This window comes from Rhyacophila brunnea, unplaced genomic scaffold (genome assembly GCF_057557595.1).
Source record: "Rhyacophila brunnea isolate RB1 unplaced genomic scaffold, BYU_Rbru_1.0 scaffold_72, whole genome shotgun sequence".
Classification (NCBI taxonomy): Eukaryota; Metazoa; Arthropoda; class Insecta; order Trichoptera; family Rhyacophilidae; genus Rhyacophila; species Rhyacophila brunnea.
In genome coordinates this window covers 1611628-1683716 of record NW_028233342.1, presented here as the reverse complement: position 1 = coordinate 1683716, position 72089 = coordinate 1611628, and positions in this window count along the sequence as shown.

The following is a 72089-nucleotide window of genomic DNA, read 5'->3' as shown; positions in this document are numbered from 1 at the left end:
TTTCAATTTTGTATCATGAAACTATAAACTTATTGCAATTCTCATTAAAAAAATTAACGCTGTGATATAAATCACAGCGTCGTTTTAACTCACACACTTACATGAAATCAATTTACGCATTTTAAGTAAGAAATTTATTTTTTAAAAATATATTTATGACTATAACGAAAATTCAAAAGTTAAAAAGATTCTGGCATGAATTAAGGATACGAAGAAATTTTTAAAAATCACTAATCAAAGAAGATATTACGATGAAAAATGTTGTATGAAATAAAATATATTTAAAACATCGCAAATAATTAAGGTAATATATTTTCATGGAACATAGCTCAGAAGAATCTTCTAATATGTAAAAAAATATATAACAGGAAAACATAATATACCAAGCTAATAAAGTCCACTTAGTTTCGAAAAGGTCTATAAATACACCTTTATTATATAATGTTGCAGAATGCATACTTTAAAACACCATAAATAAAGATCAAACTTTAATTATCGTCTTAATTCTATATTAAACAAAAGATGACCGTAAAGCACGGATACACTTTAAAACAAATGATAAAAATCGCATTTAAATTTTTGTAAATGTGAAAAATATAATAATGTATGAATACGGTTAGTTATATAATTTATATAGTCATGAATTTGATATATGAATTCACTATATTCTAGTAACAGCATCTTTGTTTCCTATATAAATTTATTTATTCAAGCTATCTGTGAGTATCGATGAATGATATAAATGGCAATAATAGTTACATAAGGTTCTAATTACCTTTATTCCATAGGATTGCTAATAATATAGTTTTTATGTGTGTTAGATAATACATAACGACAAAACAATGAATTCGTAGATAAAAATACAATTTGAACGTAATTTTTGAAAAAAAACTGATTTTTTATTCAAAATTATTGAGCAAATGTGTAAATTTTACTATATAAAATTTTATGATTTATTCTTATGGGAATTGTGACTTGATAGACTGATATTATGGTCAGAAAATTGAGAAAGAATTTGATATATTTATTAATTTTGTTTAAAATCTATCTGTATTTATTAGAGATAAATTTAGTGTTTTTATAGTAAATGCATTTTTTTACACTGCGTTTTTCGTTTTTTTATATATTTTATAAATTTTATATTTCTAAATACTCACCAAAATTGTAAATCTTTTTTATACTAGAATTCGTATGGTTAACAAACCGTATATGATATTGAAAATCTGTTTTGAGGTTTTCTTATAAACTAGGAAAATACTTTATATGCATAGAATATATTAGACTGCCTTTCCCTATATGCAAATAACTGAAGATCAAAAAATATTTAAAACAATACGGTTTTATGCTAATTTATATTTTTTTATATATATCAGGTTATAAAAAAAGATCAATTACTTTTATATAAGATTTAAACTTCTAATTTTTTATTATAATAATGTTCATACCTTTTGCATTGCTATCTATAAGCGAGATTCTAACAAATTCTCATCACCCACCCCCTAGATGAATAAAGTTTTTCATCAAATGATAATCAGCTCGCAAACCGTCAGGGTGTGCTCATAATCAACTTTAAATCTAATAAAACAATCAGCGCTAGTGATCTAGAGTTTTTAATAATTTTAGAGTGCAACTTTGCAATATAAACAAAAAAATTTCGTAAAGATAAATACGAAACAAGAGCATTTCAGTTATTGAACAATCTGTATAAACTAAAAACTTCATTATGAATATTTTTATACTAAGACATCCTGTTTAAATTTTAAATTCAACTTTTTGTTGCACGCTAACAGTTAGTATATCTATAAACAGTCAAATTTATTTGAAATAGTGTTTAAATAACTAATAGATGTGATTTTAGCAACCTTCAATTACTAATTAGATATTATATGTTTATTCATGTTGGTAGTATATGAAATATATAAAAAATTATTCTACTTCTGAAGTGCACTGACCTTCCATGTTCGATTTCTTTCTTAGTATTTTTTAAAATTATTTACAATAAAAAAATATCATCAACATTGTGAATCATAAACTTGCCATTTTAGCAATGAAAAAAAGCTATAAATAATGTTTCCCATGAAAAGCGCGTATACTTATATTTGTATAAAATTTTCGTATTTAGTCTAAACAAGTATACAATAGTATATGCAATTTGTTTCATATTTTGACTCTGTATATCATAGATTATCTATGTAATTCTAATGTATGAATATTTTATACACTCGATCGAATCACAAATACTATTTTCGACCGAGTTAATTTATGCATAAAATATTAAAAAAACAATTTTAATTAAGATCGATAAATATAAAATCTAGCTTCTAATAACTCAAATTATATATTTTTGTCTGTAATACACTAAAAAAATCTCTTTTTTTTCCTGTTTTTTTTATTTTGATTGATGTTTGCGACATGATTATGAATTCTTATATGCTCAGTATCTAGCTACATAGATAAAAGCCATTTTTCATTATTGATTCTAACAAAGTATATAAGAATTCTAATGTAATGTTTCATCTTTTAGATGCGATTATATGATAATTACAACGCTATGTAAATATTTCATGATATGATGTGCAAAAATAATGATCCAATTGATGTTTATTTTTTGAGTTCAATAGAATAAAATATGAAAATAAAACTAAAGGATAAAAAAATTTTCTCGATAGAATGAATTTACACGAAAAACCTTGTTTGTAAATATTCTTATATTCGACAAGCTTATAAAACTTGATAATTGCTTTATATATTTCATTTTTTAAAAGAGTTTTAATTTGAAAAAAGAAACATTGGTCAGTAGAAAAATTATTCATATTATTTTGGTGTGCATCATTTTAAATTAGGTGTTTATAATGAATTAATTATTATATTTTAATTAGATAATTAGATTAATAATTAAATTTTTTATTACACGATTTGAGATATGGCTTGATTCTGTATCTGCAGCTGATTATCCCAATTTATTTTAAATTTTTTTGTTTATTTAAGGGCTTTCTGTATTGCGCTGCTTCTTTTTGTACCATTATTAAAACATAAATTTTATATATTTAGGCGCTAAATTTAGTTAAAATGTGTAATTTAATATATTGTAAAAAAATAAATTTTGTTAAGCAAAAAAGAAGATATTATAAACAAAATAAAATTGTTTTGTAGTTGTTGATAACAAAAAATCATACATTATTACACATTGAAGAAATTATTTGTTTCTAATCTTTTAACTCAAATGATATAAAATAAACAAATCTAAAAAAATAAAATCCAAGATGTAATTTTGTATGTATGAAAATATAGAATTATTAATTGTTGTGATTATATTTAATAATGATATATAACAGATATACGGATATTGGAATCTCGTTTTGTGGCATAAATCATAAAAATATTGCTGAATAATATTAAAATCAAGATGAAGTCAGAGAAAAAATACTGTAAGAATATTCCTTATAACAGTTTTCTAGAACTAGGATATATGTTGAGATTAATATGAATATTTATCTTACAGGCAAAAAAATCAATAGATACGAAAAATGTAAATTAAATAGTTTTTAAAACATATTTTATAAAATAACTCAATAGTTTAAGTATTATATCTAATTATAACCTTTTAAAACAATACCAAATAGTATACTAGGTATATTGTTTTTAATAAAGTATATAAAAAACGTTCAATGGTTATAAGTTTCTTATAATTGTTTAATTTTGTCGTGAATGAATAGCTTATGAGTACAATCAAAGATCTGATAACTTAAATATATTTTAATATAATATAAATACCGCAAAATCAATGATGATTTATAGTTCTTTCTACAGTATCATGGATAATTTTATGTAATAGCGTAAATAGGCACTTTTTAATTGAATCTAGAATGATAAAAAATAAATTAAGATTTAGCTATTTATGTATTTTAAAATTTTTTTGTAAAGAAAATAATATTAAAAACATAGAAAAACAAACTTTTTTTGTACATCAGAGTCTGGATAATTCTTCGAAATGTATTTCTTGATCTTACCTTTTTCGTTGAAAAGGTTTGATGAAAGTTAACTTTTTATGTAATTATATACAATGAAAACTGAATTGCGCTTATAATAATACCATACCATTATGAAAGTCATTTTAGCTTAAATGTTTTAGTAAATATATTATATTTATATATATGGCGTGTAGGGTATAAAACAACTTCATACAGCGATTCAAAAATTTAGATTCGTATACAAATTATAAAATAAGCTGTATCACAAAAGATATCAATAAGAAAGCGTTTAATTTTAATTTGGGCCTATTATCAAAAAATAGTCTTATAATTTTTGCTATTATGTTTTTTGACTTTTTTTACTACTTTTTGGTTCTTATAATTTTTTATCATAATTTTTGCGTTTTCTTGTTGTTTGAAGCTCTGATAATCAATATAAAAAAAACTTTGTTGATAATGTGCATATGATTATAAACATTTTTGCTTTTAATATACTCTTAGATATTTTTTACAGATAGAAGATTGAATATACATTAAACTCTAACTATCAAATGTATTCTTCGATAAAAAACCATTAGGTTAATCGAAGAAAATCATTTATTATATAGAATGGCTATTTCAAATATAACCCAAATAGAAATCAGCGATAAATTTTATTATGCATCAAACGCTGATTTGGATATATTATTTATGCGATATCCTGTATTAATAAGGTTTCATATTGTAGTTATTATAGTAAAGTAGCCCAAAGATTCATAAAAAATATCTGTGAAAATATAGCTTCACCGAAAATTATTGCAAATACATTAAATATATGACTTGATAAAAAGAAGAAAAAAGCATAAAGGTTTAATCGTGAATAAAATATATTTTTTATGAAAAAAAATATTATCCTTTGTTAATCGTAATTTTTGAAAATTTTTTAAAAAATTTTGGTGATGTAACAAAATTTAGTATGTTTTAATGCGTATCGGAAGGATTTTGTAATATAATCATTGCCTTTCAATCGAATCTTACTAAAAATACATTAAGAAGGTAATAAAATTGATTGGGTGTATTTATTAAAAAAAAATGTCAATTTACATGACAATACTTGGATACTATTAAAAAAAATTGTTTTATGTATAAATTTAGAAATAGAAAGGCAAATTATATGCAAATATATCTATTTTGCACGTTACTTGTTGTATTTCATATGTATCCACATCAAAAACTATACAAAAAACATAAAATGATCTGTAGGTTTTTATTTAATTTAAAAACGACTAAATTATTCGCATCTTTGAGCAACTAATATTGTACCACCCCTGCATTATCAAATTTATACGATAAAATTCTATGCTTTCACTTTATGTTCAAATAAACATCTAAGGCTACAAATTTGTATATAGTTAGTACATGTTATATTAAATTTACATTTAATCTAGAAAAAAAAATATAATATATATGAATGACATTATTTTCTCCGAGTAGATACGTCATTCTTTTATATAAAATCTGATGCTTCAAAGATAGTATTCTATAGCTAGAGCTATAAAATACGAAACTTAACTAATAGAAAGTAAATAAGGTTTAATAAATGCACAGTTCGTTTGAATTTATATAAAAAACCAACTTATTATAATTTTTTTGATGAGTTTAAAAAATACAATTTGCATATTTTAAAATATTATTTATATCAAGACACACCAAATTCTGCCTAAAAAAGCACTGATTTTTTAGTCTTATGGATAAAAAAATTACAAATAATAGTGATAAATATCAAGCAACTAATGATCAAAAAAATTTATCATAAACCATAACCTCTATTATATATAAACGCATCTTTATCGCATATAAGTTGATAAATCAAGATTAAAAAATTTCCAGATATTGTAAGATTCATTCAAATTATAAAATTAAGCTAAATTTATCTGATAATATTTTTCACCTTTTTTTAAATCATTCGTACAGGCATACATCATTATTCATATTTTTCCAATATAATATATATACGGCAAAATTTTTGCGTTTAAAGTTCAAATCTGGAGTTTTGGTATTAAATTTAAGGGTTTGATTTTTATATTACATAAATAAAGATGTTTACCTTGTTTGATTTGCATTTTTATTGCATATGTTAGATTTACAAATACAATTTATAATATCAACCAGTATAAATTGATCCGCAAATATATTTGGCATCAATTTCAAAAGTGGGAGATTCCAACCATGTATAAAACATATAAAATACAAATTATGGCCTCTCATATTTGTATATACATATTTTACATTTATATTCAAAGAACAACATATTACAAGCTAGTAAAAACATCTGCACAAACATTCACAATATATAAAACACTTGAACAACTAAGCATTGAGCAACTAGATATATTTTCAAATAAGGCTAAGATACCTCAGTTTAAAGAAGTTCTGAGAAAACGTAATTTTGTGGTTACAAAATGTATTACCTATAAAATTATTAGTTGTTTCAAAATTTAGTTGACCAAGTACTATTATTTTTTTTTCAAAATATTTTTTTGCTTATATTCAGAATAAATTATATAAAATATCAAATTATTTTATTTTTATACTCATATATACTCAAAAGAGTTATTGATTATCGAATAGTATCGATCAAAGTTTATGGGCCACGCGTGCGAAGAAAATAAATTATATGATCTATGTAAATACGCAACAATTAAATCATCTTTCTGTTTACCGCGAAATGTTGATAGCGATTGTGTACTAAAAAAAACAAACAATTTTAGTTACAAAAGAAGTAAATATTTGTAGTAAAATTAAAAATTTCAAATATCACATAGAATTTGATAAAATAAATAACTTCATTTTGCAAAACAAAGCTACATATTTTTTTATAGTGCTACATTCTTAGCTTTTCAAGCTGAGATATTTGACTTTACACATAAATATCTAAGCATCGTATAACAAATATACAGTTTTTAAATAGAATAAATGGATCTAGCGTCTAATTTTGACAAAAAAAACATTTAGTTAGTTACAAACAAGAAATAAAAATGTAAATGCGTCTAATTGTATAAAAAATGCAATATCTATTTAAACCGATAATTACTTCATTTTATATAGAAAAAAATCATGTTTTTGTGGTAGAAAGACCTTTAAAAAACCAAATATTTACAAATTCTATCTAGTTGTGTATTTATTTCGATAAACATCATATGAATACTTAATATATTTCAGAATGTGCGATCGGCTATTCTCTTTCTTTGTGTTTATAATATGCCGTTAAACATAATATCGCCAGATAAAATTCTATGACGATATTACATATATCGAGATATTTTTCATTATAATCTAGGAATTCACGTATGATTGTTTTAATTAACGTCTTATAAAAAATGATCGTTGTTAAATAAAATGTTAAATTCTAGTATTTTTTTGGGTACAATTTTTACGGATAAAAGTTGCATGTGGAATTTTATAATTTTTTTTTGTACAAAAGATGTATACTGACTATATTACTTGAATTCAAGTATAACAAACGGCGTTTTTTGTGATATTTAATGAATAATTTTGCGTGTAGAAACAAACTAATAGATTTAAGTAATACGCTCGAACTTTATTTGTATTTCGACCGCTTCGAAATTCTATTTCAGTTTTCCATTTCATCCCTAAAAAAAACTTATCAAAGAATTGTTTTTTTTTCTATATTTAGATTAGGGAACAACGGCACAAAACCTCAGAAAACAGCCAAGATACATAATATATTGTAACATAATAATCACATGAAAATCAAAGAAATATTTGTATGAATTATCCGAAGAAAATAAAAAGTTATGATTTCTAGCTTTTCTGACATAAAAACCATATTGAAAACCCAAAACAAAGAGCAAGATTTTTTATATGGACAAAAATGCGAAGTCTGTATATATACATAATAATAGATACACTTTGTTGTTTTTGGGTCACACAAAATATCATATTCATAAAAATACGTATATATAAAATTAGTAGAAATTCTTTTAATTTTGTTTATAAAAAGATGGGTTTTATGATTGAATATTAAATAACCTAAGTGTTCATTTAAAATCAAATATAAATTTTTTTATTTACATCTTGAATGCCATAATGGCATCTATAAATATTTTTAAAGCTCTAAAAGTATTTTTCAGATGCATTTTATAGCGTGTCTTATCTTCTAAATGCTATATTTAAATATTTTTAAAAATGTTTTTCTTAGAATCTAGTTCACAAGTATCTGAAATATAAGATTAAAATAATAATAATAAACATCATCAAATCTCGTGAATGAATTCCAGCTCTAAAAACTGTGAATAGTGTTTAATATTCGGCATCTTTTCCAAATAGAAAGATTGTTTAATATTTTATGTACAACATCGAAGCCGTAATGATCGTAATATTAGGCATTCGCACTGTTTATATTTTATAAGTAGGTTAAAAACATATTTATCAAAAAATTCATAGATATGCAAAATTTTTCAAGTAACTGACAAATTTAGGTATTTATATATGTTTTATATAATATTTAGATTTGTGAAACTTATTTCATTTTACGATGCATTTTGTTGCGTGTTAATCAACGCATGTTTGTAGATCGCATATCCCGTTGTTACCTATATGAAATAATTATTCTAAAAACCATCACATAACATTATTATCATAATAAAATCACGATAAAAATGTGAGTCATATGCTATATTCATTATACAAGCCTCTGATAAAAATCTAAAATTTCATATATAAGAAAATAATACTATAAAAGACACGATCTTCTTAAATATAAATTTCTTTGAATTAATTGATAAAAAAAAGATGTCTTACATAGATATTGCACAGAGTTTTGAATGCTAGAAAAATAGAGTTGATGTAAATAAAACTTCAGAACTAAATTGTGTTATGAAAAGTAACAAATATGTAAAAAAAATGGGCATATAATTAAAAAATACGGATGAAATCAAAATAATTTTTTATATAATGTTGATGATTTTTTTCACATTTAAGAACCAGAATGTTTTGTTCTTTAAGAGTTTTATGCGCATATTTTTTTTATTTGCGACTGCAATTAAAATAGATCTACCATGTAATAATACTAACTACTACTTTTATTATGGAAAAAAATAACTTTTGCTGCTAAATGGCTACGAAGCAAACGAATGGATATTTTTATGTTTTTTTTTGGCGTATTTTGCTTCTTATAGTGAATTACCCGAATTTATGCAAGAAATTGTCAAATTAACGAATCTGAAATGCTAATGCATATCAAGTCGTGTTATATATTCAATAGATAATTTCATATATTATTCTGGCTTTCTTTTATGTTGAAATTTTATCTAACGAGCAAGTAGACTATGAATGTTATATTAGTGTAATAAAATAACTAAAGTTTTGCATGTTTAACTAAAAAAATGGTAACTATGAATTATGAAGAACAAATTATTCTTTTTGCAATTTTGGTTATATATGGGGAAAAGAATTGAATTTTGCATTTTGTGCTTCTAATGGAAACCTAACATACAATCTTTAGCATGACTTGCACAATTGAAAATATATATGATTATATTTAATATTTACGATTTCTAGCTTATTTAAAACTTATTAAGAACCAATCAGAGAGAATTTTCTCGATATTCACACTATTAATATGCAAAGAAGTATGTCTATATAAATAAAATAGGTATTTTCAATGACCTCAAAATAAAAAATGCCAAATTACATGTTTATTGAATTTTTGAGTGATGTAAACATAAGTTGAATTGTATAAGTACGCAAGAATACTTTGAGTTAAAAACCGATATCGCTTTCTAAGGTGCTATTTTTTCTATCCCCTTATGCTTTGTGGAACAATACTCTATTATAATATTTGCTAAATAATTTTTTGTACTGTTAAGATCGCATAAAATTCTGTTCTTAAAACCTTTTGAAAGCTTAAATTGGTATTTAAGAAGTAAAAAAACCTAAAATGATCATTCTAAAGTATCGAACAAGATATGATCTTCATAATCTTTAATAGAAAAAATATGATATTTAATATATTTATTCATAAAATATTTTTACACATATAAAACTTGTAAATTTAATCTTTTATGCAACATTATGTACTAGTCTTATTATTTAGAAATTATTTTGAATTTGCATATAGAAACCATTCTTCTTTAGCATCTTATAAAGAAATTTTTTAAGTGTACATATTTTTTTTCTTTATAATAATTGTAATTCAGTTTGTAACTATCAAACTATCTTAAAAATTCATTCGTTTGCGCATTAATTATAAATAGAATCATATCTTAGCATTTCAGTATATATAAAAAACAAGTACTCTAAACTGTGTGTAGAATTATAAAAATAATAATAGCAAAATTTTTTAATCACAGGAATACCCAAATTCTGCTGCATCTGTCTACTTTTGTTCGTATTTAGATGCAAAATTTATTATTTATTTTTTATTCGTGCACGAAAATGGCTTTTAACAACATGAAAATTCCAAATTAAATAGAATAACTAATTTCGGGTGTTATGCAATTATTTGCGCAATTTCGCATCTTTAGCATTTCTAAAATAAAGAATTAAAAAGAATCAGGTGCAATTTTGATATATAAAAGAACTGAAAATACTAAATATTTAATCAAAATTGAACTCTCTATCGAATTTTAAGAAATGTGCATTTATATTGCCCTCATAGTGTTTGATTATTTGAATTTTATGCAAGAAATTCTATAACTTTGAACTTTGAATCGTAGCATTTTCTTTTTTTTTATATATTTGATAATTGATAAAAGAATCTTTTTTTGAATGTGTTATATTAACAAGAGCAGAATCATCAAGCCGACAATATAGATAGGGAAGGCGTTTTCTTTTCTTTGTCTGGGAAGAGAAACTGATAATGTTAAGTATTGTTAGAATATAATTGACAAAAAAATATATGTTATACGTTCTATGGAAGAATCCATAACTTCCTAAGGCTAAATATAGGAAAAATAAAAATTAAATACACATATAAATTATAAAATTCAGATCGTTCGTAAACCATGCATTTATATATATTAAATCTTGTGTTATAAAATTCATATCAATAATATGTTTATTTCTCTCAAGCTCAACTTGCTTGGTCGGTGTGAACCGCATATTATACTGAAGGCTATTTTTTGTTTCTTCGAAGTGTTCACCAATATATCTCTTACTAGCGCTACCTTTAAATCTTGGTTACACACTCAATTCCTACGTTTGCATGTAAGCTACGACCATATAAACCATCAGTATTTATTTTCGGGGAAAAGCAAATTGTGATATATATTTTTTATTTCTTAATTTAAATGCAATACACCGACGAACGCCTTATATCTTTTGATACGTAATTTTAATAGTAAATATACACAAATTTGATGTATATACATCAAAAATAACCATAAAACAAGCAGCTGTCTAATTAATTAATATTAAATATTTCACACAAAAAATTTTGCTGCAGAGTTTGCAGTGTTTTCTTTCTCTATTTATATTTGAGATCTTAGTTGAAACTAACATTATTGGTATTTCTTTGCTATTGTGTATGATTTTTTAAAAAATTAAATTAATAAAATATAAGTTATTGGCTATAAAATGCATCCGAATCCATATGTTAGAAGTTAATAATAGTATAATACATAAAAATTATTTTCGTGGGCAAAACACTAATAGCTCCAAAATAGTAATTATAGCATAACACTAAAGCAGAATTCTAATTAAAAGCATTTGTCAAGAAATCGTTTATTTTTAAATTTCGGATGAATTAAAAAAGGAATATAATGTAAATAGAAAGTATTTGATATGAAAATTCTTTGTTAATTGTTCTATGTAATGAACTCAAGCCGCCTATGACACAATATAGAGTTATAAAAACTTTATAAACACATTAATGTCAATAAGATTTTTAAATTCGCATAAGATCATTGACTATAGCCTTTTCTAATGCATATTTAAATAATTAAAAAAAATTTTAACATCAATTTAGCATATAAAAAATTAAATGAATAACTTTTTTTGTTAAATTTTTTTTTTCTGCTATAAAAAGGTATCCGGCTATATAAGAAATGATCTAGTAAGATATAAATATTGAAGATAATTTATATCGCATAGTAAATTTATGTTAAAAAAAGTATTTTTTTTTTAAATTTAGAAATAATATTATATGACTAAAATTCCGATTTGTAAAAAGGTGAATGTTAAGAATTTCAAGCAACAAATATAAGATTTAAAAAATCAAATATTAATGCAATTAGCATAACTTACTATACTAATCCAATTGCACAGACCACAGCTATTCACTTTTTATGCAAATTACTGCAAAAATAAGCTAATCAATTGACAAAATACCTTTTGATATATGTATAAAATATTAAGTAAATTTATCAGTTGATTTTTTAATTTTTAAAAACGTAAAAATTCTATCAAACATATACTATATATTTTTTTTAGAAAACACATATAATTTACTTACTCATACAATATTCTCGATTTATTTAAATGTGCAAACATGAAATTTTAAAAAAGTCAAAACAATTTTAATAGGATTTATATCTTTTCTACAGCATTTGTAGGAAAAATATCTTTATTTTATGATTTTAATATGAAAACGACAAAAATATGTGAAAATTCCAATATTTTTATTTTTTTCATAAATTTCTATAAATAGGGTAGATTGTTTGTTTCTGGGGATTACTGTTATTTTTATTTAAACTATTAAATATATATAAAATATCTATTCTCATTACCATAAAGTAGATTTAACATAATATTAATATAAGAAGAAGCTATATTAATGGGAATCTTTATATCTTTTTAAACTAATATTTTCCCGGTTTTATCTAAAATATATATTTATCTATAAATTTATGACAAACAGCTTTTTGCGGCACTATTAAACTTTATTCTGATTTAATAATATTTTAATAATTTTCACCGATTGCATTTTCATAGCTCTATTTGAGATGGACAATTTTCACCATATACACAAAAACATCTTTTGGTGATAACCACTCATGTTTTTATTATATAATTTATATAATGCATATATAATAAACCTCTTCAATAAAAATATTGATAATTTAAACTTCATTAGATATAGACTTATAAAAATGCCTATATACGAATTCTATTAAGAATAATCAACGAATATTCCTCTAATTGGATTTTCCCATACTTTATTTTTATTCTATTCCGTTAATAAAAAAAGCATTGTTACTTAAATTCTTTTTTTTCGTTCTTAAAAAATCTTTTATACCCTAAAAGTCATTTTTAAAATTGTTTCCATCAACTTCATCCGGTATTCGATTGCATTCAGTTCTAAAATTATTAATTTAATTTCCATTGTTTTTCTTTCTATTCATAGATTATAATACCTATACTTGAAACTTGTATTTTTAATCTGAGATATTATGTGCCTAAGCGTAATCGCTAAAAAAATAGATTTAATGTAAATGATTGATTAGATCAGATTAAGCATGCATTAGGTGCTTTTATTATCTTATATCATGGTTATTATTTATAATAGCAGCATTTTCTTGGATTTTAAAGTTTTATTTATGTGCAGTATATTTTTTTCATAATAAAAATTAAAAAAAGGTTTGATTAGAAATCCCTCTTATAAAAAAACTTCCATTTTGGAATGAAGCGCAAAGCTGTTGTTAATTTAAAGTGGGGAGAACAAATGATTTAAGCATCATTTAAAAGTTATTTAGCTCTGTCATATGAGTTACAAATATTCTTCTCTGTGCATCTGTGATTTATCTGTCCATGACATTCCATTAAAGATATAGCAATGACAGCAATACAAAGAATAAAATTAAGCCTGTGCTGCTTAGATTGCTTGAACTTTACATAGAAAGAAATATAAAATTTGATATTTATGACATGACCAAAATAAATTTTTATGATTTTCATATATTATAGGTGTTTAAAATGAGCAACTGTTATTAATTTCGTTTGGCAAAAGGCACTTAAATGTATCTTTAATTGACAGCAAGGAAACGAATGATAAAATAAAAATACCAAAGACAAATAAATACAACTGTATCACCTGTGATCTATATGTTTTTCTCGTGTGTCGATTTCGGGAATTTTTTTATATCGAAAAGGTCAGTTTATGGTTTTAAATGTTATTATATCAATATAAGTGATCTTTAATTTGGGATAAAAAAAAGCAAAGTTGAATTATTTAAATTCCATCCCATGATCAATAGTAAATGATATAAAAGATTTATAAGTAAAATATCAGATCTCTGTCTCTTTCCGAAAAAAAAATGTTATTTTTTATATCCTATCGACGTCAACGAAGTTCGTTATATGTTTAAAGCCTTTATAATTAGCTAGTAACGCATTTTGCTCTCCATGAATTGTTTCAAAGCTTAATAATTATTTACATTGTTTACTTGTATAGAGATAGCAATTCAAGAGATAAATATTTCAATATTTTAAAACCCGTAAAAGTTATTTTAACGTATAATTTATGCATCAGTCTTCGGTAGTTAAATATTTTCAAACAATATTAGGCGACATTTTATAGATCCCTTCACCCATTAGCTGCATATAAAAATTTACTTTTAGAAAAATTAAATGTATTAAATATCTAGTTCTTATTTCGTATGTTTGATTCATCTGGTTTTTGTACTTAGATGATGATAAAAAAAATTGGTTTATTTTGTATTTTATTTATAATAGCTGTTATTTAATAAATATACATTGATTTTAATTCGAGCCCTATATACATCTTAATCAGAATATCGAATTCGAGAAATATTAAAAAAATATATTTCTTGTACTAATATTATTTTACACTTGAAATGCACTGAAAATTATGTTCCATATACAGATGCATATTATATAAAATATTATTTTGTAGTCCAGCCTTCGTTGATCTTCTTAAACTTCGTTCTCTTTATAAAATTATTGAATTCAAATATGAAATAATATACCACCAAAAAACGTAAAAAAATTAGTTCTAGAAATATCGTGTGCTCAGTTCTTATCTAATCCTATTATCAATTACCTCAACCCCATTTTATATCTTTGGTGATGACGACGAACGTGTAAACACACACAAGAAATATGCATAACTAAAACAGTCTCAAATATGCGGTCTACCTAAAGAAAAGTAGAACAAATGAGATTAAAATTTCGAAAACATTTAAAACACATCTAAGTCTATAATTTATATGACGTGAAACAGAGAAACACAACCAAATCAATATAAGAGAAAAATTAAGAACCATTTTATTTTACGTTTAAGATAAATGCTTACATATATAAGTGTAAAGAAAAATATTTGTATGTCACCGTATCGGGATTCGTAATAAGGGCAATTTTATCAAAACTAAGGAATATAAGGAGATATAAAAAAAGATATGCTGAGTCGAATTCGATTTAATAGATTGAGTAACTTGTATCTTCAGAATAAAATGATATATAGTAAATAAATGCAATTTACTAAATTATTCCATCACATGCTAAAGAATGTCGTATTAAACGTTTCTTAATTTATTTTGAATTTATGAAAATTATATGAAAGTGCAATTATAGACTTTTTACTCATAATTACTCATGTCTGCATTTTTATGCACATTTTCACCCGATAAACATGTTTTATTTTAATAAATCACTTCTATGAATTTTCTCTATATTTCTGATACATATTTTTTATATTCATTTTTAAAGTATAAAATATAATAACTCACTTGCATATATTTATTTATCAGTTGATTTTCTTTTTATCAATTTTATCTATTTAGACGTGGTCATACTATTGGGAATATTTCACAACACCTTACGGTATCTTTTGGCACCTTCGCTGATCTATCTTCGCCAACTGCTCTTCTTCTCTCAAATGAGATGAGTTCAGGTGTCATAAATTAATGTATTAAACATAAACAAATATAAAAATCCATCATATTCAAATATTCTTATATAAAAAATGCAATTTGAAGAAATAAAATTTTTCTCGTGTTTAAAACTGCAATATAAATATAGATTGAATATGGTTTAGAGATGTCATGACATTTGGGAAATTTCATAAAATTACAGATCAATCTTGTTGTCCATTTTAAAGAAAATTTCAGCCATCGCATTATAACCAGGTATGCTATCAATTCATAATAAAAGATACAAAGTACTATACCTATAACTGCTCTTTGAAGTATCTATGACAATAAGTATAACATGAAGGATTAAATTGAGTAAACTGCAATAGTGATACTTTTATTTTAATATCGATAAGATGACACCGTAAAATTAAATATATCGTGTCTTAATACAATAAATATCTAAATATTCTATTTATATTAAATGTTGACACAAGATTTCAAAATATATTGCCACTCAAGATTATCAAATTAATATAATAGAAAGAGTGATAAGCACAAAAAGATTAGAAAGCCAAAGGGGGCCTAGATTATATATTTATAGTTTAAAGAAAGAATCTTTCACCAAAATATCAAGACTAGATATATTCATTATCTATACTATTCGACTGAAAAATATCGAAATCATGTGCATAGTTATCAGCACAAATAAATATAGTTACTATACTCCATAGCACAAATATTTACACATAGAAATATCTAAATAAATACTATGGTTATTCGGATTTGATTTGAAGCATCAACAACTCATATGGCTCATATTCCAAACTTGTACTGTAGAACTATAAATGTATCAAAATAATCATTTAAAAATATACTCTGTGATTCAATTCAGAGAGAATATTATATCCTGTAAAATTTATATGGGATTGATTTAAGCATATTAACTGAATAGTGTTGTTTTATATTTATATTAATAACTATAACGAAAACTCAAAAGAAAAAAATATTTTGGTATTAATTAAGGTAAATAAGAAATAATTAAGAATAACTTGTAATACAAGATACTTTGATGCTTAAATGTTATAAAAATTTATAAAATAACGACTATAATAGGTAATACATAATTATGGAGCATAGCATAAAATAAATGATCAAATATATAGAAAAAAAACATATAGGTTGATAATAATATAATAGAACAATATAATCAACTATGTTTTCAAAAGGTCCGTAAATACATCTTCATCGTATAATGTGACTGAAATATTGTTATAAAACACCTAGAAATCAAGATCGAACCATAATAATCGTTTAAACTCATAGATAAATACGATAAAATCTCAATGTATTTATATGCTTTTTAAAAAGGTTCAAGATCTGATTATATAGATGTGCTGGCATAAACATATGGTTATACTAAGAATAGAGCTAATTTTCTAGTTAATATAGTCTTGCATTGTTTCTTTGTGTTCACATGTTCCTAGTTATCGCATCTGTTGAAATCCTTGGAATCTTAATCGTTCAAGCTATATAAAGTATCAATGAATATAATAAATGTAAATTATATCGTTAATATTAGTAAAATACTTAATTATTATACATCAAAGAAACAAGGACGGTTCGTACGAGTGTTTAGAAGCTATATAAACTACAAAACTTTGAATTTGTAAATATTACTACATTAAAGCAGATTATTTTAATACCAAACAATGTTTTTATTCAAAATTTTTGGAGCAAATGTATGATTTCAGAATATTTAATTTTATAATAAATTCTTCTGGAATTATGGATAAAAATAAAATGATGTAAAGAACGAATTCTGCAAGAAAATTTCGGATTTTATAATTTCTGTTTATGAGAATCATCTATATTTTATGGTGATAATTTTGGTGTTTTCTTGGTAAAAGTATTTTTTTACAACGTGGTTTTAGTTTCTTATGTGACTTTTTAAGGGTTTATTAATATATTCCCAAAAATTGTATGAATGTTTTTCTATACTTTAATCTGTATTGTTTACAAATTTCGTATATAGTGAAAAATATTTCTATAAATTTACTTATAACCTAGCCAAATATTTTCATACACATAATATATATGACAACCACCTGAACTTCTATTTATATCTATAACAATTTGGATTTTATTCTGAATTTATATTTTATGATATATATCAAGTTATTAAAAGATCTCTTGGTAGGATATAAGATTCTTAGTTAACAATTCATATCTGTAACTTATCATGTCTTTGTAGATACGTAACTGGATATGAGATTGTATCTGGTTGTTCTATACAACATTTATGTCGAAAAGGTAGACTTCGAAATGATAAACAGTTCTAAAATTACAGTGCATATGATTCTGCATTTAAATATTTTAAAAAAAAATTATATTAGATATATAATTATTTTTATTACAAAAAAATTCTTAAATATAAGAAAGACATATTTATAGTCTAAACAAACTTTAAAATATCGCAACTTAAAAATATATGTAAAACGACTGAATTAAAATTTCATATTTTTATATACTAAGGCATGATGTACAATTTATAATATCTTACAATTGTGGCAAACTAACAGTTTAATTGTCCTTAAACTGTGAAATTCAATAAAACAGTTGTGAAATGACCATAAATTTTTAATTTAAGGCAAATTAAATTTTATATTTCAAATTTTTAGTTTTGATATTAGTTCATAAACGTAAAATACGTTAAATTCATTGTTTTATTTTACTCTGAAGTAAACTGTGATTTCATATTTTGTTATTATTTAGGTGGAATTTTAATAATTTATATTAATACAAATTTTCCAGAGGATGTAAATCATAAACATACTATTGAAGCCTAGTAAAATAAGCTATAAAAAATGTGTTTCAATGAAAATATTTATATACTTATATTTGCGTAAATACTCCAAATAAGTATACTAAAATATAATTTATAGGCTTGTTCTTCTTACTTCGTATAACATATATAAGAATGCATTCTAAATTCTTTAATAGGCTTTACACACAAATCAACAATCAATTTATATTTTCTATTTTAATAATTTTTGCATACAATCAAAAAAAAGTACAATATTTTTTATATGAATATCTATAGATCCTAAATTCGGCTTTTTTAATCCTTAAATTTTACTTTCAGAACATATAAACATATCAAATTACGATTATATTTTTTTATGCATATAGCGACACATATCATTTATTTTATTATTCTCAGTATCTAGCTGTTTCAACAAAAGCCATTTTTCTATATTTATTCTAACAGCGGAATATATATGCGACTGCATATCAATGCCTTTTGGTTGCGATAATATGATGATTGTAGTACTTTGTGATCATAATATGACATGATATTATAAAAATAATAATAATTCGACGTATATCTATTGTGAATTATGAACTCAATAAAAAAAACTAGAACATACAGAGATTTTAGAATAAATTTATAGTCAAAAATTATATATATATAAATGTTAATATTTGACTAGTTTACCAATAAGTTAATTTAGTCATATATTTAGATCTTTTGGGCTTTTAATCAGAAAAACTATTTTTAGAATATTTGTGTGTGCATTTTTTTAATTTAAAGACTTCCAATATTATATCTAATTTATTGCGATCAGACAAATAGATGGATATAAATTTTCTTTTTGATATACTCTTTGAATATTTTCTGGATTCTTTTCCTGCAAGCCGATGAGCTCGATATTTTGCAAATTCTTTATTTTTTGTGCTTAAGACTCTCTTAAATACCTGAATCTCTGTGTGTAGTTCACAAAACTTAAAGTTTATTTATTTATGGGCAAATTTTAATAAATTATTGTGTATTTGTGGATTAATTTTATTTTTATCATTTAAAAATAATAAGACGTAGTCAGTCGCTCATGTTCAATTGCAAAACTCCTTGATACATCTTTTGACACCTTCCCCTGATCTATCTTCATAAACTGCTCTTCTAACTCGAATGAGATGAGTTCAAGTGCCTGCAATGATAATTTCATTTTTATAGTAATGCAATCACAAATTTTTATAAATTATAAGGTAGTGAGGGTTATAATTTTATATAATTTCAATGTAATTTTCTTTTTCTAATTTATAAAATAACAGTTTTTGCAATAAACTGAATATTAATAAGATAACAATATTTTTGTATTCATTATTATGTTTTATGCTAATTAAATTCTGTTCTTGTTTTATTATGTCAAACTAATTATAGGTAAAGACGTTTATCTCTATTATATTCTTTCCATAAATAAAAAAAATACACTAATAGGTTATATTTAGATTTTTTTTCATATTTACAAATTTGAAATTATAAAAAATTTAATCTATTTGATATAAACGGTTTAGTGTAAGTAAAAAAAAATCGTATTTACGCTTCAATCAGGACCGGATTTATGCAAAAATAATTTACAAATTTTGAAAATAAAACAAAAAAATGTATAAACATATTATGAATAAAACGAATGAATAGATATACTAAGGGTATATTAGTTATTTCAACTACCAGAAATTCAAAGATTTTGCTTTTTTGTTCGAAAAAATTGGCAACTCAAGTTATATAAATTATAAATGCGCTATTATTATAAATGCATATTATATTTTTTAACTTGAAAAATAATATTTACGTTAGCGTGATTATGTCTGTAGTATTTTTTTTTCAATAAAATATTACTTTCGCTTGTACAGTCTGTTTTCGTTTGATAGATAATGTTATATAATATTATACAGTGTGTGATTAAGATCTATTTAGAGTTAAATAGCAATAATATAATATAGATAAGATAATTGGCATATATAATCTTGATTATACAATAAATCGTAAATTATTATGTGTTATCGTTAAAATAAATACAAAATCAAATGTTCATGTAGGTAAATTATATATATTAGAAATTTAGTCATCACATAAAAAAATCCACAAAATACACTTTATAAAATCATTTTGACTATAGATGTTTAAGTATGTTATATTTCGATTTTCAATTATTTTTAAATGGTTAAGCATATATTTGATATGCTTTTATGTAATGAATATCATAAGATTATTTCCATAAATATGTCAATTTCTCTTTTTTTAAAATGTGAATTTATTTTAATTTTTTGCGCTTCTATTGGTAATAATATAATGTGAATGAAGCTATCTAGGCACTAAAAAAATAACTAATTGTATATCTATAAAAATTGCAAAATATACATCCAAAATGACAATTATATCATTGAAAGAACATACTCTAATTTTTGATCTGACAATATAAAAATCTTATGATAATTGTGATACATCTAAAGCCATATTTCATTTTGAACAGCAGAGTTTTTTTCCTTCTCTCAGACAGACTAGACTTATAATTCAGTTTTTTTCTGGTATTCATAAAATTGGTCAACAATAGGGCATTAATCATATAATATTTAAATTTAATGTAGAATTTAGGTTGTATTTTTATATTTTTACAACATGAAAAACACATTTGATCTAAAAACTTGCACGGTTTTTCTAAACATATCTTTTGATACCAGAACTTATCTTAATAGTACTCTTAGACTTTAAATGCTATACTTCACATATTAATTCATGTAGTTCATGTTGCCTATTATCTTATTAACATATTATAGATGCTAGTAAAGAATTTTAGTTTTCAAGCGTCAAATTTACAACAAATTTTATTGTATCAAACTCATAACATTGTGCTGTCTATGATTTTAAAGCAAATTTCAAAAAGGGCATATAATTTTTTTACTTTTTTTTACACCAATTGTTCATATAAATCAATTATCCTTTATGCCATAATTTCCTTAAAATGGCAGATGCAAAGGTATTTAAAATAATTCTGATATTTTAGAAAAATTCTTGATGAGTTTTAAAAAAAAATGAATTAAAATAATGTAGATTAATCTTTTTTTATTTGATTTAAGGCCTTAAAATCACGTTGACTATATGATAAATACATTTTAAATGATACTGAGCTCTATAACACATAATATATATTTTTGGTTTTTGATATCTTAATACTTAAGTAATTCCATCAAGTAATTTTTATAAACAAAATTTTACAATATATTTATGGGCCTCGTGAATACTGGAGGAGTATCAATATAAATTTAATAACGTCCTAAATATTCAATTCTTACTGTTAAATATACTTTATCGTATATAAATAGACAACACTACCTTTCATCTAAGTGGATTTATTATTTTCGAAAATATATACATTACTTTACACGATAAGACTGTCAAGAGGCTGTATCTACATCAAGCGGGCATAATTGACATAAAAAGATTGTATTTCTATTTATTTATACTTTTAAAATAAAGTTGTATTTTTTTATTAATGTGAAATTTCCGATCGACACATTATTGTGTAATGTGGTATCTTGAATAGCCTATTACACTTTCTAAGTCATATTTTATAACCCAGATTAGTATATCCATAAATAAAGTGAACAATATGGCACATAAGATTAAATCCTTTATTTATTTGTTTTATATTTTATATGTCAATAAAGGCTTTTTAAAGTCGACTAAACATAATCATTTGCAAAAAAATATACTCATACATGTTCTTTTGCTATATTTATGATTTTATTCAATTCCTTTCTTATTATTATTTTTTATGAACGTATATAGAAAAATCAACACTAAATCTTCGCATCTATTTATTTTTCATAAATTTTGATTAGCTAACTAACTCCTTACTTTAAATTTGCCACGCGTTTATGTCAATTTGTCTATTCTTTTGGGTCATTTGGTTTTTAGTTGTTTTTTTTAAGGGTATATTTCATATGTTATATAATTTAATATGAATTTAAAAGTTCTTCACGACAAAATTTATGATAAAAATGGATTGTATTATGGTTTCAACATTGATAACATATCATTTCTATTCAGTCTTAAAGTCATATGCAAAAAAATAGTCGTCAAGATGATACGTCACATAGACATATTGGATCCAAAGAAAATCAGACCGGTCGATTTAATTAATTTAAATCAAATTAAATTAAATTTATGCAAGCTTAGAATAAAAAAACATATGTTTATGGTATTTAAATTGATATGATATTAAATTTAATATAAATTATATTTAAATAAGTTCAAGTGGACATAAATAGAGCCCAAGTTGTAATATAATCTTTATTATACGATCTTTTGATTTTAATAGTTTTGTTTTTTATATCTTCTTTGTGGATTAAAAAACCTTACTGAAGCTTGCTTTTGTGTGACTAATATTCATTCACGGAGTAAAAATCTAGATATATAGATATAATTTATCCGTGTTTTTATAATGTTGGAGTCTTTATATGATTCTATTTCTTTGTATTCTCATTCGTCTGTATATTAAGAATCCTTTTCTGATACTTTTCAAATTTGATTTTTATATGTAGTTTTAGTCCTTGATAATAAAAACCGATGCTAATCCTCAGACAAACTTTTCACTGACTCTACAAATGTTGCGAATTAAGAATTAACGCTAAACTCTATTTCTTGATATTGGGTAATTTTGCTTTTATCATACTAATCGCTTAAAAAATCAAGCCAGGTTTATATATTGTTCTATTAATGTTGCAGCGATTTCTGCTTATTCGTTCCTTAATATAACCTATTATTGCTGTGGATGTTGAGTGTGAAACGAATCCATGCATTGAAATCTTTTAGGAAGGCTTATAAAATAGAAAGTCTTAAGTTAAAGCGATTTTGGGTACTGATATCTAATTTATAAAACCATTTTTTGCTGATATATTAGTTTAATTTTCACTGTTGATATCTGTACAACTATATTATGGGCATTCCAGCTATTCCACGAAACGTTCGGAACCAATAATCGATTTGCTCCCATTTGAAACCATACAACTTACGTCCATCTAATAAAATACCACTTTTATGTCAATAATTTACAGAATTTTATTTCTGCATTTAAAGATATATAATTAAACAATTTAATTGGCTTTTTATTAATCTAAGATTTTCAGTATATTTGTTTTACTGTCATAGTCACAAAAAAATTCATATTATTTGATACTAAAATATGTTCAATATTTTATATAATATATTAGAATTTCTGGGCATGTGTGCTTAAATATGAAAATAAATAACATTATAAATACGTAGCTTTATTCTTCTGTAACATCTAAATGTGCGGTTTTAATGTGTATTCTTCCACATTTTTTATGCACGATGTATAAAAAAATTCTTATAAACATAATATATTTATGGGCTTTATTATAAACATATGATAAAAACGGGTTCATACGGACAGCACATATTATTAAGAATATATTATGCGTATGTCGTAGAAAATTTTGGCCAAAAAAATACTTGATGCTAGATTACTCTTGTAAACTACATAATTTAACAAATGTTGACTAAATTTCAAAATCGATGTTTTATTTATAACAACTTTTTATAAACATACTCTCTGACAATAATTATCATTTAACACTCTAAATATTGTTTTTATTAAAAAATTGCATACATGTGAATGCACATTTGAAGGCTGTATTCTTATGCGGCATTTTTAGATTAATTATAACTATTTTTTTTGAATACTAATATAGATAGACGGTGAAATTATATACTTTAAATATAGTCTAACACGGATATTATAAATTTGGGAAACGATTATAAGGAATTAAGTATATATTTCTTATATGCATCGAATAAAAGTAAATTGTTTGTGAAATAATCGCTGTATTAAATTTACGCAAAAAAAACATAATTTTTTATTATTATAATATTATACAGAAATATTTTCGGTACGATTTAAAAATATAAAGAATATACTAGCTATAGTTAAAAAAAATTAGTAAAGAGAAATTTATATCATTTAAATGCAAATTCATATGATTTACACAACATCCCGATAAAAAAATATTATATTATAGAATATAATAATAGCAGAATTTTACAATTATCATATATAGCCTTTTTGTAGTAGAACTATGCTCAGTATGTAAGTCATGCCGGAAGTAATGAAATAAGTGTGAAACAGAGATTCCACAAAGAAATGCCTATATTTTCGTAATATCATATATTTTTATGCCAAAATAATAGGTCTTGGAACTTTTCTTTATAAATATTTGAGTTTAATGGCCAGAGATGGTTTTTTTTTGTGGTATATCAAGTGAGATAAGATTAAAAATTTAGGTTTCAAATATAAAATACACCTGTGTCATTTGTATGCAATATAACTTTCTATGCATATAAAATACTTGAAACAGAACGTTTTTAAATCATTTTCATATATTTATAGAAATATTGGAGGTATTTGAAAAAAGATCCCGAATTTATTCAAAAAAAATACTAGGTGAGAATTTTTCCAAAAAAGTTCTCATTGCAAAAAAAATGCTTTTTATTATATAATTCCAATCAAAACATCCAGAATATTTAGGTTAATTATATAAATTCCTATTAAAATTCGAATTTCATGCGTTTGTTACAAATTGAAAATATACATAAAACTATAGTTGTGCTAAAATATATTCTTTAAAAAATTATTTTAAGATCAAATTAATAATTTTTTTTTGCACTAATAAAGTTAAAAATTACATAAAAAATTATACTTGAAATTTTATGATATGTATGTTTAGATCCATTTTTTTGTGGTATTTTGAGATTTGTTGATGAAAAATTAAATGTAAAAGAAATTTCGATTGATTTATATGTTTAATTTGATTTTATGTAATCTTTGACGTCTCTTCATATTATATTTGATACATTAAAAACCTTAGCTTTCCCTGGCATGATTTAATCGACGATTATTAATTTTTCCAAATATCTGCGATTTTACACAATTATTCCTTTTTCAGTAAAATATTTGATCATATTCGAAAAATAATAAATTTCACATGTAAAATTACAATTAAAAATAAATCTGAAAATGCATACGTGTTTTTATAAGTAATACATGCAAATTTTTATATATATTTCTACAAGCAATTTAGTATCTAAAATTTTTTAAATGAAACATAGGATAACATATTGATCTAAATTTATAATGCTATATCACGCTATAAAAATTAAAAATCAAATCCAATAGATAAAAAGTTGGAATAACAATATTTAGCATAAAAAAATCATATATATGTTCGCCTCTATTTATAAGGACATTGCTGGCAATAAAATTATATTATGTATGATGATTTTTCAAGAATACATTTACAACCATGATTACCTCGTTTCATGTCGGAAACAGTTTTTCAAGCTTATTTATATACGAATTATATTTGAAAAAGGTTTTTATGAGTTTCTTATTTTAAAGACAAAGGTTAGAGTAATTAAAATATTAACAAAGTATTTAATTTTTCATGCCTTTTTGCACTTATTATTCACATATTTCATTTTTTATCTTATTAACTAGTTAATTCATTTATAACTAAAATCTTTTATCTATCTAGTCGGTAACTATTTTTAAATTCACGAATTCGAAATTTTTCTCACATATATAATATATAACAATATTTTATTTTTTAAGCAATCAAAATTTTGAAGCAATATAAATATTCTGAATTTTTAGATATTTTAATGTAAAAATATTAGCTTTTAATCTAATTCTTAGTTTTTTTGGTAGAACCTGAGTACTTTATCAAAAATTTAAAAGTTGTAGTACAAAAATTTGCATGTAAGTTTTTTAGAAGGAAAATAATAGAATTTTATAATTATTACATAAATTTATATTTACAATTTTAACAAAGAATCAAACTTTTCGTATGATCCTTTGTAATTTTAACAAATTATGAAGATTGTAAAATGAATTAGGTAAATAAATATTTTTAAAGCTTAGATCTATGCATTATTTTTTTTAATATAGATCGTTTAAAATTTTTGTATTTAAAAACCTATAACCTAAACAATAAATGATATATCTCAATTCAAAGTTCAAAAAATTTATGTTCGTAACTTCTTTATATTATGTGTTAATATAAAAATATACATGAATGAGTAAAATTTTTCAATTATTTTCACTAATCTACTATATCTAATATGCTTTGTTATATTCTTGTAATCTATATTAAAATAAAATAATTTCCTCCATAAATAAAAAAGTTTAGTTACCATTTAATATTTTTTAAAAACTCTTTTTATCATAAATTTCTTATCTGAGACTATAATTTTCGTGCATTTTATAAAAAATTTTTTTGAGCGGCATACATAATTTGTAGGCTTTAAACATCGGAAAATCATTGTAAAAAAAATTACTAGGATATCTTTAAGATGAAAGAATATGTTCTTATCCAACATAAAAAAAATCCGATAATTCGATATATAAAACTAAAATCAAAGTTGATAGTTAATTTTATGTTATATTTTTTTATTACCATTTTCTGTTGATATCTCTTTATTAAAAGTTATATTTATAGAATTCAAAATCCATATAATTCGTTACTAATAATATTTTTGTCTCATATTTAGCAAAAATACCATTAAATAAATCATCTATATAAAAAATAAAGGTTCTGTGCAGCATATCTAACTGAAAATGTTTTTTAATGAAAATTCTTGGTTTTAAACCGATATATGTTTTATATGTATTATTAATAAATTTTGCCTTATACTATAGTTTATTTGCATTATCAAATAGTCGTAGATAATAAGAAATGTTTTTACAAATATTATAAATTTAAAAATGATTAAATTCTATTAATATCTTAGGGTTAATTGTAATGTCTAAAACCTTTTAAATTTTATTAATTCCCATTCTAGAATTGTACCACTTTTTGATCTACATGATATCGAGAAAAAAAACTTAAATTTATAAGAAATTGGCACGCGCAAAACTACTAAGCATATGAGACCAAAAAAAGTTTTAACGTTTTAATACAATGTAAATGTAGATATTGATCGGTATAAAAAATTAAATTTACTTATGTAAATATGATTCCCGCTGATATTTCATTTTTTTAAACATATTTTGTATATATTTGGCAATTTATAAGCGTCATAAAATAGATAAATGTATATATGATGAATTTTGTTTTTTTCTGTATATTATTCGATGTAATAATAGCATAAAAATTCCTTTTTAATGCTCATTGACAAATAGATAGCAAATTAAAATCAACCATATATAAATGTGGGCTAAATGAATTTTATTTTCTTACACATTTAAAGGTAATAGTGATTAAGTGCGAGGGCATTCTATTATCAAAAAACATATGTTAAATGTTGCCAATGTGTAATGAACTGGGAAAAAACAGAGTATAAGACCTATATTATTAGACAAATTTTCAAGTAGGCTTTGCATATTATTGATCTGCATAAAATTTGAGCACTTTCTAAACGTAGAGACAGTGTTATGAGCTGTAAAATAAATTTTTGAAAATTACTTATACATGTGAACTATCTAAAATTGGGATGTAAACCGTCGGTTTTTTAATTTAACATAAAGATCCATTATACCATATATGAGAATTAATAACATTAGAAATGTAGAGTACATGTCAATCAAATATCCATTTATAGAAAGAATGCTTTTTTGACATGTAATATATGCACTGTTCACGTTTTGTATAAACCACGATAAGCTCAACTTATTTCTACGAAAATATTTAATGATATTAGAATATAAAAAAAGAATACATAAAACAGCGCTTGAATATATAAATAGCGAATTTTTCGCTGAAGACAGATCATGAAAATTATAAATAGAGATAAATTCATATAAAATTGCACAAAAGAAAATATTGATCATATTTCATAAATTCCTGCAGACACACATCGGTAAAATTATTAAAAAAAAATATAACTTTATTCTAAAACTCTTGTGTATATATTTAATACAAGCCAAAATACCTTTTTACGAGTACTTTTCATTATAAATGTGTTTCCAAATTTTTAAATAAACTTATTCGATAAATCAGTCACATACTCAGGCGATGACAAATAAATATATTGTAAAACAAATCTGTAAATAATCAAATATGATTGGGAACATCATTTTACACACACTTTGTTGCATTTTTATATTACTCGCATCATAATTAAGCATACTTTCGCTTTCATCATATTCCATAGCTAGAAAACTTTATTTCGATATTAAAACAAAACAATTCTATGTGTAATCAATAGATATAAAGCAAAAAATTAGTGGATAATTCTAGTTATTTGTTTTGATAAAAAATCTAAAATTTATAATTCGATCAGTTGAGTATATTCTAATTTTCAACATAGAAAGTTGATTTTTATTTTTTATTAGTTGATTGATAACTTTAATATTTCTTTTGCTTTTTTAATGTATTTTGAACATATGGACAGCAATAATTATTTCCTTTATATGAAAAGATAATAAATTAAGTTTAATGATTTAAAAACCGATAAAATACAAATAGTTACGCAATATAAAGCAGAAAATTTCATGAAAATATGGCTAGTGTAATTATAAGATTAATTTCCTCATAAAAGGATTTTATGAAGCTTCGTAGATTTACATCTTTAAGCCATATGGTTTCAGGCCAATTTCAGCAAATTGATCTATGATTTTATATCTGTTCACATTCATGGTATTTTACATATGAAATATCCATATAAACGTAAAAATTATTTTAGATCAAGTGCTTTTGGCATGATAAAAGAGTCAAATTTATTCGGCGTCATAAACACTGTATGTCACAGGTAATTGCTATTTACTGCGAGGCAATCTACAGGTGTATGCTCCAATTCTTGCAGATGAGCCGGATTGAATAGCCGTTTAATGATTCAAAAATACACATATGAGAATATTTAAATCTACAATCATAAAATTATGGTCTAATATATACACTATAAATCCACCAAACTAGAAATTATATCATTTTTTAGTAATTTTGGTATATCGAGTAATAACCGGAAGAAAATATCAATCCGAACAGAGTGTTGTTGCTTTACTTAAAATTAGAGCTAAAGCAATGATGATAATAGGGTAAAAAATATTCAAATTGATAAATAATGGTAAATTCATTCATTCACTTTAATTAATAGTTTATGAAATGGCATCGTAATCAAAAATATGTATTTTTAGATCTGTACAAATAAATAAATGTTAAATCTATTGATATTGATAATTTATAAACGACATTTTAGCTAAATAGCAGATAAAGGTATTTAAAATTTCTATAATATTTGAAGCAAAGTGTGTAGGAGAAAATTTGAAGCCTAAAAAGTAAAGAGATTGCTATTTGAGGAACCGAATATATAATTAATCGCAGTTTAAAAATGTTATAAAATATAAGAAGCGTTCCATTAATTAAAATTCATTGCCGTTATAATTTATATATCTGAAGGAAATAGATGTCACAAATCATATAGAGGCTTATACAACCTTGTGATTGAGAATAAATCCTTGAATTAATGTGTCTCGAAAGGATAAAAGGTATTGAAGAAGACTCTAGAGAGGGGAAGGTGTACAAGAGTATTAATGCAATCGCGCGCAGGTAATCAAGCAAGTTTTGCTCGAAAACTTAAACTAAAATCAAAACTATAAATTTAGCCTATGAATAAAATATCCTTTTAGAGGACTATTAATTTGTATATTTTTTCATTATATTAATATTTAAAACAGAAACACATTGTAAATTGAAAAAATCTTTAAAACACTCAAAATAAGAATTTTGGTATGTCGTTTATAAAAAATTTTTAAATGAGTAGGAAATCTGATAACAATTTTCAAATATATTATTAACTTTAAATATAGTTTCACATTTACATATAAAAAAAATATTTTCTATGATAGAATCGACATTACCATTTACCCCTTTATCTACCTGCGTCTTATTTACGCATATAAAAAAATATATGAATTTTTTTATTATTATATAAACTATTGCATCAGAAGGTGTAATCAAAGGCATAAAATGAAAGAATAGAATCATATATCCATAATAGAGAATTATAAAACTGGGTATGTTAATAAAAATATAATTGCTGATATATATTTCTGAATCGCAGTGTGAACACACAAATATGAAAAAAATAGCATTCCGAAAAATAGTATTCAAAAAAATATGGATAAGAATACATATAAGATATCCAGATACACTCTGTTTACCATAAAAAAACTGTTAATTTACGGCTTATGTGTATATTGCAACTAAAATACAAAATAAAAATCAATCAATAAACTTCTTGCAGATAATGATTTATAAAGATAATTATATACATGATTTTAATGCGATTTTGATGTAAGTAAGTTATATACAATAAAAGAATTTACGTCATTTTTTGATTCCTAAAGCTTTATGTTTTTTTCTATATCCTCTAAATCAGATTTATTCAAGAAAATAAGATCTGATTCGCCATTTAAAGTACCAATGAATATTTTGGTCTGTTAAAAAAGGTTATTTATAGATGAAATTTTCAACTCATATAAAAAAATTATGCTTTTTATTATATAAAATCACAAATTAAAACTTTGTAAACTGGATCATTTAAATACTTAGGCTCATTCAATACATTTAAAAGATTAGAACAGTATTAAAAATGTGATCTTAAAAAAATATTCATCACAATATATTATTATATATATCATCATATTTGACTATAATTTCTTTTCTTAAACCAAGACCAAATCTTCCTTTATTTATTAATTATCTATATTTAAAATGCAATTTTTTAACATCTATCTGGTCTAAAAAAATATCCAGCGAATCTCGAATTATAATTTTTATTTTTTTATGGTGTGTAGTACATTCAAAAAATAACGCAAATGCGTATAAAAATTAATGCGTTACGAACAAAATCGATACGACTTGAAAAAATTTATTTATAAGCTTAAATATTATTTAAATATGCAGATAAGATATTCACACCCTTAAAATATTTAATTTGCTTTGCCATAAAAAGTGTTTGTGTGTTGTTAGCTTGTAAACCAATGTTAATTTAATTTATGATTATAATATATCTAGAATATAACTGCCATAATCCATGATAAATAATAAATTTTTGTAATCAAATTTAACAAATTCTTATTTTTTGTAATTTTAAAAAGATATTTATATTAGAAATTTTTTGATATATTCCCTAATAAAAGGCTAATTACGGTATATTATATAGTCTTTTATATGTTCAAAACTTTTATTTCACCGATCTAGAGCACAATTAACATCTTTTGGACTTATGATGTATAAACCCTAGACCATAATAGTTATGTATATCAAAACTATGGATGAAAAATATAATAAATTTTTGTTTCCGAATAAATTATAAATTTAAATACTATTTTTAACAAACACTTTAAACCTAATGTCATCGATAAACACAAGAAAAACGATTTTAACTAAATTTTTTATTCTTTTATTATATATTACAATTTTTTTTAAATAGATGATACGTATACTGGACAATTAGAATATAGAAAAAGTAACGAATGCAAATTTTTATTTTTTTATATTATAGATGGTAAATCTACATAATTACAATTCGATAGAATAAATTATTTTAATTTATTTATATTTGTAAGAGTTATGAAATTATGTTTTTATGTGATATATTGGATTAATATGTTTGATAATATAAAAATATAGATAAATTATATCACGAAAGTCAATTTAAAAATATTATTTCATAATTTTGTCTATAAAAGGGATAGATTATAATTCTAATTATAAGTAAATTACACATGTTCATAAATAAAGAGACAATTAGTATTTTACTAAATCATATATATATTTATAAATATATATCAAAAATGCATATATTACGTATAAACAATCATTAAAATGTAACTAATACTTTTTTATTGTTTTTTATAGAATATTTATATTTTAAATATAATAAAACGAGGCAAATTTTAGACTATCTGCCTTTATATATTTTAAAATTAAACTTTTGGAAGATTATATATTTAACAAAAACAGTAAATAAATCTAAATAAAAATAAATTATGATTGTAATATTTGATTTACGTTTTTATTTTAGTCAAAAATACCATAAATTCTTATAGATGAATAATAAGATCATTAGTGAACTTATTCAACTATTTTGAACCACATAGGCTTATGAAATCATAAATAATTGCACGTTATAAATCAATTTTCTATAAATTCGATAACTTTTTAAAGATAAATTTGATAAAATCTAGTTTAAATATTTTTTACAATTATAGTTCAAAATAATTTATAACAAAATTCAAGACACGCGAATTCATCATATTACAAAGAAGAAAAGCGTTTTTTTGCGATAGATATGTGAAAGAAGTCAAAATAGGTATCACAGAGTCGTGCAATGTTCCCATTAGACTGACCAGATCTAAATAGATAAAATTTATAAAACGAAACTTAACCAAAATAAAAAAAATTATATTTAGAATTTTTAGTATATTATACAGAATTATAACATATGATTTTATTCCTATTATAATAACAGCAAATATATATGGTATTTATAATAAAATAAAAAATTATAAATAGTTTATACAGAAATTTATTCTTAGTAATAAACATATTTACCAAGATTTTATTCTAAAAGGCTCTAATTTTTAAATCAGAAAATATATTTATCATCTATTTTTGTATTTTAAATTATTAATTTCGTAATGTTTTTTTTATTTTTGATTTGTAACTAGCAAGATTATAGAAGAATTCGACTTTACAAAATAGCTAAAATGATAGTAAAAGTAACTAATGAGATTCTTACGTTACTTATATTAGACATAATGTATATATCGGTATAAGAATATGTGTCTACTGTATAATTAAATTTTTTGAATAAAAGAAAAAACCTGTGATGATCAATGAATTATTTCATGATTTTGATGGTATTATCTTTAAAAAATGTTGTGTGATTGTTTTCGAATCCTATATATTAGTTAGTTAGTCTACCTATTCCGATGCATGAAATCTAAACATTATAAATTAGAAAATTGGCTTTACATATTATTATTTATGGAAAATTCTAAAATCTAAATGATTTATATCTTTTCAATAGCATATTTTACAACCATTTCGTATATATTTTTTGACCTACTGTACTACTTTTAAATATTGAATATTGTGACACGGTATTGATTTTGATAATAGTGAAACCACCCATAAAGATAATAAGACATTATTATAAACAGGTTTAAAGATATTTCGAATCAAAAAAATTTTACAATTTAATTTTTTTTCTAGTATACACTATCATAAAATCTTTAGTCAAATAAAGCTTTGCAATATACGAACGTTTATTAAAAGGTATTTTTCGTTATGTGAGCATGCATCATTTGTATTTAAGCGCAATGCACTTTCCTTTTTTGATAATTGAATTTTTTGGTTAAATAAGGAAACCAAGAAAAAGCTCATTTTTATCGAATCTTTATGCTTTCAAGATTATAAAAATTATTTATATATGTGCCTATACATCTATATGGGTCACTTTACTCATTATTATTAATAAGAAACTACACAATGGCAAATTTAGCTAAAATCCAAACCTGATAATTATGAAATCTGGTAAACTCTACACATGTAATTTATTTAAATCATATTTTTTTGATCTAAGATCAATAGAATAAAAATTGACATGATTATAAGTTTATTTAACCTAATATTTCATTATAATGCGGGCTGAAGAAATATAAAACAAAAAGAAATAAAATTTAAAAGCTATTTATAAACCTAAATTGAACATATTTACTAATTATTCTGCTGGTAACTTAAATCAAGGCGAATATCATGAAAAAATATTTTTTTCATATGATAAGTTAGTGCAAGGTGTGTTATAGAATAATATTTTTGAATTATTGAATATTGACAAATTTTTTATGTATATTTTTATTCTAAATTCTATCAGAATTTCATATTACCACTTTCACCTTTCTGTTCTATTTGGAATTTTTGCAAATTAGCATGATTTAATCTTATAAGTCTATTTTATTCTTGTGTTCAATCGTATATATTTTTGAAATTTGATTCAGATATATTCCTAAATTTGTAATCCTTTGAGTAATGCAATATAGAATTCCGAAAATTCTAGCTAAATATTCATATAAGCAAAAGAATTTTCACTGATTTCTTTTTCATGAAGATATGTTTTCGAATATTTTATTACAAAAAAAAACATAACGCTAGAGAGAGCAACTAATTAGAATCTATTGTTCACCGAACAATCATTATCGATAATTTTTAAAATTACTACTAATTTTATTTTGACTTGAATTCTGTGAAATATTCTATATAAATGTGATTAAAATAAGCCTTCTAACTCTTATTAGTACGAGTGTTGTATTAAAATATAAATTTGTTTTTTCTGTGTAGATAAATTTTCTAGATAAGAACATTACTGGAAAATTTTTTTGCAAAATAAAAATTATTTTTTAAGATGTATAACTTAGACTAAATAAAAATTCATTTTTTTTTAATATACTGATTTAAATGTAATATGACTATCTCTAATTAACAGTATAAAGTATGCATATACTCAATTATAAATTCATATAATTCAATGGCTTGTGGTTCTTTTTTGATCAGAAAGATATTTAATATTTAAATTCAGTTATTAACTAAATAAAATCAATTATCGGCTTTGATATGAGAAAATCATATATTTTTTATGAAAATATAATCAAAAAAGTTAAAAGAGGAACATAGCTTGATATAAAAAATTATAAAATGCATTTAGTTTAAAATGCAACGTAAAGACCGAAAATTTTGTATTAACCATGGTTTGTAAACGTATATATGTCTAAGCTGCGTCATTTTGATAACTGTACTAGCACAATGCTAAATAAATCAGGAATTTTTTGAGTTTACAAATGATTGGTATGCGCATAAATCGTCTATTTAAAGTATATAATAGTGTTCATATGTTAACAAAAAGTTTTTCGCATAATTTATATTTCTTTTATATATGCATTTATACAATATCACAATAACATTGATAGAATGATATCTATAATGACGTTATATAACCAATTTTCTAAATTACAGTTGAGATCTCATGTTTATAAATATCTAGCTGCATATGAAAATTTTAAAGATATTTGTTTTACGTGTAAAAAACGAATGCAAATGAAAAAATACCGTAAAAAGTTAATTTTAAATAAGAATTTTTGCAATGTGCATGAGAAAAATATTAAAAGTGTGACTAAGTTAATTTTTAAAATAATCATACAATACATCTTCATTGTAAAATGGGTTAAAGTATTTATTTTATTATATATCTCGTGTTTTGAGTAATAAATATTTGATAGAGTTTCCAAATAAAATACTTTACTTATGCATTTAACCGAATGATAGATTAATATCAAAATTCCGTTGTTGTTTCATCTAGGAAAATTTTCATGATATTCATCTAATTCAAAATCTTGAATCCCATCATAAAAAGTGTTGACGTTATATTTAGATACCTTAAAAATATTTTTTGCCTTTTTTATATATAGTATGCATTTTCTAACATCTTAAGAGTAAGGAAATCGAATTTATACATTTATACTATATTAGAAACCTAAAGTCTGATATCTTAAAAATTTAAAGGCACGAGAAAAAATAATAATGCCAAGTTACATTAATAAAGTGTATATTATTAATAATATATAAATTTCTAAGATTATATTGCTTTTCTATATTTTAATCGATTTTTTTTTTGTTTTCAGAAAGCAATATTCCCTGTTGTTGCAAATAAATAAATAAATACAGTAATCTTATTCAGACAACAATTCAATCAATTTATGGATTTTCAGCTTTTAAAAACGACACAATATTCATTTTACATAAATATACGGGCAAAAAAAACCATCTTCGTGTGTAAAAATACAATAAATTATAGAAATTGTTTGCCTTTGGCGTGATTTTATTATACTGTAGACTTTTTTACACATTAAAGTTGTAGGTACGTCTTATTTCATGTTAAATCTAATTTCTCTTCTTTTCGTGCCTCATATAACTGTATTATTTTTTATAAAAACCCCATTTCTAGTACTTGGATATGTCACATCTGCATCTTGATTTTATAACTTGACCATATAATTATATCTTAAATGTAATTTTGTGTGATCTTTGTATTTGTTTGTGTGTTAAGTAATCTAAAGCATGTAATCGCATCTATGATGCTTAAACTTTAAACAAGATATTTGTATCGTAATATTGATACATATGAAATGTTAAGTAATATAAAAAATTTTATTTATTTTGGCTTCACTAGTGTTTTAATAAACTATAAAATAAACTGTAAAAAGCCCCATATACTCAATTCATATATATATATTTTTCTAAATACCTTCATAATATGGCTAGATATCGAAATTTTCATAAACATGAAACATTTTTGATCAAATTAATTAGTCTGAATATGAAAAAAAATTGGTTAAATATCTCATTACATCTTCACGCTGTCATCTAGGGCTGGAAAGTATAATAAAGAATCCTTATCATCGATAATCAATTTGGAAATATATTTTCTAGATATAAAATTATTTTTTTTATAAGTATGTAAAAAAGGTTTAAATTTATAAAAAAATGTATGTCTATATTATATTGAATTTATTTTTTATTTAAAGTGGAATTATTTTAACACTAACATGTATAATTAGAATGTTAAGAATTTTTATTATTAATTGGGTTATTATCTTGCAAATTATGTAAAAAAGAATGATATTTTGAGCTGATCTCGGTTTACGTAAACACTCTATGATGCTTGTTTTGTTTGTTAATGAATGGTTATTTCTTCCTAAATGATAAATATTTTTTTATTTGTTTAGAGCTTTTAATATATTCCTGTTATTTCCTTTTCAATTTACCAAAAGTGAAATTGTAAATAAATGATGATAAAAAACTATGTTTCATGCATTCGAATATTTTTTGTAAAGGATATTTTCACGTTTATTGGTTGCATTTGGCAATCCAAGCTATAATGGCGAAGCAAAGAAAGAATCATATTATTACACTATCGATTATTATAATTTTGAAACAAAAGCAAAAATTTATATTTTAAATTTATAATTATATCCTTCGTTTTAAAAATGTTTTAAACTGAATGATGAACGTATATTTCATTAAAAAAAGTTTTAATATGAATTATTTGCACCTTCAGAAACACATACAGTCTTATCATACGATTCCTGGTCATGCTACGGGCCTTTATTATTCCATTATCTTATATACATACGGACGCTTAATTATGTGCAGCATCTGTAGCTATTAAATACTGATTCGCAATATATTTTATACTGGATGCTTTTAATTTGCTTTGAAATATATAATAACCAGCTGCCATGTGAAAAAATTAAAATTTGTAAAAAAACTTTTATAAATGATTTTTCTGGATAAAGTAAAACTTTGGATCTAATTCGAAACATAATATTGAATATTTTATTTGATTCATCATATAATGTACTTGAATGTCATACAATAATACGTAAAAAAAAATAAGTCTTATGTTTAATCGTTAAATTCAATCACTACTAGCCTTTATACCATCTCAAAAAATAAAACAAAACTGTAAATTATAATTTTTTGATGTTTCGTTTTTTTTGTAAACGGAAAATCTGTATTTAGATGTTTAAATATAAGAAAGCTTGCTATATTCAACTATATATAGTCTTAAGTGCTTCGAAATATTAACTAACGCAAAGTTTAGTTAAATATATAATATTTCGTATTTATCTATTATCTTTGCTTTCTAAATACAATTAAAAATATTATGATTATACAGTACCATTAAACTTTTTAAGTGCCTCAAAATAGAACTTGGACATCAACACAAGACTAATTATAATTCATTCATACTGGAACTTAAAGTATATTTTCACATCTTTGGCAAGTTTATTGGGCTTAAATATAGTGTAAAGGGGTAACTTTTATTGGACGGATTCAATTCAAATATAATTCATTTCTTAATTTATTAAAACATAAGTAAATGACAACTGGTTTTACGCAAAATTAAATCTATTAATGTAGATATATTAGATATAAATTTTATTCGAAAAAGCTTTGTTGGATCAATACAGCATTTTATATGCCTAAAAATCTTCATATATTTAAATATGGGATTCTCTGAAGCCTATATTATATCTTGTGATTTTGTTTAACTTCACAGTTTATCACGTAAATCAATAAATTTATTAGAAGACTTTTTATACGATAACTTAAGAAAAAACATTTATTTACTATAATTTCGTGATTTTTAAATCCAATATGAGCATGTAAATTTGCTATCTTTGTATCCATTTCAATAATTGGGTTTTGTAATATGTGCCAAAGATGCCGATTTTAAAAAATCATATTCAGCAAAAAAAAGATTCTTAAGTATTGAAAAGAATGCATTACAAGTTTGTTGTACTTATATAGCGTGTTTCGTCAGATTCCGTTTCCAAAATAATACTCATTTTAAATTTAATGATAATATTATGTAAACAGTGGAATCAAAAAGATATATACAAATGCTTTAATAAAGCCACAAAAGTAAATGTTTTTTAATTCACATATTATTATGTAAAAATAATTTACACAGATTAAATTATAAAATCGGAAAAGAATCGAAAAAACCTTGCTAGAATAGAAAATAAAATTTAACAACGTAAAATGTAAACTTTGTGTGATGTATATCATATCCACACTCATGAGCAATTATAATCCTGCCAACAATTTAATAATAGAAATCGCCTAAATATCTTTTAAAAACATATAGCAGCTGTTGCTTTTGCAAGCCGATTGAACTTTTTCAGATTACTAGAATTTATTTAAAAAATCTTTTAAAAATGATATATAAGCACAATTTTTATTTGTATTTATCATCAGCGTTATATGTTACTAAACTAATCAAAGGATTAATTTTTTGTAACCATGAATGATTATAAAGATATAACTTTTAAATTTATATCTTTCATGTGTGTTGTTAATAATTGTATATAATGTAATGTATTTCTTTATGCTATCTAAACATAAAAATTTAGATTTGAATGCAAATACGCAGTTCATTATTTTAAAGAAAGAAAACCAACTTATTTTGCACAAGAAAAATAAGACAGCATAAAATTATAGTGGCTTTAGAAGCATCAAAGAGAAACATGTATTTGTGTATAGAGATTGTTTAAGTATTTCTATCACGCTAATAAAGTATTTATGTAAAAATGAATACTTTATTAAGATGATTTTTTTTAATATTGTTTTGGATATATTTAAAGCATGAAAAAAAATTAAATTAAGATGTATTTTATGAAGAGACGATTAGGAAAAAATAAGATAGAATATTTTCTAAAAAATTTTATTTTGATATTTTGTATTTGACTAAGCTATGATGAAGGTAAAGAAAAAAATTCCCGTCTTTATATGATTAAAATAATGATAGCTAAATGCATGCTAATTTGCGTATAAATTGATTCTGAATATAATATAATCTCAATTAAATCCCAACGATTTTTTCATGATGTAAAACCAATACAATAACCGTAGAAGCATATTTATATCTCATATTATTTTATGTAAACTAAATACAGGTTTAAAGGATTTTGATAATTTTTTTGCACAAAATATTTAGAAAATAAATTAGATTTTATTTATAGTATATATAGCAATATATTAATTATAATAAAAACATATTATTAAATAAAATACAACTAAATTAGGATGAAAAATTATATACAAATTTAAATATTTTCCTAAAATTTTCATCTCATTTTCTATGGCTGTTTTTATGGTATATATGACCTAACACAAGAATTAAACTATAATGTTATAATAGTTGGTTTAATAAAATATTAAATATTTGAAATAATGAACGCTTCATCTAATACTTAATATGCTCTGTTTTTTGCGGGTATAAGCATTAAAATATTCCTTTCATGGTGGTTTCTAACTAAGATATAGTTTATTTTAATTTTATATTAGACTTTTATTACAAAAATAAACAAAAATTTTTTAGATCATGTATTTAAAAAAATAAGTCTGAACTAATTCGAAGAGAATTTTTAGAATATAAAATTAATAATATATTAAAATTCTCTATAAATGTATGTGTTAAAATTTAAAATCAAATTTTACTTTGTTAGTTTGCTCAAATTATAATCAATAAAATCTTTTTTTGTTCTATCAAATTATCTTATAATATTTAAAAAAAAACCTTTATTTCGTTAATTTCATTATTAGTTTTTAGTATTTGAATTTTGGGTTAGGTTTGCTTATTAAAAGCCTCGGATATTCACTGTACATCAATAAAATGCATCGAACAAAGGTAATACTTAAAAAAATAATAAGTTTACGAACATTTGTCTTTAGATTTCACTGTTTAATATATGAATACCAACGTGATTTACAATGCTTATTCAGCTATAATAATTTCACAGCTTTCCACCAGAATATTTATACATAGACCTCAAGTTTATTAAAGTAAAACAATTTTAAAATATGATGAATTTTTTAGTACCTAGGAGCTAAATAAGTTGTAAAAAGTAATTCAATTTAAAATCAGTTTGGCACGACAAGGACATCCAGACGATACTTTAGTTTAATTTAATTTTAGCTGTTCTTTACGCTTTTAATATAAAAATAAAACCAGTAACATATAAATAAACTTCATTGATTATTATAAATGACAAAACCAATTGATTACTGAGTTTATTGTATGATAGCATAAAATATGGTCCAAGGGTCCAGCAAAAATAATTATTTTGGGCTGTAGATGAGAATGTTTATGCGACTGCCAGATAAAATAGATCTTCTACGATTATCTTTTAAATGTAAAATGAGGTATAGTATTTATTTTTAGAATCAATTAATGTGTCATTACTTACAAATAGCAAATAAATAAACTAGTTTTTACGATATTACAATAGACCTGTTTTCGAATTGTGATTTATTCAATAAACTATGCATAAATACAAAGAAATATTGTGTTCATATGATCATTTCAATAAATTAAAGGAAATCTAATGTAGAAAATATAATTATAAAGATGCTATTGTAAATATTCAAAAAAATATTTTTGCAAATATGGGTAAAATAAAATCCACGTGAATCTAAAAAGGCACAAAATAGTGGTTGAAAATATAAAAATCGATGCAATTTTTTGTAATTCAACATATCACGTATAGAAACAACATTTTTTTTATAATATATAATCATGAACTTTGCCTTTACCATAAATTAGACGTTATTTAATTAAATCTGTCCGTTATGTTTATTCCAGGATTATGTTAAAGTAATATATCAATATGCAACATCGTAAAAATATTTGCATTTGAATACATACTTAGATCCTAGTTGCGAAAAACCTTTAAATAGAAGTAGATTAATCTGATTAAATATCATAAAATAGCAATCCACCATATAACTTACTTGATTATGAAAATTTGTGATGTAATTATGAGAAGAAGCTTGTTAATAGCGGCTTTATGTTTATTATGATATATAAATCGTCTTATCCTCAAAAATAACACCACATTCAATATAAGAATAATATATATTGGAATAAATATATAACATGATTGTATAATAAATATTTTAGAAAGAATTGAAGATAAAAAAGATCTAAATATCCCATCCTGTTCCCAGGAACCATAGTTGAAAAAATATACCCACAAATCGTTTGCAGAAACAAATTATTTTTAGTGGCTTTTAACTTTATACAATGACATTTTGACTCTTTTATCAAATAAATATTTTATAAATTATCAATATAAACTATAATTATATTTTGTATTCTATTAAATTAGATCATTTAGTCTGGACAAGTGGATATATACATATCAAAATGTTTGCAAACTAGTTGTATTTTTTTGTGTGTGGTACATATTTGTTATTATCGGAATTATTTCGGTGTGCAAACAAACCTTAGAAAATGAAACTTGAATTTTTATTTTTATATGATCTAATTTTAGAACAAATGGCGTTTTATTAAGGATAAAAAAAAGGTTGTGACAATTAAATGAGATAGCGAAATATATAAAGACGCCGTTAATCGAATTGTTTTTTGGAAAAAACAAACACAATATCGCATAAAAAGCACAAAATCTTTTATTCTTTGCGTCAAAAAATGATAGGCTTTACATAATTACAGATATATATATATTTTTTAAATAATTAAAGCACAGATATACCATGCTATACAAAACAAACACATATTTACATTTTTTTTTGTTGTTGTACTATTCTACGAGCTTCTAATTTGTTCGGTAAAGATTTAAAAGCGAATAGCTTAACATGGTCAAATATTGATGAATGTTGAAAAATATAAAAATATGTATCATTACCTCTATTTTCCTGAAGCTTAGAATTTATCAGAAGCAATAAAACACATCAATAAATTTGTGAAATCGCATGTATACATACGTTTGGTATACATTAGAGCAGTAGCTTCCACCAGAAAATACATATAAGATAATAAGCGATTAGATTATTAGCGTCTAATGAACACATATTGCACATAAATCCTTTAAATTCCAACACAATTAAGCTATGGATAGATTTAAATGCATTAATTCATATTATATGCGAAAATATCACGTAAATCAGGCGTTTACAATTCCTTTTAATATTTCATTTGTATATTTATATTTATATTTAATGCTTGTGTTAAATTATTTTTGAAAAGGGGGAATATCAAACAATATAATTAAACTAAAATACAATTCTTAAAACCATACCAAATAATTTTTCAAAAGAAAAACCTGATAATTGATACAGAAAAGGCTTCCACATATTTCACGTTGGCAAATCAATATAACTGCTAGAAGAACGACAGGTGCAAATAAAAATGAAAAGTGTTTTTTGATGTTTTGCACAGTGATTGATATCAAAAAATAAATAAGATTCCTACCGAATAAGTTGCAATATTCTGATTAAAACACAGAGGCAATTAAATTTAAATCTGTAAAATAGAAATTAAAGCAAAATGTATTCGTTCCATTTACGATAGAAATATCATATCCATAGAAATGGGAAATGTCACAATATGAGGATATAAAACATCGCTAATATAAGAATATCAATTTAAAAAATTACGATTCTATTCATATTGAATCTAAACATATAACAAGGGACAACATACGAATGAATTGAAACAGAAAGGAATATTTCTAATCTTAAAAAGTTTGTTTTTTATCATAATTATTTTTATATGGATAGTCAAACACTTTAATATCTTAGATATAAAAGATGTGATATAATTCAAAAAAAAATATACTTTAATTGTAAAAAATAATTAAAATGCTTTTAGAGAATTAGTAAAGATGATTTTATTTATTGCATGTCATAAAAAAAAACTATTAAGCACATTTATATTTTGTTTTGATTCTAATTTCTTTTCGAAAAATAACTTTGTACTTTGTAGAATCACATGTCTTTTATACTTAAATGTGTGTGTCAAATATAATTACAAAATTTTGCATAAGCGAGATTTATAGATAATACTAATGTTTTTCTGACTTTAAACTTGATTTCTATACATCCATATACCCAAGAAAAATTGTTTTGTTCTTTTTTGCTCAACATAAACTATTTTATTGCATATAATGTAATCATTTTGTTCTTTTAAAGTTCGATATGAAATCCTATATTGATTCATATTATTTTTTGTAGATAGGCTTTATAAAATTTATACTGTGTATAAATTTCGATATACATGCGATTCAAATACAATTTTATGTTATGACTAAAAGTAAACAAAGAGTTATTCTTATTTTTGGATGATAATCCTATAAAATTGAATATTATTTCAGCCTGTTTTATAGTTGGAGAAACAAATTGTTTAAGTGGACGCATACTTCATCCGTTTTGCATTAATTATCGCCATTTATATATAAATTTTTAATATCTATTGCAATGCATTATTTTACATTGCCTTTTTATCTTTTTTTTCTATAATGTGAATAACACCAAAATATATCTTTATTCACATGAAATCGGCAATTAAATACTTTATAGTACATCAACACTCAGATCGCGCTAATATGTCTATCGAGTGAATGTTTTTTCGGATTGATTATAATAAAAAAATACGGTTTTATAATTTTAAATATAATTCTTGCAATTTAGTAAGCACAGTAAAAATTAAGTATACCAAAAAAATAGATAAATTGATGTGAACAAATAATATTTACATCTATATTGATATTTTTTGTGTTCTAGACTATTAGATATTTACTAATCTATAATTTTATCAGAGAATAAACCGAATGTGAGCAATATTGACTTAAGAGCAAAAATAGCTAGAGAGGAACGTTTGTGGACACATGAGCTAATTCATTTTTTATTCTGACACATAAATTCATGACACGATAAATTTAAATGAAATTTTACTGCCCCAATACCATGAATTGCAAAAAAAAATAATTTTAACCTTGATTGTAAACTTATTTTTCGTGCAACAAAATATACGATCTTCTCGTCGATTTTAGTAGCTTTTAATTACGTTAAAGTATTAAAATGCAAATGTATATTTTCCTTTTCATAGAGAGCATAAACACTATGCGTTAATAGAAGAAGCACGTTTCAAAAGCTGTTTAAATTAAAAAAAAGACAAAAAAGAGCAAGTTAAGCTACATTTTTTAGTTATATACGAATCAAATGGCACAGAGACGATTTTCCAACTAGCTTGTCTATAAGGAGACTGGGTATACTATATGGCGATATCGAGCTAATCAGGGAATGCATGATAAAAACGGTGATACGTATTTTTCTGATTGAGTTACGAAAGCTAGTTTCACATCATTATCAAGAGGGAATATCATCAAAAGATAACAAGAAACGTCAGTTAATCTTAGAAAGCAATTTTTAATTTTTTACAAAATTTGGATACCAAATAGATCATGTTTGTCGATTGAATGACAAATAAAATATTTTCTGCCAAGTTTCTCGATTTTGTTTGGATGATTACTACGACTTTTACTGTTATGTAATGTTTTAGTCATAGGAATATTAATTTGTAGAACACCAAAGATTAGGTTATTCACGAAAAGAAGAAATATGTGAAAATTAAAAGTAAATCATAGCAAATTGATAGGTATTTATACTATTTGTGCACCTTTAAATAGATCAAACTGGAAGAATTCATCGCATGGCTTTATAAAGCGAAGATAATACTAAAAAATCTGTTTTAAAAGCAATGAATATGCCTCAAAAAAATATTTGTGCTGTGACTACAAACTTTTTTAAGTTCAGTTCTATACGATAAATAAATCGTAAATTTGGACAGAAAAAGCGCAACAAAAAATTTTAGATATAAACTTTCTGATTTCAAATGAAGAAAATAGCAGTCTTTATCTTGCCTATTATTCGCAATTTCGTATGAAATCTAAAGAGCCTATTTTAATAAAATTATATGAGCTTAAAGAACAAATTTTATCGATTTTTTAGTAAAAAGGATTGGCATGTCGATTGAAAGATTAATCATTTTGTCGCATTCTTGCCTTTTATTGTAATATTACACATAAACGGAAGGAGCTAAATTTGTCCCACAAGGAAAGAATTAAAATGTGTTTTTCATGGGGGAAAATATATAGTCTTTCATAAAAATTGTGATTTTTAAGGGATCTTATTTCTGTGAGAAAGATTTAAGAAATAAATTCCAAACGATTACGCAATATTGTAATTCTTCATAATATTAAGCTAGTAGCGAGGTGGTAAATATATTCAGAAGTATTTGGGTCCAGAACATTGAATTAATATAAGCTTAAAGGGCTTTCCAGAACATGAAACAAGCATGCAGCTTGTGTTATAAACCGTTTTTGTAGACATAATGCGGGCAACTGGTGGGCTTTAATTGGAGCTATATGAATTAGCAGAAGATGATTTTACATAAATTCATTTTAACAATAAGACAGATCCAAAATTAAAATATGAAAATGCAATTTAGTATCCTAAATTTCAACAAAAATCCAGTCGTATATTTTAATGATTTCTAAGCATGTATTAGTGTGTCTATCTTATCTCATTTTGCTTAAATTAAAAATCAACAGAGAAAATAATTAGCAGAAATTCATACGAAAATATATTAAAATTAAAAATCAGTAAATTTGAGCCATAAAAGAAACTTTCAGTAAAAAAAACACTTTAAATTAAACACATCTAAAAATGACATTTTTTGTTTATATTTTAAAGTAATTATATATTTTTTAAACATAAATGAATCTTTAAATGTGGCTTCATGACCATCTCAAAAACAAGAATGTGGCCTCACAAACCGAAAATTCCACCCGTACACGCTCCTATATCCAAACACTAGTTTAATAATTTTATTTTACCACTTCCCTATTTTTTTATCACTTAGAATCCCATGACCAATAATATTCAGAAGTTACAAAATAATGTTAAATACTTCATTCCTTAGTTATATAAAATATCTTTTCTCTTAAATTCATCCTTTAATCACTAAAACGCACTTTTTAGCTTATAAATATCCAAAAGAATTCTAAATTCAAGCATATTCCGCATGCAATTTTTTTTATTATAATTTACTCAATAAAATTTATGCTTGGATAAATAAATAAAAAATTATGTTTTGCTTGTATATACAGAACATTAAGCATCCTCTTTTTTGGCTTTTTTAAAAATTAATTCACTTGCGAAATCGTTCATATTTTTGCATTTTAATTATATACACGTATTGTATTATGAAGTATAATTCACCATAAAATATTCAAATTTTTCATTGTACTTTAAGATAGGAAGTTTTTATCTTATTTTGAAAATTCTTCATTTGTTTCCAACCATAAAATCTTCTCCTTTGGATATTAATTAGCGATTTTCTATAATATGTTAGCTTTGGATACGTCTATATTTTCTCAAGCATGTTTTAATAGTTACAAGAGATTTTATGTGATTTATTATGACACCATTAAATTAAATACGAAAGATATAATTCTTGTACTGCACTTGTAAATTAGAAACTGAATATGTTGAGCATATAGTCTCGGTGATTAATCTTTTGTCATTCGTCGCATTTAATCGATGTTATTTGATTAAAAATTATAGCAGCGTTTTAATTTTATTATTTTTAATAATATCAACTGAGTTATATTAAAGTCGTGTATTATCATTTACTACATAAATCATCCACCTTCAGATTACTAACCTATTATTCTATGGGCAAAGCTTTCTAATAATCTCTTAATTTATTCATTATATTTACCAGAGCTTGTATGTAAAAATAACAGAACCCTTAAAATACTTCAGATCGTGTTTAAATATACCAGATTTACTGTATATAGCAGCCACAATTTTTATTTGATAAGACTTTGCAACAAATGCAATCTTATCACCAAAAAAACAAATAATGCATATTTAATGCATTTTTTTATTCTAAGAATTTGATGTGCGGTATTCAGTTATAACTCAACGTGATCATGTCTCTTTACGCAGCGATTTTACACCTTTTTAATAATTAAAATAAGAAAAGAATAAAAAGACACACTAGATCGTCGATAAATTGTAGGATAAATGTAAGCTAATTGAATTTTTTTTATAGGTTATTGCACATGAATTAGACTGGGTTTTAAATTTTTTTAAAACAGAATAAGTTATACCAGAACTCTACCATCAAAATTACACATAGTTTTTATAAATGCATATAGCTTATTTGAAATCATCAACCAAACTATAGTCATTGTCTTTAAAATGCTCCAATCGTGCCGTTTAACTGGTGTCTTAAGTCTGTAAATTTTAGAGCATATTTAAGAACTTTATTTTTTGATGTGCTATTTGTAAAGACATTAATTATAGAATGATTAGTTCTGATATTTCTGCTTGCCTATTTGTTTTGTTCTAACAGAAACAAATTCGGGCAGAATTTCGATAATCTGTTCTTTTGGTTTTATTCTAATTGAGTTTTATTTGCGGTGTTGTAGAATGCAAATATGTTTACCCTAGAACCATAAAATTTTACGTATATTTGATGGTAAAATAAACCTTTATTAGTTTTTCAACAGCCTGAACTCTGCTTATTCAGCCAGCATGACACTTTTTTTTATCTTGGATCTTACAGTCAGCGTTATAAAAATTATTTGATATCATTCATCATGTATCTTCTTCATGCTGTTTTTTTTAAAATGCAATTTTTGGAGTTTTTAATATGTATCGGCTTTTGCTACCCAACATAAATAATTTTCTAAAGAACTTGTGATACTCTAGCAATAACGCACAAGTATATATAAATGAAATTTAATCCATAAACTTTATGACAGCCAATCCATTTTGTGTGATATTTTAACAGATAGGATGATTTTATAGGGTAATATAACTATATATTTTTATCGTTAAATATTTTAATATAATGTTTTTTTATGGATTTCCCAGGATTACCAAATAAGTTTTTTTTTATTTCTATACTCGGAATTCTTGCTTATATTTCTATTAAAATATATGAGTCTTCTCTATATACCAATCATTATCTTCAAAAATTTGATGCATATGATTTAAATTGCTAATGCTTGCTTTGTAAATCTAAACAAGATTTTTATAACAAAGAAATTTCTTGAGTAAATTTACGGTATTTTTAGGAATATTTAGAAGATACAGATGTATATCACATAAATCTATTTGTAATTCCTATCTTCTGATAAACATGACGCGATACATTTCTCGTGAGATAGTATGAGCAAACGAGGCATTGAGTCTTTGATTTACAATTATAATGAACGTTATGTGAAATTTGGTTAATTATTACGTGGATAGTTTTCTCTTCTATTATCTTTATTCCTCCTAATTTTGAGATCATTGGTAAAATATCTATGGTCAATTTATATTTAATATAAAATAAGAATATGATTCATATTCTGGTAGTTTTGTAGCAAATCAAATATAAATATCAAATCTAATAAGTAAAAATAATAAAAGTTAAAGTATTAAAAATAAACGGGGCAAAATTATAATATGTACACATCTTAAAAACAGATATAACATAAAAATAAATCACATAAAAAATATATTAACCCATTAATATTTATATTATTTTAGCAGCCAATGTATATTCAAACAGTTATGTTTTCTTTTAACAAACCTTTGTTATGCGAAAATATTGATAACAAGTCGGGCGTAACATGAAAACGTATTTATATCTAAAAATAATTAACATTGTTAGAGCACACAAATTTAATACAAAACATATATTAATTGCAGTAATAATATATAGCTTCATTTTAAATTAAAATCATTGAAGTGAAGATAACTATAGCTAAAAGATTAGTTTTTATATTAAGAAAGGCAATAAAATGAATTTTTATGCGCTTTTCATAGAACAGAAAGGCACATTTAGCCCCCTTCATTCGGTTATTCAAGTAATTAAATGGTCTAATAATTTATTCGGATGACTCTTTTATCTTGATATACCATGCATCATGTAAAATTTATTTGGATTTTATTTAAATGTTATAAATCATATATTAATCCTTCAATCTATACAAATCTGCGCTTGTCAAGACACTTGAATCTATATATTTTGGCAGAAGACTAGATGTTTGTGAAGAAAGATCAGGTAAGAGGGCATTTTATGCATCAAGTAGCTGTGCAATATTCTAAACGGGCTTTCAACGTCTCCGAGGATCTAATCATAAAAAAAAGGAACTTAACCCATAATTACAAACTACGAATAAATGTGTGATTTTAACTTAATTATACGTTTTTTTATATAAATCCTATTGTTTAGTTATCTAAAGATCAATATATGTAATATTTTTTGGATATTGCTGGTCTATAGAACTGTAATCTAATATTTTAGTATTAATTATAGAGGTGATACCATATAATAAACAAGCATAAATTCTTCATATTTTTAGCCCGTATGCTATATTAAAGCCATCTATCTTTATAATATGAACAAATCAAAACTAAATTAAAGTCTAAAAATTCTTGAAGAATTTTTGCAACATTTTATGTAAATTGATATTTATTTTACATTATATTTAGGAAGCGTGGCAACAATTTTCTTTAAATTTTTTCGAAGGTTATTACAGCTTAATGATACATATTTTATTAAACGATGTACCTATTTCATAGCGTTTGGATTTTACTCCATCTTATTTTATGTAAAAAATGTATAATCTATCAAAAGTGAATCGTTGAATATATTTTTTTGAGAAATAATGGTAGATTATTTACAAAAATTTTCAGATTTTATCCAGAAGAAAAAAACAATTATTTTTCATGTTTACTTCTAAATTATACATTAAAATTAAAATATAAATAATATAATATCTTATATCATATACACTAAAAATTATAATATAAAAAAAGTCAGGACATAAATGCAACTTTTTTTGTTGTTTCGATTTATAAAATTCTAATGTTTATAGATATTTCAATTACTGGTTAACAAAACTAATATTGATTCTATAAAAAATATAAATTTGTAATATATTATAGTTTTCTGCAAGAAATTTAGATAGAGATATGTTATTATATTCCATAAATATTTATTCGGTGCTTCTTTTTATACTTCCATTCAAAATTATAAATTTCATTATTTTTCTGATATACATATATTTTTACTTCTTATCCAAGCCACATCTTCTATTTTACATAGAATGTATTCAATGGCTATCCCATTTATGCAAACATCATGTGATCAAAAAATATTTAGTGAATTTATCATATGTTTATATAATATAATTTATGTTATAAAATGCGTTTTCAGAATTATTGATGCATTGTACATTATCTAATTTTATCACATATTCTTTAAAGTAAAAAGCTTTAATTTTATAATAACTTTCCGCTTCCAAACTAAAATATACAAAAATAGCTGTGTTAAAAAAAATTTTTTATTAAAAATGTGAATGTGTTTATATAATTAATCGGAAATAACGATAATATAAGCTCTCATAAAAAACGGTATTTATTTGCAATACTGCTAATATTCTAAAATTCATAAATAACAATAAATAATAGCATGAACTCAAGATTATAGTATCTTATACAATTACAAATTTGTATAATCGCGTAGGTTAGAATTTCATTTATTTAAACCATCATTGAGTACATACATCTCTAATGTTATGGACACTTGACTTATTTATATACCATGATACACAGATTGGATTAAAATAATCATTATTATATTTCTATGAATGCCCAATACCAATCATATTTATTTTCATATTTTCTGTTATAGGTTGAGATTATTTATAAAAAATATTGTATTAAAATTAACGTTTAAAATCCCGGACGAAAAGAAGCATATGTGCAAGCTCTCATACTCCGCAAGACCCTTTAACGTATCAAATTTATGAGAAGTATAGCAGTTGTTTAGATAAGTTAGGCAAAGATGTCAAAAGATGCATCAAGGAGTTGTGCAATATTCTCAATCGGCTGACCACGTCTAAATTGATAACAGTAAATAACACATAAATAAACAAAAATCTATACAAAGAAATATAATTTATGGTGTTCAACCAAAAAATCACAATAAACACATAAAACTTGATTTACAAACTGTAAATTAGTAACAAGTCGACATATTTAGTTTTTGTAATGCATCGTTGAAAAATTAACTGTTTTTAAAATAAAATTAAATTAATAAGCGAAATAATTACAGATGTTAGTATTATAAAATTTAATTAAATATGTGTAAAAGATCTCTTAATAATGGCACAAAGGAATTTTTTCAAAATTAAGTACCTTCAAATTGTGTAATATATGACAGTCAAGAGAAATACATATAATTAACATATATATCAAAGATATTCTTTGAAATTTAATATAAAAAAATACAATAATAACAAGTAAAATCATGTGTTCATGCTTACGAATGCATTTTTTTACTATAGACATTTCTTAATATCTACAAGTATTTTAGGAAGCTGGAAAAGATCATGATTTATAACAATCAAATTTTTAAATAATTTAATGATATTTTTATGATAGAATTATTCTAAATGTTAATATTTACAAATAAAAGTAAGAATATTTAATTATCTACTATTTGCTACAATATTTTTATAGACACATGATAATTTTAACAACAAATCTTAGTATGATTGGGTAGGTTTTTTTTTAAATTGATCTAGTATTATTATATTCGCGCTATATTATTGATTTCGATTTAATAAATTAAAATTTACATTCATTATAAACCATTCACAAATGATTACATATACATTATAATCATATTACAAAAAAACTATCTTATAAATTAATCGTTTATGATTAATATCATATTTTTTTTTTATGCACAGCATAGAGGCATAAGCTCTTATTTATTTTATTGTCTTCTGGTAAAAATTTATATATAGTGATCGAACGTATTTTAAAAGTAATGTGCTCAATTTATAGATTCTAGTATATCAGTATTTTTTTTATAAATTTACGTGTATATTAAAAATCTATCTGATAATAAAATAAAGTTTAATTTGCTTCAATCATGGTCTAATAATATTTATAATTTTTTTTGCTTCTTAATTTACAAGTATTATACATATTTATAAATTTCATTTTTATAAAAAGTATGAACAAAAGAATAAGATTTTACCGTTATTATCGATAGTATTGAATTCACAATATAAAATATTATTTGAAGACCCTTGAATTATAAATATTTAAAATTAAGTTTGAAATGAATATGTTATGTTTATATAATACATACTGTGACGTAGAGTAATTTCTATCCAAAAATATATGTTCGGCTCGAAATAAAACGTATTGAATATCTTAAAATTGATATATAAGATATTCATGCCAATAGGTTAAAATAATGGAGAAAATACATGATTTATATAACCAGTAATGTGCTGTATGTTTTAAATACTAATATTAAACCGTAAATTCTTGTCTATTATTTTGTTTTCCAAATCACAGAAATTTCTTGAAAATCCTTTATATAAGATGTAGAAACAAGTTTTGAGACCAATCAGTAGCTTAAGCTATCGAATATGTGTAACCATGTATAACTCATGGGACCAAGAAAAGGAACTAAATGTAAAAATATATCTATAATGATGGGTATTGAATATATACACACCCCAGGATAACAATCGTATAGATAGAAAGTCATCATTTTGCAGGAATTTATCATGCTTATGTGTAATTTTGATTAATATATTTGAAAAAGTATACATTAATTAACTTAAGTACAAGTTCCCTTTGAAAACTATAGCTCAAAGATATCTTTATAAAATATAAACTATAAATTACAATAGCATAGAAGATCAAACCTATTTTATTTATAGAAAGTGTATTCGTTATATAATTCTTTTACGGCTATATATTACAAAAATATGAAAATGATTGGTAAAAAAATCGTCGTTTTATATAAATAAACAACAATTCGTTTACCATCCTAAATTTATTATGGGTGTTAATTACGCATAATAAATAAATGTTCTACGTTTTACATATTATACATGAATTTAATGCTGAAAAGCTTTTGAACTTGTGATTTTAGGATGAATTAATAAGATAAAAAGAAGTACAATGACATAAACAATCAACATCTTTCATGTTGATCATAAAACAAATCAAAAATTAAACGATACGAATGAAAATCATTAACTTAAAAAAATATAAAGCTGAAGCCGACGTACAAACAATAGCATCTAGAATAACGTTAGTTTACTGTATATTGTATCTTTAAAGAACAAGTAGTCTGAAAAATAAATAATTTAAGATGATATTGAAATATGTTGTAAGAAGGCTCGTTAAAAGTTATAATAAACCTTTTCAACATAAGATTTTTCTTGGATAGAGATAATATAATTTCATGATAGTATATAAATTATATTTGCTTAAACATGAAATTCTGATATTATAAGAAATTTTTCAATAAATTTAAATTTATTAATAATTTTTTTATTAAATATTACAGTTTATCGGGGCATAACTAGGCAGAAATATTAAATAAACTTATAAATCTAGGTACATTTACAGTTATATATAAAGATAATTTGAATAATATCATTCAGACTGCCGAAAAATATTATTTTGTGCATTTTTGAATTTATAAAAGTATATAGTTCCATTTATTTATTAGTTATAAAACTCGAATTTAAAAAACGATGCAATTTTTAAAATCAAGAAAATCTAATTTAAAGTGAACAATCATTTGATAGTATAGTAATTTATTAAACGTATTAAAACTATTCTTTTACAAATCGAAATCTTTTAGTTTTACATTTCATATCTATGATTTTTGTAAAAATTATTCACTACTTTAAAAGCCTGTATTTGATGTTGATTATATAAATACCATATCGTAGGTACCGGGTTTTTATAAGCATTGCTAAAGCCAAATGAAAAAAAAATTATTGATATAAAAACATATTTTCTAATTTTTTATATATCAAACTATTATAGTAGAACTTAAAAAATTCATGCATTAAATATTATTAATTTACGGGGGTATTTCACGAGAAAAACATAACGAAATAATTTATATAAAAAGCAAAATGAGTTTTTCATTGTTATATGAGAGTTCGTGTTATAACGAAATTATCATTTTGTTACTGGTCTTTTTCTACTCCTATATATAACAAAAAATGTGGACAAAAAAATAAATGTATTCGGTAAATTAACATTTTCATGGCTTTTTCTTTATTTATTCTAAGTATATTTAATTATGACCAAGTTAACGAAGAATAAAATATTTATTATGCTATTTGATTCTATGCTTAAAATAAAAAAGGATGATGATTATATTGTAAAAAAATCTTGAACTCATTTTAGTATATATTGTTTATGCTCCAGTAAATGTAATCATCATGTAATCTTGAGCTTGTCTAATTTGTTTTAAAAAACGAAAGTTTGTGTATTTCTAATTAATAGTATACTTTTTAACAAAGTCTACGAGAAACAAAATTAAAAGCTAACATCTAGTTTTTTCTTTTATTGCAACTAAAACCTAATAGATTTTGACTATTTTGTTATTTTTTCTTCATCTAACAGCATAATCTAAAAGGAAACAAAATTATTTGCATTATATTCTAATATTTATATTATTTTGTAGTGATATAAGAACTGATTTTATTAATGTTAAGAGGTACATATTTTATGGGTGTTTATTTTTGTTTGATACAAGAAGTTAATATTCCGGACATTTTAGATTGAAAGTGTTTTTAACCATTCATAAATATCCCAATTTATTTTATTGCCCATGATTTTGATTTGATCTTATTTTTTTTGATCAAGTATATACGTTTTTAGAATATTTACATATTTATGATTTAATTCAATAGAAAATTTTTATTGGCAGATTAATAAGAATCATAAAACAATTTTAACTCATTACAAAAATAATAGTAGATTTAATGATTTTATAGTTAATATATTCAACCCTTAAGATACACTTAAAAACACATAGAAATTATTTGTAAAATAGAAATCTTAATGATAACTATTTATAATAAAAATTTATAAAAATTGATTTAAATAGTAGGACTACACTGCAGCTTTTAGATATAAGAAGCTTTCTTTTATCGAATATTTGGTATTTTCATTTGCAAAAATATTCATATTATCCTATAAGACAATTCTTAGATTGAATTTTTCTAATTTGCGTCTAGTAACATTTTATATGGCAAAAGGCGTTTATTGCTCATTATTTACATTAGTTCACATTGGTAAATCATTGCCAGTAAATATAGTATAGACTTTATAAATGTTTTTTTCTTTATATTTGGTAATAGATCATAATAATCATGTAAAATTTTTACGATTTTCAAGAGTAAGCTTATACTGTTCTCCTGTTTCATATGGAAATCTATATAAAGAAGTTATTTTCTGTTTTATTTTAGATATTTCAGAATTATTTTCATACATTTTTTTGCAGATCTTTACACCGGTTTCATAATATAGGCACATTCTCTGATATAATTTTACGTGAAAAATCTCTTAAAAACATATATGTAAATTAGTATAGAGCATTTGAACATATACTTTATAGATTTAATATTAGAAAACATTTATGATTTTACTATATAATATTGATTTTTATAAAAAAAAATATGCCTGTTCTTTAAATTTTGCATTAAGTATGTTTTGCATGCAAACTCATTAGATGTATTTTCGATTAAAAATTTGCGATCGTTGTATTATGTGCAAATAATTACAATAGCTATAGATTTTCTATACATTTTACCTTTATATAATTTTTCGCATATGCGATTTTACCATTAAAACATTTAAATGAAATCATGAAATTTATTTATTGATAATATAATTTGTACATCCGTTCATTTCATTGAAACTTAATGAAAAAAAATTTAATTTATGACAAATAAAAAAGAAGAAGTGTTTCAATTAATCCTAATATAAAAACAATTAAAATATCGGTTGCAACTTCACTTTTTATTTTCTGTCTATTATAAGTTCTCATCGGAATGGTTATAAAAGTTCGTCGGTGTATTTTTTATGCATCTCATATAATGTCAAAAACGTGATTCAGTATATTTTTTATTACTTTATATAATTATAAAACAATTAGATAAAAATATTTTCAAAAATATGTATTTTTGTAGAGTATTTTTTACATTTTGGTATTTTTTTTGTTTGCTAAATTACATACATGAATTTATAATACAAATATTTTACTTTCTACTTATATGAGCTCTAATTATAGCCTGTTAAATATTGATAGTTTTTAAAACTTATGTAAAGGTGTAAAAGAAAAAACAGTTTATTTCTGACTATGTTTTGTAATCAGTTATACTGACTATATATGTGCATAAATACAGAGAAATATATATAAAACATATCGAAGCACAAAAAATTTCTCTAATTTTTAATTAAAAATTATATCATTAATGAAAATTTTCGACATAACATAATAAAATAAAAATATATATTTTGCATAGATATGATACATAGAATAAAAAAGTAAGCTAAAACCATGCATATACACTCTAAAAAAGTAAGCAGATAAGATAATTCCATAACACTAATAAGTAAATTTTTTGTCACTTTAATGAGAACTATATAATGTCGCAAAATTATAACCACATCTTAGAATAGTATAAGTATATAAATCTTAAACTAACTCAATTACATTTTTATCTGATAAACGGTGTACACTTAAACTCATCTAATTTAGGAGGAGAAATGCTAATGATGTAAATAGAACAGTACAATGTGTCAAAATAGGTATCAAAAAGTTTTCAGTGTTCCCAATAGACTTTTATCGTCTTTATAAATAAAATTGAAAAAAGCAACTAAATTTTTTCGATAAACAAGGTTAAAGAATAAAATTTGCTTTGTAAAACCAAATTTTAGAACATTTGAGAAAAACACGCACCTAAAACCTCATAACAGACACAATATGGCAATTCAATACCGAATAAAGGTAATGAAATTGGATTTCAAATAAAAAAACGCTTTCTAACACAAATCACCGCATTTATTATTAAATAAACTACTTTTTCTGATTCCTTACTTATAATTCTCAAAAAATCAATATGTGATACAAAGTGATAATCAGGCAATCATAAAAATACTTAAATTAAACGAAAAAATCAGTAAAATTTTATTCAATGGGAAGAAAAACAATATTGTTTTTTGATGTTTATATAAATAATTTTATAGAATTTTTGATAATTTTGCTAAGTCGCAAATAATCAAAAAAGAAGATACGGATGACATGGTTATAAAATATATATATTTGTTCAAAAAAATTAATCTACAAATCTAATATGAGATTGATTGTTGCTATTTATACAGAACTTATGCAGTTAAAAATCCTTTTACTTTTCTATCTGTCAATAAACACAGAAATAAAATCTTATAAAAAAATAATATCCATAAATCGAATCCGCTATTATATTCTAAAAACTGGCTATAAAAAAAATTATTATTTTTTTATCTTTTATAGAAAATATATTTATGTTTCATTTACGTTATAAAATGTATTTTATGATTGTCGGATTTAAGAAAATATATTTGCAGTGAAAAAATAAAGGTTTACAAAAAAATATTCTAAAAGCCTAATTATAATTTTGACTGTAATAGATTCACTTAAAAATGTATGTTTACCTTAAATTTTATCGGCATTTAATAAGGTTTTATTCAAAATTATTCATCTTTTCTTCCATTAACTTCTTCACTTAATACAATTACTTTATCGCGTTTCTTATACAAAAGAAGTGGATTAACAGAGATTCATAAAAATATAAATTAGGAATCTAAATCTTCAAAAAAAATGGTTCTGTAATATATGATAGTTAAATATTTACGAATATTTTTTTTCAATTCTATATTCTTCATTTTATCTGGGATCAAAATTTTTTCTACATCTTATTAATTAATTTTTTGAGAAACATGTTTTATATATTTTTTCTTTGTATTAATTGATTTCAATGATCTATGGTTTCTTCTAAAAATACATTTCTCTGCCATTTGAACCCACATTTGATTCTAAATATGTATAAGAGACTGGAAATATGTAAATCTACGTAAAAAAAATTATTGATCTAGTTATACAAATGTTTTTTTAATAATTATTCGTTCCCTAGTTCACTTTGTTACATCGAAGCCCAAAATCCGGATTTTTATGATAATAACATCATGAAACTATTTTTAACTTAAAAAAAAAATACATTAACCAATAGGCATCAAAGAGAATTATGTTTCATTTTCTATTTTATACACGATTGTTTTTATACGGTTATATGCTACAACATAATCATCAAATTTATATAAGCTGAAATATGCAAAAAAAATTCACATTACGACTATTTAAAAACAAAAAATTGTATTTTAATGTAGTCACAATATGAAATTCACAGTGAAAAAGCTTTGTATTTATTTTTGGCATTGGTATAATTAATTAACAAAAAAAATTGGTTTTATTTTTCTATGATTGAGATTGCATACTAAAAATTGATTTATATGGTTTAAAAGATATTATTCTATTGATTGTTATCTTTTCTACCTTATTTAGTTTGTGAGAAATTATTTAGATACGTATTTATGTACGGTAATACTGTATAAAAGTTACTTAAATTTGATTTTTTCGTCGATTGCGATATAAGACATTCAAAATGGTGTTTTCTTTGTTTTGAAATCATTAAACATTTGATAAATTTATTTCTAGCATTATAAAAAACAAACTACAATTATTACCGTTTGTCTCTTATAAATATTTATATGTGTCTTTAATATTGTAAATAAAAATACTTATAAGAAACTTTTTACCAATAAAAAATTGGATTTTTCTTATTTCGACATATCAAAAATACTAAAATTCTCTATTTGTATAATTTCACGTAGTAAATATACCTTTGTAAGAATTTTTTTGGATGCAGTATTTACAAAGACATTAGATTCCTTTTCAGTGAATTAACGAAATTTATTAAAAAAAAGCAATAAAAACATCAACTTTCATCGCATTTTATTTATGGTTTTTATATGCAAACTACAAATATTTATATTTACAAAAATTTGTTTCGTTTTTTCTATTGATTTTAGATCTTTTAGCAAACATAAGAGTACAGTAAAAAAAAGATTTTTCTTTCAAATATTTTTACTCAGGTATTTCGATCTTTATTTGCTTTTCTGAGAACTTAAGTTCACAAAGTATAAGTTCGGAGAAACAAAAAGTAATGAGCATAATGTGATTAAAATGTGATCTCAATCTATAGTGATATTGGATTAATTATTTTTATCGTTGTTCAGGAAAAACTTTAGATTGCTCTATATAATATATTTTGCTCATTCTTCAGCTAACATCAGCATCTTTATTTTACGCATTGATAAATAATCTCTGAAGACCTATTAAATAATTATATTCCACGATCATATTGTTTTTGAGGCTCTTTCTGCGTAAGCTTAAATTCCAAACTCTTCATATACGACTTATGATATTCTGTAACCATGCAATGCCAAAGCGAAAACGTTTGATATAATTCGAGTTATACCTTTGTAAATAAATAAGAGATCGTTATCGTATTATTAAATTTTTCTTAGCTTTACAAATATCTAATTCATATTTTTATCAGTAATCGTTATTCCTGTTTATATTCAAGTGCACAATTTAGTTTCTAGACATCACCAAAAGCGTCTTTTTAATTATGTGACTATCTTTGTTCAAGTTTATTTTGATCAACTTTCTTGAAGCTAATTCATTTGTATATCTTTTTTATCAGAATATTTTAATTTTTCTTCGATTTCTACAGGTTTTTAACGCGAGCGTAAAGTTTATGTATCTTAAAATATATATATTTTGTCGTGTATAGTCTTAAATCTGCATTTCTTACATATATTGCTTGTTTTTCAGTCTTCTTTTATGTTTCACCATAGTGTTGATATTTTGACTAATCTCTATTTATTTTTTATCTTGTATGAAATATAATCTTGCTTCTATTTTAAACATCTGTAAGAATTGACTATCTAGCTTTTACAGGTTTAAATTATGATCATCTTGATGAAATTAATTCTAAAAGATTTTTCATGCTGTTTTATATCTTATTTTATTTACATTAAACCTTTTTTCTACTACAAATTAATAATTATATGAATAGAAGTCCAATTATAGTTTAAAAATAATAAATGTAAACAATAATCTTTTTTTTCTCATCTTACTTAATGTAGATGAGTGCTATGATTTTTGATGATCTTATATTCTTGGCAAGTGTCTTTTCAATTCAAAAGAGCGATTTCTGCATAAAAAGTTGTAACTACTTTTGTCTTATTGCAATTTTAACATTTTTTTTTGATACTATCTTTATCTTTTGCTGACTATAGGCTTATAGATTATTCTCTTGTAAAAAAAATGAATAACTCTTGTAGCAAAGTCGTTGTTTCATGTTTAAAAATGCCTATATAGCGGTTTTTTGGTATTTTGCATGTTTTTGAATTTTTTAAAACCTTTTAGCTGTATACGTTTGTTCTAACTATATTCAGAATTCTGTTACATTTTTGATATAATATACCAAATGTTGTATCTTTTTACACTGTTATTCTTTCTTTATGTATTTGAGATACTTAGATCCCAGTAACCAAAATTTCAATCCTCATAATGAACACAATAGAAATTATCTGGCGCTACCTTAATTTTATTTTTTTCTATTCTATGCAATCAGTATGATGTATATTTCTTTTTTTTCCGGGTTTTTAGTCTTAAGCTATAGATTAAGGGAAATAAGATATGATTTTTTATGAAAAATTAACCTTTTAGTTCTTTTTCAATTGAATATAACGTTTAGTACATTTAACATTGGTTCCATACACACGGCAAATAAATATGCATATACCATGTCAAGCTCCGCTCATATACCTTTTTGCATTTTATCTGCATAATATTAATTTCCATATACTCTTTATCACTCTTATAAGGCTGTACACCCACATTCATGATCGAGTTTTGCCATCAACGTCATTAAATAGAAATGAATTTCAAGAAGCAGTTCTTTATACATCGATTCGGAGATCTATAAGCTGGTAAGTTTCGTTTTTATTGCCGTCTATAGTAGCTTTGTCTACTGATCCTTTACAAGTCATGGGGTACTAGTTGATTTATAGGCAAAAGGTTATGCCATTACACTTCTAACTACTAGAATATCTTGTAAATCTTAGTTTCTAATTTATAGTGAATTTTCATACAGGTTATAGGCTCAAATTTGATGACCAATTAGTACACTTTATTATAAATGTTATTTATTTTTTCTTTATAAAACATTCATTTCCGTTTTTTTGCACGTATTTTCTCTGCAATATTATCGTAGCATATTATTGCAAAAATAGTATTTTCTTTATATAAAATTTATAGATCCCATCAGGTCATGGAGTTTTGAATAAGCCAGTAGTTGCAAATTTTTTATGTATTTTTACAGGTCAACTTAAAAATACGAACTTATGCTATATAATATAATCAAATGGATATTAGTAAACAACATTTTTATATTATTTTTATTCATACTTATTTGACCAAAATCAAGCAATTTATTTCTTATAAGCGTTTTTTGTTATTTACTTATATTAAAATTTGGGATGAAATTATCATTCTTGATATTCATATTGATTTTTTGCCTATTGAACTTTTAATCATTATTTTATCGCTCATTTGACTTCCTTTTATCTGTATTTTGTATGAAGTTTTTATATTATTAACTTATAGTAATCCAGTTTTCGGTCCAAGATTTTGAGATAAAGTCGCTCTATATAACGCTGTAGATAAATAAATTTATGCTATACAAATCTCACATTACTTTGTACTAAGGGCTGTTTTTTTATTCTGATTCTTGCATGTATATAATTTTTTTTAGTGAATATTCTCTTTTTTGATGAGGTTATCGTAAGTCAACTGAATGCTCTGTAATATCTTAGGATTTGATTTATACTTACGGTTTTGATACTGGTAATTCTTTAACGACAATATTCGGATATTCTATGACTTACTCTTTTACTTGTGAGATATTACTTTCTTTGTTCTTGTAAACAAACCAATCTAATGATATCTAACTACAGAGCACATTTTTTAATTTAACGATTTATTTTTCTAAAAAATATTTATCCATGTCAAATTTTTGTTGTGGTTCAAAATACAATCGTTTTATATTTTTTTTGAAGTTTCACAATCAAATTTTCGTTCTGGACCAGCCGTAGCTTCTATATTTTTTCAAAAGATAAAAGCGTTGTGCATTTATTAGTATAGATAGTCAAAATTATCTACCAACAAGGCGTGGTAAGTGCTCAAGGCGCAATCGGATTGATTTATAAGAATCTTGAAAAGAAATTATTATGAAAAGAGCATTTATACTGTTGAAGTATTCACGAAAAGTGCAAGTAAACTGATATTATTTATTTTAAAAAGTGATTTCGTTATTTATTGCTCTCTTCGTTCATTAAAAAATCAATTGTTATGTTTTCTACTTTATTTTCTTTTTTCTGGTTTTTCAGCTATAACCTTTGATGTAATTGTTATAACTATAATAATATACATAAATGAATACTTATTTTATCTCGTATCTTCATATATACAATTTTTAATACGAAGATGAAGCTTTTTAAAACAAAATTAAAAATAATATGGCGAGAATAATTTGATCAATAATAGTAAACGCGTATCAATACAGATACAAATTTCTTATAATATTTAAAACAGACAGTTTTATATTTGAAAAGATCTATAGCAATTCATTAAGATTTACATACACTATTGATATAACAATAATTTGTTTTAAACGGAAAAGCAATCAGTTGATAGGATAAATATTAAATGACGAAACGTCTGTTCTAAAATTCAAGAAGTTATATCACAAGTATGTTACACATTCTATAGATCTTTTCTATGGAATTATAAATTCAATTTTTAAATATGACGTAAAGGCGTGTGGAAATACTGCCAGATAGAATTATAAAAGATAATATTAGACTTTATAATATCAGAAATCATAAAAGGTTGCATAATTCTATAGGTGGATCGTATAATCTTCTCATAGCGTACTATTATTTTTTATGAGGCTTATGTAGACATCACAATGCTTATTTATTCTAGAAAAAGACATCTAAATCATGTTTTCTAAATAAGTAAGATATATGGACTATTATGAGTCAATAGCACAATCAACCCGTCTGTATACAAAGAAAAATATTTTTAGAATATCTGCAATGGTCTGATAATATGATGCTATTGTTCATTCCATACTTAAGAAAGAATTTAAATCCATATTTTCTTCTTTTTGTATAATACTATGCTAAATGTTTTAATTATTAAAAAGATCTAATATTTTTTTTTCCTTGATTTCGATTACAGTTACAGAGCTTATCTCATTAAAAACATTTTAGTATTTGATGATTTTAATGTTGTATGTTTAAATTTTTTAAAATAAGTATATCTTTAAATTTTAAATTTCTAGAATATTCTTCAAAATTCTTACTTTCTTTTAAAAAGAGGTATATTGTTCTTATAAAACATATAATGACTGTAAATTCTTCTGATATTCCGTAGCATCAATGATGACATATATTATACCTGAATATAAAAAGTCGGCGATAAATTTTTTTTTGGTTCTTTGATGATATTTATGCTGGAATATATACATTTTCCATACATCTACTAAGATTAACCTAGTGGTCTTGTTCCAATACATCGAAAATGAGATTATTGTGGATGTTAAAATATTATCTGTCATTTATCTTTGTTTAAATGCGAAAACGGATTGATATTTGATGTTTTTCTATCAGTTATTTACATATGCACATGATGTGGTCTGAAAGTGGCCTTTATTTGTTGAATATATAACACGTAAAAGATAGTGCGTTCGTATCGTCAGAGAACATATTAGAGCCTAAATAATCTTAAATAATTCGAAAATAAATATTACATACTAAATTAATAAAAATTGTTCATTTGCCCAACTAAATATCATCTAGGTTCTTTCAGAGCATAGATATACAGATAATGTTTTTTTTTAGATATTTTTATGTAGAATGAATAAATAATGTTTGTTGCAAATTTTATAGAATTGCTTTAATGAATATTAAAGTAATTGTAATAAAAAGAATTACTTTATTTGGGGCTTGGAATACATTATATGGTATGAAAGTTATTATTTGCCTGATTGTAATATTTAACGTAGCCAATATTTGTCTTTTATCATACTTTTAGCTTAGTAACTCTTGATTTTTCCATATAAGGCTGAAGAGTTTGTGTTTTTTTTGATTTGAGGATTATACAATAATATATTGCGTCCGAAATTTTTGGCGATAAAATTTGTTATATATGTTTTTTGCTCTTTTATCCTCATAATATATTTTAGATTATTTAAAATAAACTATAACGTATAAATTTTTTATAATAATAAAAGACGGTTTGAATTTTGTTTATGATAATTTTAAAACCATTTTATATAAATATTTTCAAAATCCAATGCATTATGTTTTAATTTTAATTCTAGCCACCTTTTATAATTACATTTTCCTAAACACTGAATATGTTTATAAACTTACTACGATCAGAAAATTACATGTATTTCATCAAATATTATACACTTGTGTTTTAAATATATTACTTAAAATGATTATCTACTTTCATTGGTTTGTTGTAGCAATTAGAGCTAGTTTGGCTTCTTAGAAATCTTTATCACATATATTTGTATACTTTAAAATATAATCCTTCAAGAATGAACGACAAGAGTCTAAAAAGATTTCGTAAAGAATAAAGAACCATAAATCTTGTCGTGGTTAAAAGATAGGGGAGTAATCCGCGAAATCCTTTCCTACTGCTTAAAGATGACATTGTCCAGAGATTAAAGACCTCTCACCAGGTGAATTGATATAATGAATGTGTAGCTTGGATAGCTAAATTGTGTTATTGTAAAATATGTGATCATAAAGTTTTTGCAATTATTTTTTAAACTGGATAAGGAGATGCCAAATTTTTGTCAAGTAATGTTGACCATTTCTCAAATCTTAAAATAAATTTTAAATTTAACATCAATTTTTTTTTAAAAAATACTAATTGATTTATATTATTTATATATCCTTCTATTAAACTTACTTGTATCATTAATCTGACTATAATTAACCAAAAATTTTATGATCATTTAATACAATAAAAGTGACATCTAGAATAAATGAATATATGCTGTTTAGAAATTTAATTTAATTTTTATAACACAAGATTCTTTTGTTTTTAATAAATATAAAGTGTTTTCAAGCTGATTTTAGCGATCTTTTTTTCATAATTTCAAAGTTTAATTTAAAAAAATGAAATTTTGTTTGCAGCTGGGTGTATTTTAAAAAATTATGAATTATATTTTATTGAAAGATTTATAGCTAGAATTTATGTGGCTAAATGGATCCGAATAAATTATTCTGATCCATTTCAATAATTATTTTTTTAATATGAGCTAAATTTATAAGGTAAATATTAGATTTTATATACGCGCACAACTTGCTCAATTCATTGCGAACATAGCGAATTATATTTTCGGATATCTTCTCTTCGCAAATACCTCACCTCCTTTCGAGACCTATTTATTTAAGAGTTAATCTCAATCCTGAGGTTTATATATGCCTTGATAAGATTTATGTCATCTAGTTCTCGCAGCTACCTTTCGTGATATGTGTACCACACCTACTCATTTTATAGCATATGGGATAATTTTTGACTTGCAATTGTATACTAGTGACAGCTCAGATGCTAGTCGATTTGAATAATTATGATATATATAATTTTATATGTGTTTGATTAGATTCAAAAATTTGTTATGCTTCATAAAAAAATATAATTATATCTAAAATAAGCTCAAAATAGATTTAATTATATGTAGTTTATTGTTTAAAATTGCGTTTTAAATTTTTTTGTAATTAAAATTACATTTTGTTATATAAGAATTCATTTAAATATCATCACTTTTTTAGGAATTTTGAAAAATAGTAAATTTGTGGTAAATAAATTACTTTAAAGTACTGGAAATGTATTTTTTGATATATAAAAAATACATAATACTACATTACAGTCGGTAATTGAATCATAAACGACATTAATTTATATAAATTTATATTTCTAAAAAAAAAATTTATTGATCAAAATCACAGTAAAAAAAAATACAAATTTTGCCATTTTGCATCAACTGATTAACGTTAAGTCTCTTATATAATATATTTTTAAGAATTTTTTCGCATAATATTTTTTATTTTGGTACAGGAATTTTTTTTTCTTTAACATGGTACAAGATTATGGCATATACAACCAAACCATGCATAATTATATAAAAAACGAGTTATAATTCAATATCTAATTATAAAAGAGGAAGAAAGATTGTAACGTATTTAAAAGTGTTCGAAAATTCAAAAATTTTTTATATCCCTTATATCTCTTTTATCTATGAATAAATCTAAATATTCTAGTTTTCTTTTATATTTAGATAGAACATCTGCAGAAAAAAAAATTATGATCATGCAGAATTTATATTTTTATTAAAAAGGTTGTGTTGTTGTACGATATTCACGTTAAAAAATGATAAGAAAAATAATTTCTTGAGGTTTTATAGACCCATTTATGAAAGCATAGGATTATATAAAATCATCGAGGTGGATAAGAAAAAATATAAAAACAAATTTTTTTATCAGAAAAATTTCATAAAAGTGTTTGATATAAAAAATATTTTTTTTGGCTATTTAACAAGGATTAAAAATTTCATAATATGGAATAAGCTCAAACACGCAATTTTTTTTATAGAATTGATCTCAACTATTCACTATAAAACAAATAAATACCTGTATTTTGTTTAAGAAGTTACGAGATTATCAAAATCTGTCTCAAAAGTATGAAAAATACAAACTATTATAATGAAGAAACTACCATGAGAGAAAATCATATACTTATTAACAAAGATTTGAAAAAAAAGAGTTGCTGATCTAACATTTTAGGTGTGATAATATACATTGCATTTCAATAATTTTATAATTTTTAAAAATATATGCTTTCTTATTTCAAAATTCAAATAAAATCCAAATAAATAATTTATTTCAGAAAGAATACAATCATTATCATAAACAACGTATAAAAATATATATTGGCTTATTTTTACTTTTTGTTGCATAAAAATTAGTTTTGTGTGGATTTTTTAAGCCAGTTCAAATAATTATTTCGATTTTCCATGTTTTATAAACGCTATGTATATATGACAAATATAAATATATATTATATATATATCTAGTCTTCATTTTTTCTAGTTCATATAGCTTTTCATCTTGTGTATTTTTTGCGCAAAAAAAAGAAAGATATGCTGCTAAAATTATTGGTGTCAAATTTTTATAAGTAATAGAGTCGCGATCTAAAAAAAACGAGAGATCATTGTAATATGAAAAATAGACAAATAATGCATTTAGTTACAAATTATTGATATGAAAAACAGAAAACTAAATTGAATCTTGGATTTTGTGAGGTTCTCTATATCTATAACTTTAAAACAAAAAACTTCATAAAATACTAAAATAAACATGATTACCTTGCAATAATGTATACTTAGATCTCAAATGTAGCTACGTTACGTTTATTTCAAAGGCCTAAAAGCATTCATGGCTTCGATTTATTCGTTTTAAAACTATTTCAGAATTCAAGTATTGATTTATGATAAAATGAGAGGATCTAATTAAGCGCAAAAACATTTTCGATTCAAAATTTCAATAATTAATCTTATCATATAAACCGTCGAAACTTTTTATTGTACTAATTTTTTGTTTCTCTATTGTATAAAATTAAAATGAACTATTAAAGAATTTAAATCTTGGTTGTCGCTAGAAAAACGCATAAAATTGAATTCTGAAATCTAATTGAGGTTTCTTATATGTATTAAAGCTTGCAAAACAAGTAAAAAAATATAGCATTCTAGGTTATTAAACAAGGTTGTCTCTTATGAATCTTATTCAAGATGCAAAAATATGACGTATATAAATAATTCAAATAAAATTTTTTTGTGCATATAAAACCTAAAAATAAAGGGCTTACTTTTAAAAATGTCATAACTTTTTTACAGAAATTATCGGTGTTGAATATATGGGCTATTTTAGTTAATATTAAGATGCCAGTGTTTCTATCTATTTTAAGTGTAATTAAATATCATTTATAACACAAATATCATAATTTTAAATAATTCGTTTATTTATAATTATATGTAACTTGATTCCTTTTTTAGAGGTCACGAACCAGGTTGAGGCATATATTCAGACATTGGGATTGAGAAAAACCCTTGAATTAATAGGTCTCGAAAGAAGGAGGGGTATTGAAGAAGACTTTGGAGAGGAGAAGATAGCCGAAAGTATAAATACACTGTGTGTACAGAGTATCAAGCAAGCTGTGCCTGAGAACAAAAACTAAAATTACGACTATAAATATAGCCCATAAATAAAAATTACTTGATTCCTTTTTTAAAAATGGATAGATATATTTACATAAAATATGTTTTACAAATATTTCAAAAAATAGTATTTAGACTTGTTAAATCTTTAGTAAGCCTCTGTTCACTTACATCATATAAATAGATTTAGTATATTGACACAAAAATTTATTTCATATGTTGCTGAGACTTCCCAAAATGCGTAAAACAAATACGCTATTTAGAGTAAATATAAAAATTGCTATCAAAACATTTTAACATTATATTTCGAATTGAATGTATCTTTGATATCTCAAAATTCATAAAATTACTAATATTGAGACATATTCTCAATAGATTTGAGATTCTCAACTTATTCTTAAATTAGCGCCTATACAAAATTGGGATTAATATACTTTTTTATTGACACCTAAAATATGATTATAATAAAAACGAATTACCACCTATAAGTTATCGATTAAGATATGTAGCCTGCCATAAAATTGAAGATTGAGGTAAAAATACAATAATTTCTATTTTAATAAGTATATAATATTAACATAAGCGGCACATAATGTACAAGAAATATGGCTTGGTAAGTAACTAAAAGATAACTTCCTAAATTAAAGAAGCTGTTCAAAATGTGTCATCTAAATGGATTATTTAGGGGTTAATAGTAAATATTTGCACTTTGTTTTATACAAGAATATACGGTCTCAAGAGACATTATGCAGAAAATTAACTTATAATACTCCTATGAATATATATGGATTCATAAACTATTTTTACTACAGAATTTATATGTGTCTTAAAAAAATTTATATAATAAAAAGCGAAGGCAGAAAAATTTTTACGTTATTTCTAAATTTTTTCGTATATTCAATTCCTGTTTATTTACTAATTTCGTGCTATTTTAAGAGGTTTTCAGTAGGAAAACAGAGTTTAGATGTAGGGGTTTTAATTCTTTTACTACGATATATAGGAAAGGCTCTTACTTTGCTAATAATTGTTTATAAATTAATGGAATGAGGTAAAATACGAAAATTATATATAAATATATATTTAGGGGCTATTTCAAGACGCAAATTATCCCATATGTTATAAAATGGGATGTTGTGGTGACGCGATATTTAAAAGTTAATCGAAGGAACTAGATGTCTCGAATCAGATCTAGGCATATATGCAAGTATAGGAATTTAGAAAGCCTTGGATTAATTGGTCGCGAAAGTAGGTTTAGTTTAATAGATTACTTTTGAGAGTGGAAGATAAATGAAAGTATAAATACGCTGTGCGGGCAAAGAGCTTCAAATTGTGCGCGTGAACAAAAACAAAAAATGAGGCGATAAATAAAGCTTATGTATAAAAAATTCACATGGATAGTTTATCTTATGAATTTCTATGTTTTGAATTGCGAAATTTCGATTGTTATAAATTATAGATTTTCTATGTATTCTTTGTACGAAAATTCCCCTTATAGTCTTTCAATATATCTTCTACGCTCAAGACGAAAAATGTTTTTACTCGATACTATAGTTTGAAGATGTGTTTCTGCTTCTTTTGATGTACTCAATCATATAATATATAATTTTAAATCAACAAAAATAAGATTTTTTAAAAATACTATTACAAAAGAAGGAATTTTAAAAAATACCATTACAAAAGATATTAAATGCTGAAAATATATATAAAGTTCCATATCAAAGAGTCATAAATGCATTATGCCGTAAAATAAAGTCTGAAAGATTTAAATAAAAACTATTGATGTACGATATAGAAAATATTATACATCTAATAGTGCAATGCATTAATGTTTATCCAATGATAATAAAATAACATGATGATAATTTAGTTCGAGTATGTGTGACCGATTTTAATCGTAATATAAAATTCAAAATTTTTGTAATACATCTATTATACATGCAAATTGTTTAATTTCTTAATGCAAGTGTGTACGATTATGTTATCTATTGTTAATTTTTAAATAATTTAAATTAATGACAACATTTTACTATGAACTAGAGTTTCGGAGGAAAAAATGTATTAATTATATGATGTAAAACAAAAAAAAATGGAAATAAAGGCAAATCTTAGCCATAAAATAGATTTTCTAATTTTATTTACCAATATTCCATGAATTGAAAATGATTGGATATTGCCATCATTTTTATTGAGACGATCAAGTATGCATCAAGAAAATATATGCTCATTATTATTTTATTATTTAAAATTATTATTTTATAATGCAAAACCTTATCAAATGAATTTTTTTAAATGTCCTTTTTATTTCAAACTACTAATATTCTTGGTTTTAATATAACATATACACAAACTAAAAACAGCGTTTTATGACACTATAGAAAGCTTAAGTATTTTTAATATGATTCAGATTTCTTTCATCGCTGATGCTCAATAATTCTCTTGAGCTTAGACAAAATGATCACTCTATACTCATATTCATCCTTTGAATATATTTATACAGACTAGAATTTAATCTATAAAATATTTTGTGCATATAATTATCAAAGATTAATAATTTTGAAATTTTATAATGGTAGAATAAAAACTAATACAACATCTATGTACGATTATCTTTCGATAAACTAAATAATTTTTTTATTTACTTATATTTATCCTATTTTTTATTTATGCTTTTTATTATTTTTTCATTCTTAATCTATTTCTTTGTATCT